Raw genomic sequence first — 67,846 nt, forward strand, 5'->3', positions numbered from 1 at the left:
CTGATATGTTGGAAGAACATTTTTGGTTCTGGGTGATGCCAGCAGCCCAATTTTTCTGCCCCTGTTTAACAGGGGTGTTTAAGTACAATTTTTGATGCAATGCTTTGCAGCAGGGCTAATTCCTGCAAAAAAACTAGAGTGTATGGCAGAGGTTGCAGTGTGATGGCACCAGTGCCTAAGGCCCAATTTTTCTGCCCCTGTTTAACAGGGGCGTTTAAGTACAATTTTTGATGCAATGCTTTGCAGCAGGGCTAATTCCTGTAATAAAACTAGAGTGTATGGCAGAGGTTGCAGTGTGATGGCACCAGTGCCTAAGGCCCAATTTTTCTGCCCCTGTTTAACAGGGACATGTAATTACAATTCTTGATATAATATTTCACAGGAGGGCCCCTTCCTGTGCCCACCCAGAGTAACTGTGAGTTTTGTGGCACCAGCACCACAACCACCAAAGGTCAATTTTTCTACCACTGTTCAACAATGGCATGTAATTACAATTCTTGATATAATCGTTCACAGCAGGGCGCTCCAGCGGCCACCAAGAGTCACTTTGAGGGCTTACAATGTTGTTGCAAAACCAACACCTTGTTCCGCCATTTCTGCAGAGCATATAGGGCAGGCCCCTACTTTCAAACATCCAATTTACAAACATCTTCTACTTGCAAACGGAAGGAGACAACAGCAAGTGAGATGAAAAAAGATGGACGACAAAACAAATTATACAGGGGTGATAACCCTTCCCTATGTTTTCCAAAAAGCTTAAAGATATTTTTTTTGACTGGAGCTACACTTTAAAAATGTACCGCTTGAAAATGACAAACAGATTCAACTTAACACAACAAACCTACACAGTCCCTGTCTTGTTTGCACCGCCTGTATACTGCTGTTCTGAGTATATAGGGCCTGGGGGCCACACGCATTTCCTTTTTTTAATATGGGTACGGGGTTCCCCTTAATATGCGTACAAGACCCAAATAGGCTGGTAATGGGCAGGGAGGGCTACCCATGCCATTTTTCTGAATGATTTTCAACCATATTGCAGGAACCAGATATAACATTAAAACCGCAAGCAGTTTTAAATGGTGTTATTTCCGTTTAATGTCATTTTGTGCAGGGACTGTTCTAAACACGGGAAACACGTGGCACTTCACAGGCATACTATAGACACCCCCCAGGCACCATATTTAAAGGAATATTTCACTTTTTTTTTTCACTTTAATCGTCATTAAAATCAGTGCTCCCGCCAAAACGGTAGTTTTTAAAACTTTTTTTTGCAGTGACCCATGTCCCCTGGGGCAGGAGGCAGATCGCCAAACCCTTTTTAGCACACTATCTTGCATATTAGCCGTTAAAATTAGCACTTTCCAATTCGAACGTTCGAGTCCCATAGACTTCAATGGGGTTCTAACGTTCGTGCCGAACGCGGGGGTCGTTCGCAAGTTCTGGTGCGAACCGAACCGGGGGGTGTTCGGCTCATCCCTAATCTCCATCTCCTCTCTCAGAGAGTGGCAGCCAAAGGTCCTTCAGAGCATGGACCATTCCCAGGTTGACAGCTGAGTTAAGACGCAGGGGGATACCCTTTCCAGCAACAGCCAGAAAGGCCGAGCTTTTCGGGCTCCTCTTTCCTCCCCCAGCCGCGGTTGAGGCTAGTACCCAGCAGGCCTCCCTGGGCTCTATCGCTTCTTCCATCTCGCAGCTTCACACCCTGGTATCGTCCCTGACGACCTCAATGTCAGAGGTTCAGAATCGGGTGGCCCTCCTCGAGACCCGCCCATCTGTTTCTCCTCTAGTACCAGCATCCCAGGCAGTGGATAACACGCTCGCAGGTATCTCTGGGGGTACACCAGTAGTGTACCCTTCTCATCTGGTATCAGCGAACATCAGGAAGGACATCCTAGAGGGCAAGGACGTCAATCTGGCTTCTCTCCTTATCTCCATTCATGAGCTGGCGGAGAACAAGGCTTATGCTTGGGGGGACGTATCAGTGGTCCTCAAATCCAAAGACCCCAGGCTGGACAGGAAGCTTTCTGTCACCGAGTTTACCTTGGCCTTCGGCATGTTGAGGGACATCATCTGCTCAGCCTCCCCCGGCAGGAGGGAGGAACTGGATCGTTACCTCCATGTGGTAGTTGACCTGGCTTACAAATACGGCGGTTTTTCATTTTATGATTACCACCGCTCCTTCTCCGCTAAGGCGGCCGCCAGGCTCTCCCAATTCCAGACGCCTACTGACTGGATACCGAGCTATTCTGCCGACACTTTGCGGGGCTACAGTCTCCGCTCTGTGCGATTTGCCAGTCGGCTACTCATACCGCGACTTGGTGCGCTAGCTCAGTGGCAGCCCCGCCCTTAGACGGTCCATCGACCTCAGGTTCTGCTCGGGGGCCCACTGGCGCCAGCACGCCTGCCGCAGACAGATAAACTGGGGCGCCCGGTCAAGACCATGGGAGGTGCAGCAATCTGCAACAATTATAACAGCGGGTCATGCAATTTCAGTCAGTGCAGGCTGCTTCACGTGTGCACGCAGTGCCATAGAGCTCATCCCAGGCTTATGTGCGAGGTCAGACAGGTTAAAAAATCTTGACTAAGCCGGGTCAACGTTTCGTGGCTCAGTGTCTACCTTACCAATCATCCTACCCCCTCACTATCTGCCTACCTAGTTCAGGGCTTCACTCAAGGCTTTCATACTGGACTTATCTCTCTCCCTCACCTCACGTACGAATGCCAGAACCTGCGGTCAGCAGCCACGGATGTACAAGCCATTGACCAACTGTTACAGTCAGAGCTAGACCAGGACTTCATCATAGGCCCTTTCACTCAGCCCCCATTTAACACCTGGCGAGTCAGCCCTATTGGGCTTGTCAAGGGCAAGTTCTCTAATAAACTCAGATTGGTGTACGATTTGTCAGCGCCTCATTCCTCTTCTGTCCCCAGTCTTAATTCCCTTATCCCCTCTGAGGAGTTCTCCCTTAAGTACGCATCTGTAGACACGGCCATCCAGGCCATTCTCAAGACAGGCACAGGAACCTGGCTCTCCAAGGCCGACATCTCGGATGCCTTCAAGCTTCTTCCTATCCATCCATCTCTCTGGTGCTGGCATGGCATCAAGTGGAGGGAACTGTACTATTTTACCACTAAGCTAACGTTCGGGTCCAAGAGTAGCCCTTGGCTCTTCGACACGTTCGCGCAGACTCTCGCATGGATCTTGCTGCACGTAGCCCAGTGTCGGGGAGTCATACACTATTTGGATGACTTCCTGCTGATCGAGCCACCCGGCTTTCCTCCAGGAGATCTGGATAAGCTAAGGATAGTCTTCAATAACCTTAACGTCCCCATTGCCGAGCACAAGGTGGAGGGTCCATCACAGGCCATCACCTTTCTCGGGATAAGCCTAGACACCAGTACTATGCAGGCCAGCCTCCCTCCGGATAAACTGACCCGCATCAGGACGGTCCTGAGGGACTTTACCCGCGCCAGAACTTGCACCAAGAGACAGTTACAGTCCCTTCTCGGCATGCTAAATTTCGCCATGCGCATCATCCCTCAGGGTCGCGCATTCGTGTCACGCCTATTAGTTTTACTGTCCCACGCACAGGACCCGGAGCAAGTCCTTATCCTGGATCCTGCGGCTATAGCAGACCTTGCCATGTGGGAGGAATTCCTAACGTCTTGGAACGGCGTGTCCCTGTTCATTCCCTCCGTGTCCTCCCTTTCACCTCAGGTGGTGACCGACGCAGCGGCCTCCACGGGCTTTGCGGCAATTTTTGGCCACCTTTGGCTCGCAGCCCCCTGGCCTCCTCAGCTACTGGCAATTCCCGGCTTCACCGAGACGTCCTCCCTGTTCGAATTATACCCCATCGTAGCCGCTGCACACACATGGGGCCACTGTTGGTCAGGTCAAACGGTGACCTTTTCTACAGATAATCTGGCCACTGCGGAGATTATTAATAAAGGCAGGTCCAAGTCTCTAGTGATTATGTCCTTCCTGCGGCGACTGGTCCAGCTCTCGTTATTATTTCAGTTCAATGTTCATTGTGCCTTTGTCCCCGGTAAATTCAATCAGGCAGCAGATGCCCTCTCCCGCTTTAACTTCGTTTCATTTTTTGATCAGGTGCCCGGAGCCGGACCAACATCAGCGGCTATCCCGGACTGGTCTCTACTGACCCTGGATTAGCCCCACACCTATTAACAGCAACTCAACTCATCGATTCCTCCCTCTCATGCAATACCCGCAAGGCCTATCAATCGGCCTGGAGGGCCTTTAACCGCTTTATGACGTGTCGCAGCACAGAGACCTCCCGGGTCAAACAAGTCCTGGCCTTCATTTCTTACTGCCACTCGGAGTTGGCGTTATCCTTTAACACGATTCGGTTATACCTGGCCGGGGTACAACATTTCACATCCCTCCAGGACCCTACCGAACCCTCCTTGTTCACTTTCCACGCCGTTCGGGCTGTCATGCGCGGCATTCAGAAGCACCAGCCAGTGGCCTGCACCAAACGGCTGCCCATCACAGGGGACGTTTTCAGAAACATGTCAGATATTCTGGCCACTTCACCTTTCGGTCTCCGCACTAGTGTTGTTTTACAAGCAGCCATACACCTGGCCTTCTACGGCTTCCTACGGCCAGGTGAGTTTACCTCTAGTAGCCCCTCAGCACGCATGCTGTGCAAGCACCACCTGGTCAGGTATGAAGACCATTTCATCCTACACATAGCGGTCTCCAAGACGCAACAGCTTGGCCCAGGTACGGACATACACTTCTATAAGACCAATAACCGCTGGTGCCCGGTCGCCATTTTCACCCTCTTGTTGACCCTTCTGGCCGATCAACCAGGAACTGGCCCGCTTCTGCCATTCCACACTAAGCCACTGAATGCTGCCCAGTTCATGGAACATGTCAGGATACTCCTGGGCATCCTTCACCTCAATCCGGCTCACTATTCCGGACATTCATTTCGTATCGGAGCAGCTTCGACTGCCTCCCGCCAAGGGGTCCCGGACCACATTATCAAGAAGTTAGGTAGATGGAAGTCCACCTGTTTTGCCCGTTACATACCCAATCCGCAAGTTGAGATGGCCCAGGCCTTTGTCAAGCTCACCCAGTAACGAACTTGTACCAATAAAATGCATCCCCTACCTGAATGTTTTTGCCCCCTTATTTTGGTATACCGTACGTTAGACCAGGGCACACTTTCAGGTCCATTTCTAGGAAGAGAGTTTATGTTAACCTTGTTTGTCATCCTTATACGTATCGGTCAGAGGGCTCTACACCATAAATAGAAAGGCCAGTATGGTGGCCTGGAATTATGGGAGGAGCCCGGTGGGGTATATAACTAGCCCGTTCGCCTGCCTTCCTCGTTGGTTCCGGTGCGCGATACCCACCCACCCATCCCCTTTTCAGGGCATTTCTCAGGCATTATACTCCTCATGAGAGTACTCATTTCACTCCATTTCATATTTATCTCGTTTATACCCATTTCTCTATCTAGGGTATGCCCCCTTATTTTGGTATACCGTACGTTAGACCAGGGCACACTTTCAGGTCCATTTCTAGGAAGAGAGTTTATGTTAACCTTGTTTGTCATCCTTATACGTATCGGTCAGAGGGCTCTACACTATAAATATATATATATATATATAAATATATAAATATATATATATATATATATATATATATATATATATATATATATATATATATATATATATATATATATATATATATATATATATATATATATATATATATATATATATATATATATATAGGAGTCAGTGCCAGCCGGCAATTGAGCTACTTCCATCATTAGTGACATACAGCTGTAGCACGTCCACAAGAAAAGAACAAACAACCTAGTGCTGTATTGGCTCCTGCTCAGTTGAAATAACTAAGGATCAAATCTTTCAGTCAAGACCCAAGGGACAATAATAGATATCAAATAAACCCATATTCAGAGATTACAATACAAAAAAGTCACCGAATGTATCAAAATCACATCCACCCTAGAGTGGTATTATGTACACTCAATCAATCTGCGGTTGCCCTGGAGGCCTCCATTAACCATTTGGCCCACACTCTATCATATTTTTTGGGGCATCCTCTATTTTGGTAGGTTCCTTATAGGGTGGTAGTACTTTATTGACATGTGTTTTCCATAGCAATATGAACGGTGGGGCATGTTTTTTTCCAGCAGAGAGTGATCATTTTCCTGGTGGAGAAAATCAAGAGTCCTATCGGAGTTCTCTCTGCTATCCTGGGGGCTAATTCTTCTATTAAGCCTAGAAGGCATATCTGCAGGGTTGTGGCTATATCTATTTCCACCACTTTCGTATTACAGATAGTACTTGTGACCAGTAGTTTTTAATTGCTGGGCAGGACCAGAAGATGTGTATAAAGTCGCCCGACTGGGGTCTGGTAGTGAGTAAATATGGGGCAAGGTAGGGTTGTTCCATAGGGGGCGTGTGGGGAGACTGTGTTCCGTGGGAACTTCTCAAGTTCCAGTCCTACCCTCCAGGCCATCAGAGTTATGTGCATGGAGGTGGTCAAATCCTATGGAGCTTTGGGACCTCAAAGGGGTAAATGTGTTAGGGCCTCAACAGAATGGATCACCGCAGCCTCCAGAACTTCCGTGGGGTTGGACGTGTCCGGCACTAGCCACCAAACTGCCGTTACCAGCTGGGCTGCCAGAACACATTTCTGACAGTCCGGAAACGACAAACCCCCCTGCGACACCGGATGCATCAGTGTGGACAGTTTAAATCTAGGGGGGGGTTTGGGCCCCAGAGGAAGGAGGAGAAAATTCCGTTCAATTTTGTAAAAAAAATAGCAAGGTATCCATTGTGGGGAATTACGGAATAGGTAGGTAAATTTAGGTATGATTTTCATTTTATTTAAGTTAATGCAGCCTAATAAGGATAGAGGAAGGTTCTCCCAGGCTTTTAGTTTGGCCTTGACTCCTTGGTTCTAGGTTCTAGGTCAGTGATGGCGAACCTTGGCACCCCAGATGTTTTGGAACTACATTTCCCATGATGCCCTAGCACTCTGCAGTGTAGTCAATAGCTAGCAACTGGGATTTTGCCCAGTTCACCCGTAATCCAGTTATTTTAGAGAATTCAGTCAATACTTGCAGCACTCCTCTAAGGGAGGAGTCCGCTTCGTTCAGAAAGAGTAGGAGGACATCCACGTACAGAGCCACCCTCTCCTCCAGCTATTTTTAGTCCTATTATGTGGGGCGAGACCCGCAGTGCCACTGGCTCCATAGCTATTGCTAACAGTGCTGGAGAGAGAGGGCAGCCCTGCCTGGTACCCCTGAATAGCGGGAAGGGGGGAGAGGTGAACCCCCCCCCAGAGGAAAAGAATGAATTGAATCCATTTTGGAATAAGGCTGTAACATAACAGAGTGTGGAAAAAGTGAAGCACTGTGAATACTTTCCGGATGCATTTATGTGTACGTATAACTTGCCATATAAAAAAGATCAGAAAAAAAAAAAAAAATATATATATATATATATATATATATATATATATATATATATATATATATATATATATATATACATATATATATATATATATACATATATATATATATATATATATACATATATATATATATATATATATATATATATATATATATATATATATATATATATATATATATATATAAATAACATACTATATTTTTCTTTCTTTTAGGTTCCAAAATCTCAGTGCTCAGAAAGTTGTTTCCCAGGATACCGGAGAATTCCCGGCTACGCCATACAACCTTGTTGTCATAGCTGTGCCCCGTGTGCATATGGAGAAATATCAAATACTACAGGTAATGGTTATCAAATATTACTGGGGGCATTATGTCTTTAACCACCTAACATACAGGGTGACTTAGAACCATCAAACCTTATATATTTTCTAAAAGCAGAGACCCTGGAGAATAAAATGGCTGCTCTTGCAATTTTTTTTTATGAAACATGATATAAACAGCTGTTTATCAAAACTTACATTTTCAGGAAAAAAATTCACCTAAATGAATTTTAGTAAACGCAAACACATTATTATGACCAATTGTTCCTTAACCACTTTCAGACCGGACCATTTTGCTGGTCAAAGACCAGACCACTTTTTGCGATTCGGCACTGCGTCGCTTTAACTGACAATTGTGCGGTCGTGCGACGTGGCTCCCAAACAAAATTGACGTCCTTTTTTTCCCACAAATAGAGCTTTCTTTTGGTGGTATTTGATCACCCCTGCGGTTTTTATTTTTTGCGCTATAAACAAAAATAGAGCGACAATTTTGAAAAAAACGCATTATTTTTTACTTTTTGTTATAATAAATATCCCCCAAAAATATATAAAAAAACATTTTTTTTTCCCTCAGTTTAGGCCGATACGTATTCTTCTACATATTTTTGGTTAAAAAAAATCACAATAAGCGATTATTGATTGGTTTGCGCAAAAGTTATATCATTTACAAAATAGGGATAGTTTTATAGCATTTTTATTAATCATTTTTTATTATTTTTTTTTACTAGTAATGGCGGCGATCAGCGATTTTTATTGTGACTGCGACATTATGGCGGACACATCAGACATTTTTGACACACTGTTGGGACCATTGTCATTTATACAGCAATCAGTGCTATATAAATGCAGTGATTCCTGTGTAAATGGCACTGGCAGTGAAGGGGTTAACCAGTGGGTTGCAGTGTAGGGGTTAAGTGTTCCTAGGGGTGTGTTACTAACTGTGGGGGGGCTGGGCTTTCATTTAGTGAACACTGATCTCTGCTCCAATCACATGGAGCAGAGATCAGCATCACTAGTTACTAGGCAGAATGGAGAAATGCTGTTTACACGGCATTTCCTCCATTCAGCCATCCCGTGAGACGATCGCGGGTATGCCCGCAGCGATCGAGTCCGCGGATTCCGCGACCGGACTCACGGGGGTCCCGACCAGCGCGGGAGCGCGCCGCCGGCGGCACGCTCCCGATGGCAGGGCGGCATTGAAGATTGGACGTACATGTACGCCAATATGCCTGCCAGTGCCATTCTGTCGACGTACATCGTCGTGCGCTGGTCGGGAACCGGTTAAAAAAAAAAAGTGTGAGCCCTTGTACACACGGTCGGACATTCCGACAACTAGACTTGTGCACAACGGAAAATTTTGTTTAGTTTCGGTTCGTTGTCATTCGTAAAATACATAATTTCGTTCTGTTATATTCATTATGTTACGTTAATACGTTTTCGGATAATTCGTTATTATTCGTAGAGTGTCGAATTCATTCGTTCGTATTGGTTGAAATTCGCTATTTATGTATGTATCTATTTATGTATGTATAGACATTCGTGATAATGATTCGTAGTTTGGAAAGTCGTTTGTTTATTGAATCTTTTAACACACACAATGACAACGTCTCTTCTCCTCGGCTCAAATACAATACAACACCCTTCTCACTCAGTTCTCAGGAATGCACTTTGCCAGTAATCCAACCTCCGGCACAAAATTAATTAGCTGATTGGACTATAAGATTTACTTTGAGCTGACCTTTTGTTTCATTAGATCTTTAAAGAATTACCGAATCATGTCGAATTCATTCAAATTCATTCATTATATTTCTTTCGTATTTGTTATTTTTTTATTCGGACATTCGGATGCATCCGAATGTCTGAAAGATGCAAAATTCGGCCGAATTTCGATTCGTTACGAAACGAATTGCACAAGCCTACCGACAACAAAATCTGTTGGATTTTGTCCGTCGGATTTTGTCCGAAACTGGTGTTGCATACACACGGTCGGACAAAGTTGTCGGAAAATCCGATCGTTCCTAACGTGATGACGTTATTTCATTACGACGGGACTATGTTCAGGCTAGTAGCCAATAGGTCTAGGAATTTGATCTGAGCATGCGTGGCACTTTTTCCGATGGGAATTCTCTACACACAATCGGACAAAGGCCGATCGGATCACGTTGTCGGAAAGTTTTACAGCCCAGCTCTAAAACTTGGTCCGTCGGATATTCCGACGGAAACAGTCCGATGGAGCCCACACACAGTCGGATTATCCGACAACACGGTCCGATCGGACATTTTCTGTCGGAATGTCCGACCGTGTGTACAAGGGTTTAAGAGTAAAGAGACACCAAACATCTCAAGATATATACCTGTACACTACTGTGAAATGATGACAGACTATGTTACCTAAAATTGTCCATAGGTGATGCTTTAAAGCCTTTAAAGGTCATCAGTTTAGCGTTAATCATGAAGAAGCCTTAGAATTATAGCTCTTCCTGCTAAATTTTCAGCAATACCTCACATGTGTGGTGCAATCGCAATTTATATGCCATTCCTATACACATGTTTACATTCGTATGTATTGGCCCCTCAGTGACCTCCAAAGAAGCTAACTGAACATAGATCTGAACACAGATTCTGCTCAGTTAGCTGTTTGCCTGTAAAAGCCAAGAAATGGCAGTTCTGAAACCGGAAGTGACACAATCCTCACCGCTTCCAGGCTCATTCCTCACAGTGGAGATTTAGGGAATAGACATTCCTCCATCACCTCTGTGGGCAGTGGCGGCCGCTCCATTAGGGACACGGGGCGCCGCCCCACTAATCATTAGTAAGACCTCATCTGGAATATGCAGTTCAGTTTTGGGCAACCAAACTGATAAGAGGCATGGAGAAACTCAGCTATGAGGAAAGATTAGAGGAACTGAATGTATTCACTCTTGATAAGAGGAGATTAACCACTTCCCGACCAGCGCACGACGATGTATGTCGACAGAATGGCACGGGTAGGCATATTGGCGTACATGTACGTCCAATCTTCAATGCCGCCCTGCCATCGGGAGCGCGCCGCCGGCGGCGCTCTCCCGCGCCGGTCGGGACCCCTGTGAGTCCGGTCACGGGACCCGCGGACTCTATCACCGCGGGCATACCCGCGATCGTCTCATGGGATGGCTCAATGGAGGAAATGCCGTGTAAACAGCATTTCTCCATTCTGCCTAGCAACTATGTGATTGGAGCAGAGATCATTGTTCACTAAATGAAAGCCCAACCACCCCACAGTTAGTAACACACCCCTAGGAACACTTAACCCCTACACTGCCACCCACTGGTTAATCCCTTCACTGCCAGTGTCATTTACACAGGAATCACTGCATTTGTATAGCACTGATTGCTGTATAAATGACAATGGTCCCAAAAATGTGTCAAAAATGTCCGATGTGTCCACCATAATGTCGCAGTCACAATAAAAATCGTTGATCGCCGCCATTACTAGTAAAAAAAAATAATAAAAAATTATTAATAAAAATGCTATAAAACTATCCCTATTTTGTAAACGCTATAAATTTTGCGCAAACCAATCAATAATCGCTTATTGCGATTTTTTTTACCAAAAATATGTAGAAGAATACGTATCGGCCTAAACTGAGGGAAAAAAAATTATTTTTATATATTTTTGGGGGATATTTATTATAACAAAAGGTAAAAAATACGACCGCGCAATTGTCAGTTAAAGCGACGTAGTGTCGAATCGCAAAAAGTGGTCTGGTCATTGGCCAGCAAAATGGTCCGGTCTGAAAGTGGTTAAGGGGGATATGATCAACATGTACAAATATATAAGGGGTCCATATAGTGAACTTGGTGTTGAGTTATTCACTTTACAGTCAACAAAGAGGACAAGGGGGCACTTTTTACGTCTAGAGGAAAAGAGATTTCATCTCCAAATATGGAAAGGTTTCTTCACAGTAAGAGCTGTGAAAATGTGGAATAGACTCCCTGCAGAGGTGGTTCTGGCCAGCTCAGTGGATTGCTTTAAGAAGGGCCTGTATTATTTCCTAAGTGTACAGAATATAACTGGGTACTGACATTTATAGGTAAAGTTGATCCGGGGAAAATCCGATTGCCTCTCGGGAGATCAGGAAGGAATTTTTTCCCCTGCTTTAGCAAATTGGATCATATTCTGCTGGGGTTTTTTCGCCTTCCTCTGGATCCACTGTGGGTATAGAATTGGGTATATGGGATTGTATGATATTATTTTTTTTTTTTTGTGGTTGAACTTGATGGACATGTGTCTTTTTTCAACCTGACTAACTATGTAACTATGTAATCTCAGGAAGCGGGTCCTGAGACCCGTTTGGCCAGGGAGTCTTAGAACTCCTGACAAAACGGGTCTTAGGACCCACTTCCTGCTCGGACAGGGAGGAGAAACAACGACCCCGGATCTTCCCTCAGCAAGCTGGAGGGAGGAGCAGCATGAGCCTCCTAAGGTAAGGCCACTGATCACCACCATCTATCTCCTCGCCGATGTCCGTCTCTCGTGGGAGGACACTGATCGCTGCCGTCCATCTCCCGCCAGGGGGTAGGGTTGTGGCATTAATAAGCACCAACCGCCTCCGTCTGTGGGGGTACAATAATCATGGTCTTGCATTTCCCAGAGGAACAATGAACCCAGGAACCACCATGGGTAGCAACCAGGGGCTTTGCAATGTCCAGATCACTTTTACAAGAAACATGTTCAAATATTGAAATAAATGGTGCCAGGACTATGTTTTAAGCTGTGGCCAGGATTTTGGTATAACCAGCTGATGGACTGTTTTAATACATTTTAATACTTACTCTAAAGAGCTTTAACCAGTTCAATACCTCCAATACCTTCCACCCCTTTCCTGCCCTGGCCAATTTGTAGTCTTCACTTTGAATGACAATTGGAAACATTTGGGAGATTTGGGACTTTAAAGGTGCAAAACATTTGAGACAACAATGTATAAAAGAAAATATATATACACATTTTATTAAATGAACAACATCAATAAAACAGTACATACAGTACAATCATAGCCAAAAGATGTGTGCAAGGCATCCTATTTTTTTAAAAAAATATATCTATTCAGTTTTCATATAAAAGTACTAGATTTGTTGATGCAGGAGTAGCCTGCCAGAAAAGGTCAAGGCATCCTATTAATGATAGTGATTTATTGTGGTCACATTCATTTTTTTCTACATGTTTCACCATAGGGCTTCTTCAGGAAAGAACGTGAAGATTCACTAAGTACAAGAACCTATGATTCAAAGTTGTCTGAGTGGTGGAATGTCCCACTCAGCCATCATATTACTATAGGCCGGGCGGGAAGCTGTTAACAACCTAGAACTCTAACATGGAAATGCGAGACTTAGATCATTATTTGTTAGCCAAATATTAATATCTGATCACACCCATAGAAGTAAGCCAAGCAAGATATCCTGTAAGCGCTCAAAGTATTCATTGATTTTATTTTGTTTTCCAGATAGTAAAAACTGCATGAAATGCCCCGATCATGAATGGCCAAATGAGGACAGAACACGCTGTATTCCCAAACAAGTAGAATTTCTTTCCTTCACCGATGACAAAATCTCATTCGTTTTTATAACCTTCTCACTGTTGTGTTTTGGGAAGACTCTTCTAGTTCTCATCATTTTTATTTTACACCAGGACACGCCAGTTGTGAAAGCCAATAACAAGAGCCTCAGCTTTGCCCTCCTGGTCTCCATCATGTTGGGTTTCCTCTGTGTGCTCCTCTTCCTGGGTCGTCCTGTGGATGTAACCTGCTTGTTACGCCAAGTTTCTTTTGGAATTCTCTTTACAATAGCCGTATCTTCTGTATTGGCCAAGACTATTATGGTTTGCATTGCCTTCAAAGCCACCAAACCCAACAGCGTGTGGAAGAAATGGATTGGAGTAAAACTGCCCACCTGTATAGTCGTAGCTTGTTCCAATGTTCAGGTTGTAATCTGTGTTAGTTGGTTGTCCATCTCTCCTCCCTTCCGGGAATTGGACGCACAATCCTACCAGGAGAAGATCATCGTTCAGTGTAATGAAGGGTCAGTTATCGGGTTCTACTCTGTCCTGGGATATATGGGGATCCTGGCTGCTGTTAGTTTTATTATAGCTTTTTTTGCCAGGACATTACCGGACAGTTTTAATGAAGCCAAATACATCACCTTCAGCATGCTGGTGTTCTGCAGTGTCTGGATTGCCATGATCCCGGCCTATCTGAGCACCAAAGGGAAATACACGGTGGCTGTGGAGATATTCGCCATCCTGATTTCCAATAATGGTCTCTTATATTGTATATTTCTTACAAAATGTTTTATAATTCTCTGTAGGCCGGAGCTGAATACTAAAGGCTATCTGCACAGTAAAGGAAATATATAAACATTATTTTATTTTAAGACATCAAAAAATGTAGACAGTTATGTAAATGTTACATTACTTTTTAATTAGGCCGAAGTTGCAAAAAAATAAAATAGCTGATCTATTTCTTATACAGTATATAGTGTAACAGAACATCATTCAAAACAAAAAAAATAAAAAATAAAAATGTATTTCAAAATTTTAATAAATAATCTAATCATCAAGATCAAATCTTTCCAAATCATTAAAAACAGAAAAAATAAAGAAATGCAAATGTGGCCATAAGACACAAACATTATACTGGTATCATAAAACCTAAAGTTTAAACTCTAAACAGATATAACAGACACAAATGAATACAAAGCTGTATTTATTAATACGTCATTAAATATATATATTTTTTAATCCAAACAGAGTTAGTATCTGAATGTGACTCTGTGAATTGTGTCATTGTGTTCTGTGAATTCTAAGCCCTTGTACACACGGTCAGACATTCCGACAACATTCTGACAACAAAAGCCGTCCGAAACTGGTGTTGCATACACACGGTCAGACAAAGTTGTCGGAAAATCCGATCGTTCGTAACGCCATGACGTAATTTAGTTACGACAGGACTACATTCAGGCTAGTAGCCAATAGCTTTGGTCTAGGAATTTGATCTGTGCATGCGTGGCACTTTGTCCGATCGGAATTCTCTACACACAACCGGACAAAGTCCGATCGGATCATGTTGTTGGAAAATTTTATAGCCCAACTCTAAAACTTTGTCGGTCGGATATTCCGACGGAAACAGTCCGATGGAGCCCACACATGGTCGGATTATTCGACAACACGGTCCGATTGGACATTTTCTGTCAGAATGTCCGACCGTGTGTACAAGGGCTAAAACATGTGCTAAATTTACACAGGATGCCAACTCACTGTGACCAAAACTAAACCAGGTAATATAAGATGGCTTCAGCTCTGTAACTCTTTTTATGGTTTGTCTACATGTGTAAAATGTATTCAATTATTGATTCATTTAAATTGAAATTAATTTAAATGTGTTAATTTGTTTAAATAATTTAAATTAGTTTAACAAATTATTTTCAATTAATTACATTTATTAATAAAATAATTTAAATATAAATAAATCCAACAAAAAGAATTACCCGTATTTATCGGCGTATAACACGCACATTACTTTTAAGTGGGACGTTTCAGGAAAAAAAAAAAACTTACACTTTAAATAAGGATCTTTGAAGCTAAATAAGGGTCAGTGCCCATTTTCAGCCTCACCATTGCCATCAATGTAGCCTCATCAGACCACATCAATGCAGCAGCCTCACCATTGCCTTCGATGCAGACGCCTCACCATTGCCATCAATGCAGCCTCATCAGTCCACATCAATGCAGCCTCACCGTTGCCATCAATTCAGCAGCCTCGCCATTGCCATAAATCAATGCAACAGCCTTACCATTGCCAACAATGCAGCAGCCTCACCACTACCTTCAATGCAGCAGCCTCACCATTGCCATCAATGCAGCAGCCTCACCACTACCTTCAATGCAGCAGCCTCACCATTGTCATCAATGCAGCAGCCTCACCATTGCCATCAATGCAGCAGCCTCACCATTGCCATCAATGCAGCAGCCTCACCATTGCTATCAATGCAGCAGTCTCACCATTGCATTCAATGCAGCAGCCTCACCATTGCCACCAATGCAGCAGCCTCACCATTGCCTCAATGCAGCAGCCTCACCACTACCTTCAATGCAGCAGCCTCACCATTTCCATCAATGCAGCAGCCCCACCATTGCCATCAATACAGCAGCCTCACCATTGCCATCAATGTAGCAGCCTCACCATTGCCATCAATGCAGCCTGATCGAAGCCCATCTGAAGCCTAGAGGGAACAGGTAGGGGGGTGGGACGAGCGCAGACAGATTACGTACAGTGAGACTCTCCTATGATAGACAGAACAGTGGTCCAATGGCGTCCCAGGAGATGGACTTCCTATTACAGAGGCCGTCAAGTAAACAGGAGAGTCTCACTGTATGTAATCTGACGGCGCTCGTCACACCCACCCCCCTCCCTGCCCCCCCGAGGCAGCTAAAATTGAAGTATTGGTGTATAACACGCACACGCTATTTGCACCCAATTTTCATGATGAAAACATGAGTGTTATACGCCAATAAATACAGTAGGTATTCAAGGATAAGAGGTCTCATTAACCACTTCCCGACCAGCGCACAACGATGTACGTCGACAAAATGGCACGGGCAGGCATATTAGTGTACAGGTACGTCCAATATTCAATGCCGCCCTGCCATCGGGAGCGCACCGCCGGCGGGGCGCTCCCGTGCTGGTCGGGACCCCTGTGAGTCCGGTCGTGGGACCCGCGGACTCGATCGCCGCGGGCATCCCCGCGATCGTCTCACGGAGCGACCGAATGGAGGAAATGCTGTGTAAACAACATTTCTCCATTCTGCCTAGCAACTAGTGATGCTGATCTCTGCTCCATGTGATTGGAGCAGAGATCAGTGTTCACCAAATGAAAGCCCAACCCCCCCACAGTTAGTAACACACCCCTAGGAACACTTAACCCCTACACTGCCACCCACTGGTTAACCCTTTCACTGCCAGTGTCATTTACACAGGAATCACTGCATTTATATAGCAGTGATTATTGTAGAAATGACAATGGTCCCAAAAATGTGTCAAAAATGTCTGATGGGTCCCCCACAATGTCGCAGTCACAATAAAAATCGCTGATCGCCGCCATTACTAGTAAAAAAAAAATAATAAAAAATTATTAATAAAAATGCTATAAAACTATCCCTATTTTGTAAACGTTATAACTTTTGCGCAAACCAATCAATAATCGCTTATTGCGAAGAATATGTAGAAGAATACGTATCGGCCTAAACTGAGGGAAAAAAATGTTTTTTCATATATTTTTGGGGGATATTTATTATAACAAAAAGTAAAAAATAATGCATTTTTTTCAAAATTGTCGCTCTATTTTTGTTTATAGCGCAAAAAATAAAAACCGCAGGGGTGATCAAATACCACCAAAAGAAAGCTCTATTTGTGGGAAAAAAAGGACGTCAATTTTGTTTGGGAGCCACGTCACACGACCACGCAATTGTCAGTTAAAGCGACGCAGCGCCGAATCGCAAAAAGTGGTCTGGTCTTTGACAGGAAAATGGTCCGGTCTGCAAGTGGTTAAAATGCACCACTTCCCTATAGTAAAGAGTAAACCAATAGGAAACAGGGATGGGAGTTTTGAGGTGCAGGAAAAATTACTTAAACAACAATAACAATTTCATCAGTTTTATTAATACAAAACATGGTTTAAAAATGTTATTAAAACCATCACATAAGGATTGTAGTGGTCGTATTACAAAAGTGGTTTGCCTGGTTACATGTTTCGCCATAATCATAGCTTCTTCCGGAGCTTTTGCAAGACCCTATTTGCAATATCACTAAAAATACAATAAAAATTCTGTTTAAATAAATCTAAAACATATTAATGTATTATTTAAAAAAAATTCTTCAATTGTGTATTTGTTAGAAAAGAAAAGACTATATATAATCACTGAATGAAAAGTTATATGAGCATCCACAAACTTCGTTCACCACAGCTGTTGAGAAGCACAACTTTTTGTATGAGACTCATCACCTCCAACATTACATGTGGGGAACACTCTGGATAAAAAGATGTTTACGTTTTCAGACCCTTTTTCTCCTCGTCTCATAACTTTGGTAGAGTGAAGAAAGCACCAGGTGTATGGTTGACAGTCTAGTTCAATTCTGGTTTGTCATGAGAGTCATGCCATTGTATTGTGGGGGCTTCACCAGTCCCCCCCCCCCTTCATCAGAGGTTTAAATAACATAACAAGAAGTTAATAAGTGACTTACATCAAATTATAGATACTGTACATAAATCACAATGTGTCTAAATACATTTATCTAAGCAACCTTTTTTTTTACTTTTTGTGTTGATTTTATAGTAAATCTTTTATAATATTCCACATTTAGGTTTTCTTGTGGGTAACAAAATAATCTTATTTCTAACATAGTCTCACAAAATAAAGTGCAAAAATTGGGACTTTTTTTGCACCACGTTACAGTATATACAGTATCTCACAAAAGTGAGTACACCCCTCACATTTTTGAAAATATTTTATTAAATCTTTCCATGTGACAACACTGAAGAAATGACACTTGTCTACAATGTAAAGTAGTGAGTGTACAGCTTGTATAACAGTGTAAATTTGCCGTCCCCTCAAAATAACTCAACACACAAATGTCTTTGGGATCACTGAAATCGGCTTTTAAAGAAATCTCTGGCTATATGACATGTTTTTTCTCTCTTCCATCATCACGATTGGTAAATAAACATCTTTTTGTGTGATTAGATATATTGGCAAACAAATGAAATTATTATTAAAATGTAAAATACTTCCTTTTTTCTCTGCATAGAATAAAATACCCCCCCTGAAGAAGACCACAATTAGAAGGGTCGAAATGCGTAGTGGTTTTATGTGGAAGACCCATTTTTGCAGTAAAATGCAATTTTATTAGAATTTCATACAATATGTAGTTCCATCATGATTGATGGTTTTTCCATTCTCATGTGAATGCCAGAGCTCATTGTTTTTACAATTCCCACGTAACTGTCAAATTACTTTTTGATACAATAAATAATTTTATTTAATGACCTTTGAATATTTTTTGGGCTGCTAAAAAAAAAAAAAACGCATGAGGGAATTTTTCCATATTATACAATTGTAAAGGTATTTCTACATGAACAATATAACACTATTTATGAAATGCTATTTGGTCATTTAGAACCTTGTAGTAGTAAAAGAAATACAAAGTACACAGTATGACCCAAATTCAGTTAGACCTTGATTCAATCACAGAAACCTTCAGAAAAGTGAGAGCAGACCTTCTGTGCTAAACAACTTTAGTCACTTGAGCAAATAAAGAGAGGATAAAAAGGGTTGAAATGTTTCTCCTTGGAATCTGGTAAATCTTCAGCTAGCTTTGAAGTATTATGAATAGGATAATCCTTGATGATAGAGTACAGCAAATATGGTTGATTTGTGGACTGTCCTTATCTTACTTCAAGCCTTTCCTATTTGACTAATATTATTGTATCCAATGAGATTACAAGTGGTAAAGAGGTGAGCAGAACATAAATATCTGCATACGGTGTTCGTTAGAGCGTATGAACTGAACCCAGTGGCACCACAAGTACCAGAAAGCTGGACTGAGTAAGTGATGTCTATATGCAGTCTCTTGTAGAATGGAAAAACACATGAATTGAGGCATAATGATATATCAATCAAAAAAAGTGAAAGTATTATAAAATAATTTATTAATACAAACAGTAATGTACAGACTATTAATCGATATTTTTTTTTAAAAGATATAGACTCTGGTTACGGGCATGTCTCAAAGAATATTTCAGCAATATTTAGCAATACAGTGCATTACAAATATTGAAAAAATATTATTAACATCCACATGAAAATCCCGACACGTTTCGACCAATGCTGTTGCAGTCTTCTTCAGGGGGATTTGTATTCTGGTGAAATATATCAAAAAAGTCCATTGTTCGAGCCCCTTTATAACGTGCTGACATCTATGTATATGTAATGTTATATTAATATATTTACTAACTCAAAAGATGAATTCCAAACAGTTGTCACATATCCAGAGATTTCTAAATATGAGCACTAATCCAGGGATCCTCATGTGTCAATCCTCATCACTCCAGATGGGCGCGAACACCAAGGGGCTTGCAAGGAGTCACACATTATTGGAACAACAGAGGGCGAAGAGATGGAGGGGTTTTTTTAAATGAATAACTCAGTATTAATATTATTTAATGGTAATATCCTAGCACCCAATGAGCTCATCCCCACCTGTATATACAAGTATTTTGAAACCTTAACTCAATATGTGTGGAGAAAAATACAGTATGTTAGAATATATTATTATTTCTATATCTTTTTAATAGTATGTATCATACCAAGGGAGATATGATGGGTGAGATAAATAGTATAATGTTATCAAAAGGCATGTTGAGATATGAATGGTGGGTCATAGAAACAATGGGAGTAAAGTAGGTGAGTGCATATATCATAGGGGTACATTGTAGATGAATTCTGAAAGCCTGTGTGTGTGAATGTGTGAGGATGCGTGTGAGGAAATCAAGTAACAAGACAAACTGAAAAACAAAACAAACAAAAAAGTGATGTGAACAAATAATGTGGGAACCAATGCAGTGAATTGATGGTGATGAGCGGTTATTAAGTAGCTCATTGGGTGCTAGGATATTACCATAAAATAATATTAATACAGAATTATTCATTTAAACACACCCCAGGTGTCGTCCATCTCTTGCCCCTCTTTTGTTCCAATAACATGTGACTCTTTGCAAGCCTGGTGTTGGCGCCCATCTGGAGGGGTAAGAATTGACACATGAGGATCCCTGGATTAGTGCTCCTATTTAGAAATCTCTGGATATGTGACAGCTGTTTGGAATTCATCTTTTGAGTGGTAAATATATTAATATAACATTACACACACATAAATGTCAGCACGTTATAAAGGGCTACAATAATGAACTTTTTTGATTTATTTCACCAGAATACAAATCCCCCTGAAGAAGTCCGCAACGACATTGGTCAAAACGCGTCAGTTTATTCATGTTGATGTTAATAATATTTTTTTTAATACTTGTAATGCACTGTATTGCTAAATATTGATGAAATATTCTTTTAGACATGCCTGTAACCAGAGTCTATATCTTTTAAAAAATATATTGAATAATAGTCTGTACTTTACTGTTTGCATTAATAAATGATTTTATAATACTTTAAATTTTTGATTAATATATCATTATGCTGCAAAAAAAAAAACTTTGGGGAACTTCCCAATCTTTTTTTCAATATGCAGTGTCTTATAGAATCTAAATGGGCAAATACCCGCTCACCACCCTGGTTATAGAAGCTGCTGGCAGTGATGCAGGTGATGATGAAAGCTCTTTCAGGAACTTCCTCTTGATCCTGGCTCTGGGAATGGAGTCTGACCCCATCACACCACGCCGCGGCCTACCCAGATCTGAAGTGCAGGCATCGCTGGACGACCTGGAACGGTCTCCGGTCAGCTATATATGAGACGTGATGCTGTCCGCAGAGGTCCCTCTGGATGCAGCTGTATGACTTTCCCCCTATGCAGGCCACAACTCAGCAGCAGCTTTCACTGACACAGAGCTCCTGCTGGCAGATCCAGGCCGGCATCCCAAGAGAGCGATCTAGGCTGCAATCACCCTTTTTATATCCTCTCCCAGCATTCTGTTCTCCTCTTCTCAGCAATCTGGTAGTAGTAGTTCAGACCAGTCCTGCTGGAATTGAAACCTTAGCATTCTAAACTACACATCCCACAATGCTTTGCTCTCCTCTAAGTTTTGTCTAAAAGGAAATTACACATGGAGTCCAAGCCAACACTAGGGGGAGACAGCTCCACATTAATAACGCTGCACACTGTCTCTGAGTTGCAGACATCATAGCCAACTCCTGGCTACACTTGATCACCGTAAAAATAAAATATTGATACGTCGGGATCATAAATGTTTTATAACTAATAGGTCTACAGTCCTTAAAATTTAGAGAACATTGTAGCTAGCTGCACTGGTCTGGTGACGTTGTCATTTCTGCTTCTGGTTACACTGGTCTGATGACACTGGGACTAGTGTGGTGGTGATTGGGGACACTGTGACTGGCTGCACTGTTATGGTGACACTGGGACTAGTGTGGTGGTGATTGGGGACACTGTGACGGGCTGCACTGTTATGGTGACACTGGGACTAGTGTGGTGGTGACTGGGGACACCGTGACTGGCTGCACTGTTATGGTGACACTGGGACTAGTCTGGTGGTGATTGGGGACACCGTGACGGGCTGCACTGTTATGGTGACACTGGGACTAGTGTGGTGGTGATTGGGGACACTGTAACGGGCTGCACTGTTATGGTGACACTGGGACTAATGTGGTGGTGACTGGGGACACTGTGACTGGCTGCACTGTTATGGTGACACTGGGACTAGTGTGGTGGTGACTGGGGACACTGTGACTGGCTGCACTGTTATGGTGACACTGGGACTTGTGTGGTGGTGATTGGGGACACTGTGACTGGCTGCACTGTTATGATGACACTGGGACTAGTGTGGTGGTGATTGGGGACACTGTGACTGGCGGCACTGCACAAAGAGTTTTGGAGTGAGGAGATATGTGAGGCACTGTCCTGTTGGTAAAGAAGGTAAAGAAGAGTTTTAGTTTATTTCCCATCCTTTTCTGCCAGAAAATGATGTGGATTGTTTTATATTGATTCATCATCTCTCTCATTTGCTGTGATGGGTAACAGCGTATGATTTTCCTTATCAGAAGATTGATGTCCATAACCACTTCAGCACCAGCGTATTGTAATATGATGCCCACAGATGGGATCTCCCATCCTGGGGGGGGGGGGGCGTCATATGATGTCCTCTCATTCCCGGCCATCTAAGGGGCGCACACGCGCCACCGGCGGCATGCACACACACCCGCGGAATCGTTTAGGAGCCAGTGCGTGTGCCCAGCAGCCGCAATGTCCACCGGGCACCCGTAATTGCTCGGGAACACAGCAGGGCCGTGGATCTGTGTATGTAAACACACAGATCCACGTCCTGTCAGTGGAGAGGAGACTGATGGTGTGTTCTCAATACAGAGAAACACCGATCGGTCTCCTCCCCTTGTGAGTCCCCTCCCCCCACAGTTAGAATCACTCCCAGGGAACATAATTAACCCCTGCAGCGCCCCCTGGTGTTAACCCCTTCCCTGCCAGTCACATTTACACAGTAATCAGTGCAATTTTATAGCACCGATCACTGTGTAAATATGAATGGTCCCAAAAATGTGTCAAAAGTGTCCGATGTGTCCGTCATAATGTCGCAGTCACGAAAAAAACGTAGATCACCGCCATTACTAGTAAAAAAAAAAAAAAAAAAAAAAAATGCCATAAATCTATCCCCTATTTTGTAGTCTCTATAACTTTTGCACAAACCAATCAATATACGCTTATTGCGATTTTTTTTACCAAAAATATGTAGAAGAATATGTATCGGCCTAAACTGAGGAAAAAATTATTATTTTTTTTTTAATTTGATATTTATTATAGCAAAAAGTAAAATATATTGTGTTTTTTCAAAATTGTCGCTCTTCTTTTGTTTATAGCACAAAAAATAAAAACCGCAGAGGAGATCAAATACCACCAAAAGAAAGCTCCATTTGTGGGAAAAAAAGGGCGTCAATTTTGTTTGGGAGCCACGCTGCACGAACGCGCAATTGTCAGTTAAAGCGACGCAGTGCCGAATCGCAAAAAAAAAAGTGCTCTGGTAAGGAAAGGGGGTAAAATCCTCTAGGGCTGAAGTGGTTAAATAAGAAACAACTGGGAATTTCCTTCAAAGTTGGGATGAGCGTTATTATTTTCTTGTCAATTGAAAATATATTTTCAAACCTTGGACTTATCGGTAGGTTAACCATTTTGATTAATACCTATATATGTGTTGATTATTCATTTCTCGGTGGCCCTTAAAATATCCTCCTACTTCACAGGCCCATTCATATTGGGGTTCCTCTATTCCTCTCTGTGGTGCACCAGATATCTCCCAAATGTCAATATTCTCCTGACATCTGAGCCGTAATTTGATGTTCATAGGATACATGGTATTATCAGGTGGGGGTGCATCGCATAGTAGCCCATTATGTGTCACTTACCTGAAGCCGAAGCCTGCGATATCACCGCTGTCCCCGCCAGCAGTGAGCGTCCATCTTCACCCCTCTTCCTTCTGGTGCCACGAACTCCGGATCAGAGACTGGCCGGAGTCGCGTGACGTCACTCCCGTGCGCGCGCGTGGGAGCCGGCAGTCACAGATTGACCCCTTTCTAAAGTGTGCATGCTCTGTAGACATCGGTGTATGCGCCATAGACATCGGTGCATGTTTTTTTTGTAAATATCTCCTAAACCGTGGAGGTTTGGGAGATATTTCTTGCATCTACAGGTAAGCCTTAATATAGGTTTACCTGTAGGTAAAAGTGGTTTACAGGGTGTACAACCACTTTAAGCTCAAAGCTTAGCATACAACTATTTTCTAAAGTTGGAAAACACGTGGTGGTCACTAGAAAAACGATCAGGTGGATAAACTTTGGTTTCTGGCTTCTGCATTACTTAAACACAATGCTATAGTGCCTGGCTACCATGCCAGGGCAGGCACGAACTGAGCAAAGCAAATAGGTACCTGCAGTTGGCCGATAGGCAGAGTGGTTCTATGACAGTTCAGGTAAAAAGGAAGGCTGAGTTCAGTGAATAGTCCAATATTCCAGTCCAAGGTCATTCACAAGAAAATCCAATCCAGTAGAGCAGGGCAGACAGACGGGCAGATTGATCAGCAATAACACACGTATCACTAGAGTTGCCATCTGTCCGGGATTCACCCGGACAGTTCGGGCGTGGAATCATGCGTCCAGGTTTCAGACTGTCTGAAACCTGGACACATGATTCAGACTGGACTTCCCAGCAGGGTTGCTGGCTGCAGTTTTCTAAGCCGAGAGTGTCTGTTACACTCTCTTTCATGCTGTCCAAAGCCAGCACTAACAATCCCCCCCTAAAACACAAACACAGACGGGAGAGGAGAGAGGTCTTGATCTGTACCTCTTCCTCCCGCCCCTACCCCCCCGTGTCTGTCCACTCCCCAGTGCCGTGCCTCAGAGAAGGAAAGTGGGAGCCGGAAATTTGAAGTCCAGCAGTCTCAGATACATCTGAATGAGAGGTGCTGACTGCCAAGGGGCGAGTGAGCTCACCATCCATCCTTGTTTGTGACTGAAGACTCCCCCCTTCTCTCTCCTGCCTCTGAGTACACTAAGGTAAATCAGGGTTCTCAGAGCACCCCTTACATCAGAGTTCCCCTTTACACCAGAAGCCACAATGTTCCCCCTTACATCAGAGTCCTCTCCATACATCAGAGTAATAGATTAAAAGAGGCACATCTAAGTATGCAGGCATCCGGGGTAAAGATGTCCACATAGACCGTCCTCTCCGCCAGCTCTCGTGGCTGTGAGTCTGCAATCGTGACCAGGAAGACTACCCTGCAGTAGAGCGATTGAACGGCTCATGGATCACAGTGTGGAAGGGATGACATTGATGGTGTTGTGGGGGATGGTCTATGTGGACAGCTTTACCCCGGATGCCTGCGTACTTAGATGTTCCTGTTTTAATCATCAACCATGTGAGTTGCTAAATGTTGTACCTTCATTAAATCTAACCATATTTCTATACTTAGAGGCACCTCTCTTCTCTTTTATACCCAGTTGTGACATGAGGCTACTTGTATATCAAGTCAAAATGTATTTAAAAATTTAGCTTGTCTTGTAAAACGTTCTCAAACCAAGTTACTCTCAAACCAAGGTCTTACTGGTATGTGCAAACCTTACAATATATATATTGCTGGGCTCAACAAAACAAACATGCAAAAAGCATGTAGCTCCACCCCCAGTGTATTTCACCACACCCATCATGGCTTACTCACGGGGAAATGGGATGTCTATGCCTGTATATATTGCCACCACATAATGACCAGGTAACCAACGGCAACCCTGCCATTTTAGCATGGGCCCTTGGCTCCTCCCGCCATCTTGGAATTGGGAATGAAGGCCTAATAATCACTACTTTTCTGTTTAATAACTCTGCTATCATGCATAGTAATAAAATAAGAGTCTCTCCCGCATAGACTGCTATAAGGATTGGATTGCCTCTCTTCAGACACTCCGCCTATAATTGAAACCAAGGACTTAGCTTTACAGAGGGAAAGAGGAGTGAGGAGGATTGTACTCTGACTTGCTTGCTTCATATAATTCAATACAACCGATTGGCTACTTGTATTTCTTCCCCCTCTGCCGGTTGGACATCTGCAGTCAAGGGACCAAAAGAGGTCAAAACCACATCACATTCGGATACTTACACTTCTAGCAATTGAAAATACATTTAATGATGTATTATTGATTACAGAGATGCAATCATGTGTGTCTTTCATATCTGTGTGGAGTTCACACTTTAGGTTTTATGGTACCAGTACAAATGTCTGGTTTTATGACTGTGTGTTTGTTTATTTTTTTTTTGTGTTTTTTTAATGATTTGGAAGCATGCATATTTGGATGATTGGATTTTTTATTAAGTATTTCAATTTAGATAACATACTGTATATTTGATTTTTTTGCTTTTAAATGATGTTCTCTTACACAATAAGTAGGATTTTAAAATGTTATATAATTTTTTCAACTTTGCCAAATCAAAAAGTGATGTATCATTTGCATAACGTTCCATATTTTGTGATGTCTTAAAATAAAAGAGTTTTTTATATATTTCCTTTACTGTGCAGATAGCCTTTTGTATTCAGTTCCGGCCTACAGAGAATTATAAAGCATTTTGTAAGAAATATACAGTATAAGAGACCATTATTGGAAATCAGGATGGCGAATATCTCCACAGCCACCGTGTATTTCCCTTTGGTGCTCAGATAGGCCGGGATCATGGCAATCCAGACACTGCAGAACACCAGCATGCTGAAGGTGATGTATTTGGCTTCATTAAAACTGTCCGGTAATGTCCTGGCAAAAAAAGCTATAATAAAACTGACAGCAGCCAGGATTCCCATATTTCCCAGGACAGAGTAGAACCCGATAACTGACCCTTCATTACACTGAATGATGATCTTCTCCTGGTAGGAGTGTGTGTCCAATTCCTGGAAGGGAGGAAAGATGGACAACCAACTAACACAGATTATAACCTGAACAGAAGAACAAGCTAAGACTATACAGATGGGCAGTTTTACTCCAATCCATTTCCTCCAAAGGCTGTTGGGTTTGGTGGCTTTGAAGGCAATGCAAACCATAATAGTCTTGGCCAATACAGAAGATACGGCTATTGTAAAGAGAATTCCAAAAGAAATTTGGCGTAACAAGCAGGTTACATCCACAGGACGACCCAGGAAGAGGAACACACAGAGGAAACCCAACATGATGGAGACCATGAGGACAAAGCTGAGGCTCTTGTTATTGGCTTTCACAACTGGTGTGTCCTGGTGTAAAATAAAAATGACGAGTACTAGAAGAGTCTTCCCAAAACACAACAGTGAAACGACTATAAAAACTAATGAGAGCGTGTCATCAGTGAAGGAAAGAAATTCTACTTCCTTGGGAATACAGCGAGTTCTGTCCTCATTTGGCCATTCATGGTCGGGGCATTTCATGCAGTTTTCACTATCTGGAAAACAAAATAAAATCAATGAACACTGTGATCACTTACAGGATATCTTGTTTGGTTTATATATATTATTATAATCAAATATTAATGTGTGTCAACATATCAAATCAGCTAAGTCGTTTATTTCTAGTTTACAATTTGGCCTTTTTAATGTTCTGTAGAGTCAATGCATACAATAAGAGCATACCCACAGTAATATTTCAGAGCCATTACCTGTAATATTTGATATTTCTCCATATGAACACAGGACACAGCTATGACAACACGGAGACACAGCGAAGCCGGGAACTTTCCGGTATCCTGGGAGACAACTTATTGAGCACTGAGATTTTGGAACCTAACAGAAAGCAACATGTTGTATGTTATACAGTATATATTTTATATTGGTTTTAGAAAACCACATTTTCAAATGTATAATTAACACTTTACAAGAGATGTAATCTCATCTCTATCCTACTTTCTCAGATAAAATCTCTTCTCCTGTGGAGAGCAATTATTGTGCTGAGATTCTTCAACTTGGTCAACATCTGCTGAATATGGACTTCAACAACGCTTTTTATTCTTACTTAAATTACACAAACTCTAAAACATTTTTTTTCTAATTAGTAAATGACCAAATGAATGTATGTGATTTTTTATTTTTTTAACAATAAGTTATGTTTACATCTAACCAGATTTTAAAAGCCAACTTATTATCTTACATGCTTGATTTCAGCTAATCATTTTTCAAAATGTTTCATATTTCATGCCTGAATGAACTTGATTCATGAAATTATTTGTTCAGTAAGGAGATGACAACATAATATTATTTGTGTTTTTATAAGGTGAGACTGTCTTAAGTTTTATTTCTAAAGGCAGAACTTCTGGACGCCCATCAGAAAGTATCTGTGATGTTATTAAAGAGGAAGTAAACCCCTTCAGACCACTTTGACCTACAGGTAAGCCTAGATTAAGGCTTACCTGTAGGTCCAAGCAATATCGCAGCTCCGCGAAGCCGCAAAGCCGCGATGACGTCACTCCCGCGCATGCGCACGGGAGTCGACAAATTAGGCAAATCCATTCTTGGACTTGCCGCATTTAGTGCGCCTGCGCGCCGCTGTCTACGGCGCATGCGCCGTAGACAGCGGTGCCCATTTTCGGGCAAATATCTCCTAAACCATATAAGTTTAGGAGATATTTGCCCGAAAATGGGCACCGCTGTCTACGGCGCATGCGCCGTAGACAGCGGTGCCCATTTTCGGGCAAATATCTCCTAAACCATATAAGTTTAGGAGATATTTGCCCGAAAATGGGCACCGCTGTCTACGGCGCATGCGCCGTAGACAGCGGCGCGCAGGCGCACTAAATGCGGCAAGTCCAAGAATGGATTTGCCTAATTTGTCGACTCCAGTGCGCATGCGCGGGAGTGACGTCATTGCGGCTTCGCCGAATGTCAGCGGCGGAGCTGCGAGACGCGACTCCCGTGCACATGCGCGGGAGTGACGTCATCGTGGCTTCGCCGCTGTCATTGGTCGGAGCTGCGAGACGCCACCAGCAAGATGGATGCGGCGGACTACAGGGATCAGCGGCGACTTCGCTGGATCCTGTGTCAGGTAAGTGACACATAATGAGCTACTATGCGATGCATAGTAGTCCATTATGCTTTACCTTTGCAGGGAAAAAAAGAGGAAGTAAACCCATCAGGGTTTACTTCCTCTTTAATGGAACCCAAACACAAGCTATGGCAAGGTGCAGTGCAAATGTACTTAATTCCACCACACATCTCTTCTGGCATAGTTTTGTGCATAAACAATTACACATTGGTTTTATCCATCAGACCCCCATATCATTTACCCTTCCCTACATGACAAATTAGATCTAAAATAATTTCTGGCTTCCTTACAAACCCGGATGATCTCAGAGTAAACGGCTCCCTAGAAAGTGGGAATGAAATTGCCTTTCAGTCAGTGGGGATGGAAGGAGGCTTTAGACATGACCATCATCTGTTATAGTTCACACTCAAAGTTTCCTCCTCTTGCCTTCTCCAGCAATTCAATTTCCTCCAACTACTCTTCTTCCCAGAGTTCCTCCAAAATATCCAAAGCCAACATCTCATTAAAGCCTATTTCTCTTCCTGCCAGTGTTCTTGCTTATTTCTACCCATCTTGGCATAATACACTAAAAATTTGTAATAGTTGAGTGACTGATTGCTAGATTTTTCCTCCTCATCTGGTCTCACTCGTCTTCTTTTTCTTTTCACCTCCCACACTTTTGTAACTCCCTGTTACAAAAGGTGATTGAGGTTGACTGATACATATGTCTGGCCCCCAAATCAAATGTAAAGCCTCGTCCTACACTCGTGCAGGATTTTGTGTAGCATACTAACTGTCCACAAATTGTCATTCGACAAACACGAACATAGCGATGACCTACGAGAGTATAAAGAGAAAGTTAATTCTCGAGCGCCACCCTTTGGGCCCCTTCTGCAAATTTTGTGTTAGTAGAAGGTTGGTGAGCGTTGATTCGCGATTTTCAGATCTTACAAAACAAATGCTTTTTAAAATACATTTGACATAAATACATCAGTATCACCATCAAAGCAGCTTCATTATTATCACATTAAAGAAGATGAATATGTACGCTGCATTTCAAAATTTCATCAATTGCTACGTCACAAATGTTAGTTCTAGATTGCGAAAGGTAGTTTACAACAGTGGTCATCAACCCTGTCCCCAGGGCCAACTAACAGGCCAGCTAGTCTGCATCTCCCCTTTTAATACATAAAATCTGGCCTGTTAGTGGGCCCTGAGGACAGGGTTGATGACCACTGGTTTACAAGACTGAACACTTCTGGGTCGTTCCAAGATTCCAATCATGCGTGTTTGTACTTTTAACTTTCGTGTGAGCATTTCTGTACTGACCATCCAAAAATCAGACGTTGAGCTGTCCTTCCTCAAAAATGTACTAGTCTGCTCACCCAGCTTTTGTCTGACGAAAAAGTGAAATCAGCTGTCGAAAGCACCATACTAACAATCAAAAAATCTGCAATCTTCGTCTTACAAATCTTACCATCTGATTTTGTATAGTGTGTACGGGCCTTAAGTGTGGCAGCTTCTTGTTCCTTGGTAGTGACCCTATGGGATTCACATTGAATTTTCTCCTCTCCAGGAATGTCCAAGTGGAAGTTGCCATTGTCATTCCTAGGGGTTGGTCCATGTAGCTCACCATGGAGAGGCCTACCTAGTGGATGAACCCAAAGGGCACGTGTTGTTAGTAACCATTGCCTCTATTCCCCCTGGGACCTCATTCTTGCCACTTACAACCTTTTCATGATGTATCTTGTATCCCCACGCTTATTTTTATTTATATGTTTACTTTTATGTTTATTTGAAATCTTACCCTTGCCTATCAATGATCCCTTGAATATATTACCATCAACCCACAAAGAATTAAAGTCAAAGTTTGGGAGAGATATATTTCTTTTGCAACATAATTAGATTTTATGACTTTGGTGTTGAGGAACTCAAGAGGCCTGCCCAAATATCTGATCCTAATATTATTTATCAGTTGATCACATGGTTTCCAGGAAAGCCCACTGGAGACAGAAAGGGACTTAAGCCTCGTAGACACAGTTCAATTGTTGGCAGGGGATTGTCTGTTGACAGAATGCTGTCGTAAAATCTTACCATTAGTACGCTCCTTTTGACAATTGTTGTCCAATTTTCAACCAACAAATGTTGGATGGCAGGCTAGGAAATTTTGGAAAACTGCTCGATCTCTTATTTTCATATGGTCAGTACACAAATCTGTCACACAAAAGTCAAAAAGTACAAACACGCATGCTCGGAATCAATGCTCACCAAACATGAAATTAGCAGAAGGGGCCCAAAAGGGTGTTGCTCAAGAGCTGAAATTTCTTGTAGTGCATCACACATTTGTGTTTGTGGCATGACAATTGTTTAACATTAGTATGCAAGACAAGATCCTGGCACACGACCCTTTTGACAAAAATCAGACGCTCAGACTATTAGATTTTCTGCAGATTTTTGTCTTCGGATTTACCAAAACCATGTAGCACAAGGGCCTGCCTGATTGCATACAAATTGAAACTCTTAGCCCTTGTACACACGGTCGGAGATTCTGACAACCAAATTTTGTCCGTCGTATTTTGTCCGACGGATTTTGTCCGAAACTGTTGTATACACATGGTCGGACAAAGTTGACGGAAAATCGGATGTGATGACGTTATTTCGCTACGATGGGACTACGTTCAGGCTAGTAGCCAATAGCTTTGGTGTAGGAATTTGATCTGAGCATGCGTGGCACTTTGTCTGATCGGAATTCTATACACATGATCGGAGTATGTCCGATCGGAGCATTTTGTCGGAAAATTTTACAGACATGTTGGAAAACTTGGTCCGTCAGATATTCTGACAGAAACAGTCCGATGGAGACCACACACAGACGGTCATCCCGACGGACTTTCCGAATGAACGGACTTGTCCACACACGAACGGACTAAGTCAGTTCAAAAGTCAGTTAGTTTTGAACGTGATGATGTAAACGTGACTAAAAAAGGAATTTCAATAGCCAGTAGCCAATAGATTTCCTTGTGTTGTATTTGGTCCATCGGACCAGCACACAGACAAACGGTTTTCCCGTTTTGAGTTTGTCGGAATTTAGTCCGTCAGATAGATTTCTATTTCTAGGTCCATCTGATTTTTTTCCTGAAAAACTATCGGATTAGCCCACACACGATCGGATTGTCCAACGGAAAAATCCCTTCGGACCTAGTCTGCCGGAAAGTCCGGTCCTGTGTACACGAAATAATAGTGTGTATGGGGTCTTAGAGAGAAATGCTGGTGTCACGTACCTTACAGTGGAGTCAGACTGCTGAGGGTGGCCTCTCGCACGGTTCCGGTCTCCACGCCCCTGAGGATGGGGACAGGGCGTGTGAGGACACAAAAGGGTGCAGGTGCCTGAAGGTGGAGGTAGCAGACCTTGGAGATGCTGGGTCCTCACGGTAGAAGAGATGTTGTAGGTAGGCCCCGGAAGATCAGCAGGTGTGCAGGAAGCACTGCGTGTCTATAACAGGCAAGGTCGGCAACTGGCAGGCAATGCGGTACAATAACAGGAGGCAGGTGCGTAATCAGGAACAAGCAAGGGTCTGGCAACGTGCAAGCAAACGAGGTACAGGTTCAGGAGACAAGCCAAAGTCGAAGTCCAAGCCGGGGTCAAAGGTAGTCCAGGAGATAGTAGCACAGGGTATCCAAAGAGCGGGTGTCAGGAACGGGTCACAGGAACAAGGATCACGGGAGCAAGGTCACAGGAGCAAGGTCACAGGAGCAAGGTCACAGGAGCAAGGTCACAGGAGCAACGATCAGGTCTACAGGAGTAGCTGAAGACGATCCAGCACTGATGTCAGGCCAGGATCCTGTTTATATAGAGGGGAGTGAGCCAGGATTGGTGGAAGTGGCTGTCCGTACGTGAATACGTACATCCTGTTTAGTTTGCGCGGGTGTCTTCGCGGGTTCGGATTGGCGTACGACCACGTGTTCGGATTGGCGTACGTCCACGTGTTCGGATTAGCATACGTCCGTTCGCCCTGGAATTCGTACGCCTCTGACGGGGACACCGCGCATGCCGCCTGGAACGAAGGGAAACTGTCGCTATACGGGGACGGGCATACGTATGGTGAGTTCCCTGACAGTGCCCCCCCCTTAAGGGCAGCCTCCGGGTGCCCCTTAGAACCGACCTGTGAGAGCGATGAAAAGCCCGTATAAGCCTCTGGGCATGAAGATTTTCTTCGGGTTCCCAGGAATTTTCTTCAGGGCCAAAGCCTTTCCACTTAATCAAGTATTGGTTTTGTCCTTGACACTTCCTGTGATCCAGAATGGCTTCGATTTCAAACTCCTCCTCCCCGTCTACCAATATAGCTTCTGGAGGGCTTAACTCCCGACCTGGAAAGGAATTAGGTACATCGGGCTTAAGTAGAGAAGTGTGAAATACAGGATGGATTTTAAATGAGCTGGGAAGTTCAAGTTCATAGGCTACTGAGTTAATTTTCTTCTTAATAGGAAAAGGTCCCAAATATCTGGGTCCCAATTTTTTAGAGGGACACGCCAGTTTTAGGTTTGCCGTTGACAGCCACACACGATCACCGATTTTTAAATCCAATTCTCCCCTTCTCTTTCTGTCAAAAATTTTTTTATCGCCCTCCTGAGCCTTAGAGAGGGTTTCTTTAAGTGCCTGATTGTTGATAACAAAGAAATTCAGCCTATCCTGGACGGCTGGCACAGGAGAATCCGGTAAGGATGTTGGCAGGAAGGAGGGATGGAACCCATAGTTGGAGTAAAATGGTGACTGGTTTGTGGCGGAATGAGTAGAGTTGTTAAATGCAAATTCTGCCAAGGGTAGTAACGAAGCCCAATCCTCCTGAGAAAAAGAAGTGAAACAACGTAAATATTGTTCTAACGTTTGATTTGTGCGTTCAGTCTGCCCGTTTGTTTGGGGATGGTAGGCTGAAGAGAAATTTAACTTGATACCCAGAGCTTCACATAATGATTTCCAAAATTTTGACGTGAATTGGACTCCACGATCAGAGACAATATCACCGGGAATTCCATGGAGTCTGACAATTTCTTTAATGAATACTCTGGCTGTCTCGGTTGCAGATGGAGTTCCTTTCATGGGGATGAAATGTGCCATTTTGGAAAAGCGATCCACCACCACGAAGATAGAGGAGAATCCTTCAGAGGGGGGAAGCTCAACAATAAAGTCCATTGCGATCTTATCCCATGGTTTTTCAGGGATAGGTAATGGCCTCAACAATCCCCAAGCTTTATTCTTGCTGTTTTTATTCCGGAGGCAGGTTGAACAAGAGCTAACATAGTTCCTGCAATCTTTCCCAAGGTTTGGCCACAAGAAATGCCTTTGAACTAAACTTATCGTCTTGTGACCCCCAAAGTGACCCGCCAGGGGATAGTCATGACAAGCCTGTAGAACAGAAGTGCGAAGATTTTGAGGAATGAATAGTTTACTTCCTCGCCAGAGAAGACCATCTTTTTCTTGGAGGTTAATATCTGGAGGGACTGATGCACCTTGAGATGACTGCCGAACCTGTGACAGAAAACTGGTTTGTGTTAATAGAAAGTTCCCGGCTTGCAAAATGGTGTCTGGAGGGGATGAGGCTTCGGTTTCAGAAAACATACGGGATAATGCGTCGGGTTTACTGTTCTTGGATCCTGGTCTGTAGGTTATGTGAAAATTAAAACGGGAGAAGAAGAGAGCCCATCTTGCCTGCCGGGGCCTGAGACGCTTAGCTGTTCTGAGATATTCCAAATTTTTATGATCTGTAAAAATTAATACTGGATGTGTTGCCCCCTCAAGTAGGTACCGCCATTCTTCTAAAGCCAGTTTGATTGCCAGGAGCTCCCGATCTCCCACATCGTAGTTCTTTTCTGACGTATTTAGTTTTTTGGAAAAGAATGCTACAGGATGCATTAACGATTTAGGTCCTTGGCGTTGGGACAGAATGGCGCCTACAGCGTTCTCTGAAGCGTCCACTTCCAGAGTGTAAGGTAGAGCAGGATCAGGGTGTTTGAGTATTGGGGCCGACGTGAATAGCCCTTTTAGTTTGTCGAACGCAGCTTGGGCCTCGATGGACCATTGGAAGCGGTTTTGTTTGCTGGTGAGTTGCGTGATGGGAGCTATAACACTGGAAAAGTTTTTAATGAACTTTCTATAAAAATTAGAGAATCCAATGAAGCGCTGTACTCCTTTCTTATCAGTTGGAGGTGGCCAGGATAAAATGGCTGAAACCTTTTGAGGATCCATCTCTATTCCCTCCGTTGATATTACCAGACCCAGAAAGTGAATGGTCTGTCGCTCGAATTCGCACTTCTCGGCCTTGGCGTAGAGCCCATGTTGTCTTAACCTCAGGAGAACTTGTTTCACATGGTCACGATGGGTTTCTAGAGAGTCTGAAAATACCAAAATGTCATCTAAATAAACAATTACAAACAAATCCAAAAAGTCCCTGAAAATGTCATTAACAAAATGTTGAAAAGTAGCTGGTGCGTTGCAGAGTCCGAATGGCATGACCAGGTACTCAAAGTGGCCAAAACGTGTCCGAAAGGCCGTTTTCCATTCGTCCCCCTTACGGATTCTGATTAGATTATAGGCCCCTCGTAAATCCAGTTTCGTAAATACTTTGGCTGATCGAAGTCTCTGGAATAATTCTGGAATCAATGGAAGGGGGTAGCGATTTTTAATCGTCACTTTATTTAAATCCCTGTAATCCACACATGGGCGGAGCGAATGATCTTTCTTTTCAACGAAAAATATTCCAGCACCGGCTGGGGAAGAGGAATGTCGAATAAATCCTTTCTTGAGGTTCTCATTGATGTATTCTTTGAGGACCATGAGTTCAGGTTCCGATAGAGGGAATATCCTCCCGAATGGAATTTCGGCTCCAGGTAGTAACTCGATTGGGCAATCGTAGACCCGATGAGGAGGGAGTGTGTCTGCCTTTCTTTTGTCAAACACGTCCAGGAATCTGTGGTATGTGACTGGGACCAACCTCTGGAGCTCAGATGTAGAACCCGAACAGGCAATGACCGGAACCAGGTGGTTTGAGGTCCTGACACAATTTTGGAGGCAGTAAGTGGATCGAAACACGACCTCACCGGTTATCCAGTTTATTTGGGGATTATGGGCTTGTAGCCATGGCATTCCTAAAATAATTGGGAAGAGTGGTGAAGAAATGACATCCAGGCAGATTAATTCTTGGTGATCGGATAGAATGTTGGCAAGTAGTGGCTGAGTCTCATGGGTAATAGGACCTGATCTGATGTTGGATCCATCTGCTAACCTTATAGAAAGTTGGCGTTGCTTGGGTACCAATGGAATGTTGTGTTGTAGAATAAGAGTATGGTCAATGAAGCAACTACAGGCGCCCGAATCAATTATAGCCTGGACCTGGAGTGTTCCTCCTGGAAGCTGTAAGGAAAAGGGAACAGCTATATGAATTGATTTTGTCAGAGGTAATGCATTGGATACAACAGGTGAGTCTTTGAACTTACGAATCTTATTTGGACATGTATTCGCATAGTGACCAGTTTCCCCGCAGTAAAGGCAAAGGTTATTCTGGCGCCGGCGTAGCTTCTCTTCAGGAGACAATGGTGAGCGAAGTAGCCCTAATTGCATTGGCTCTGGAGCTTCGGAAATGGGAGCAGGTGTGGAAGCAGGAGGATAATTCGGAGCCTTGGGTAACATCCAAGTGGGGCGAAACTGGCCAACTCTTTCAGACCTCCGTTCCCTAAGACGGCGGTCAATTTGGATCGATACCTGTATGAGGTCTTCCAAGGAACTGGGAACTTCGATACGGGCCAACTCGTCTTTTAATGATTCAGACAATCCGATGCGGAATTGGTAACGTAGGGCGGCGTCGTTCCATTGAGTGTCAGAACTCCACCGCCTAAAGTCCGTCACATAATCCTCTACAGGTCTGCGACCCTGACGCAGGGCATGGAGACTGGCCTCAGCAGTTGTGGCACGCTGAGGATCGTCGTATAATTTAGCCATCTCATCCAGAAAAGAGTCCATGGTATCAAGTAAAGGGCTGGCCTGTTCCAAGAGGCGATGGGCCCAGGTCTGAGGTTCCCCCAGAAGCAAGGAGACGATGAACCCTACTTTTGTGCTTTCCAAGGAGAAGGTGCGAGGCTGTAGCAGGAAGTATAGTTGGCATGCATTACGAAAAGCACGGAATTTGCTGCGATCTCCGGAAAATCGCTCTGGGGTAGGAACTCGAGGCTCCGGGGATGGCACCACTATTGCAGGCATGGATGCTGGGGTTGCCGGACTGGCGGACCGAGATGCTGTAGCCCCCTGGGAGGCAGTAGTGTTTGGAGTTAATGTCTCCACCCTCTGCTCGAGTTGATGGTAACCATCCTGCAGGCCTTGAACTGCTTGGGTAAGGGCAGAGATTTGTTGGCACAGAGTTTCCAAAGGTGAGGCCCCCCTGTCTGACTCCATGTTTCTGGCTGGATCGTACTGTCACGTACCTTACAGTGGAGTCAGACTGCTGAGGGTGGCCTCTCGCACGGTTCCGGTCTCCACGCCCCTGAGGATGGGGACAGGGCGCGTGAGGACACGAAAGGGTGCAGGTGCCTGAAGGTGGAGGTAGCAGACCTTGGAGATGCTGGGTCCTCACGGTAGAAGAGATGTTGTAGGTAGGCCCCGGAAGATCAGCAGGTGTGCAGGAAGCACTGCGTGTCTATAACAGGCAAGGTCGGCAACTGGCAGGCAATGCGGTACAATAACAGGAGGCAGGTGCGTAATCAGGAACAAGCAAGGGTCTGGCAACGTGCAAGCAAACGAGGTACAGGTTCAGGAGACAAGCCAAAGTCGAAGTCCAAGCCGGGGTCAAAGGTAGTCCAGGAGATAGTAGCACAGGGTATCCAAAGAGCGGGTGTCAGGAACGGGTCACAGGAACAAGGATCACGGGAGCAAGGTCACAGGAGCAAGGTCACAGGAGCAAGGTCACAGGAGCAAGGTCACAGGAGCAACGATCAGGTCTACAGGAGTAGCTGAAGACGATCCAGCACTGATGTCAGGCCAGGATCCTGTTTATATAGAGGGGAGTGAGCCAGGATTGGTGGAAGTGGCTGTCCGTACGTGAATACGTACATCCTGTTTAGTTTGCGCGGGTGTCTTCGCGGGTTCGGATTGGCGTACGACCACGTGTTCGGATTGGCGTACGTCCACGTGTTCGGATTAGCATACGTCCGTTCGCCCTGGAATTCGTACGCCTCTGACGGGGACACCGCGCATGCCGCCTGGAACGAAGGGAAACTGTCGCTATACGGGGACGGGCATACGTATGGTGAGTTCCCTGACAGCTGGAGAAAAGACTCTTCCATAATTCTTACTATAGCTTGGGGAAAAAAAAGAGTCCTTGCTGGGAGGTAATAGTTCTGATAGTTGATAGTTATGACATGAATGACCCACATTTTTAAGACTTTTTTCTGTAGGACCTTCGAGAATCTCATATAGCTTTACCTGATTTTTCTTATTTTTCCATTTAATTAAAGTAGAATCAATTGTAAGTTTCCAATAATCAATCCCTTCCCTAACGATATTCCCGACAGATCTTGTAAACAAACTCCCATTAACAAAAACATGGTTCTGAACGGTGAACTGTACAGCAAGGTCTTCATTTCCTTTCTTTATACCGACATTCTCATTTGATATCATTTTTAAGCACAAGTTCAACTGCAGAGTAAAAACATTCCACAATATATTATATATCACGGTTACTGAATTATTACATTTAACTTCTTCAGATCCACGCTATAGCCGAATGACGGCTACAACGTGGACCTACTTTCCCGAGAGGGCGTCAATAGACATCCTCCTGTGCTCGAGCGGCCTGCGCAGTCCCTATGAGACTCGGCTGATAACAGATCAGAGTAAGGGGTCTATCCCGACCCCTTACCACGTGATCAGCTATCAGCCAATGACAGCTGATCATGTGATGTAAACAGAGCCGGTAATTGGCTATTTTTTCTCCTCACGCTGACAGCGTGAGGAGAAAAAAAAGCTGATGACGGGCGGCTGTCAGAGGGACATCGGTCCCGATCAAGGTGAGCTGCCGCTATCTCCTCTGTGCCCACCTGTGCCACCTACCAGTACCACCTACTATTGCACAACAGTATCACCTATTTTAATAACCATGATTGGACACAGCCGATCACATGGTTACAGAGCTCAGAGTCGCACCGTGTCCTAGCAACACAGCGCAAGAGCGATCGTCGCGCTGAGTGCCCCCCCCCCCACGGGCATCATATGATGTCGCCCTAGAATAATGAGAGCCGCACTGCTCCGTCATTTGATGTGGGGGGGGGGGGGGTCGGGCAGCAAGCGGTTAATCATCTTTGGGAAACAAAAAAATACCTAAAAAATCAGTGTATAGGATTTAGTCTGCGTGAGGGTTATAGAGTCTACAAATTGTACTTGAAAATTGATCACACCTGATGTACTGATAAAATGTCAGGACAGTACAAATACCCCCCAAATGACTCATTTTTGGAAAGTAGACAGTCCAAGGTATTTAGTAACAGGCATGGTGAGTTTTTTGAAGTTGTACTGAGTGCATCAAGGTATCATGTAAATGTACTCACCGAGGCCAAGATGCCGAGAGCGGTCGCTATTGCGACTCGGCGCAGATCACCCCTGATGGTGGCACAGAGGGTGGTTGGCACCAAGAGGCACAAGCTACCAGTAGGACAGTAACTTGCTAGCAGATCAGCAGGTAGCTTGAGCAGAGCTAGTAGGTGATGTGCCATAGGAGGGTCCAGGAACAATAGTAGTAAGTCCGTAAGGCAAAGGCAGAATCCAGGAGGCAGGCCAGGGGTCAAACACAGTCCAGATCAGAAGACAACAGGTACCAGGAATGCTGAGACAGAAGGGTAATCCAGAGGCAAGCCAGGGGTTGATCCCTGGGCATAGCAGATAAGTCCAGATGCAGGCCGAGGGTCAAACACGTTCAGAAAACGGGAGTCCAAGATCAAGCCAGAGGTTGGGTCAGGAGAAGATCAGCCAGGTCAATAAGGCAATCCGGGTCACAGTGGGTAAGGCAGGTCACAATAGCAGACAGCTGAAGACGAACCAGCAGTGTGGATGCCCACAATTCCTTTATAGGGCAGCGAGGGGTCACTCCCTGTGTGCACCGCTCAATAGTGCCTCGCATGCGCGTGCACTTTAGCGCATTCATATTGCGCACAACTGTGCACCAGAGCGCCATACCCATGCGCATGCGCATAGGAGTGCACATCCTATGACAGTGCCCCCCTACAAGGGCGGCCTCCGGATACCCAAGCTAGCCATCAATTCCGGATGTTGCTGATGGAATGTCTTAATTAGTCTTGGAGCATGAAGATTCTTGGATGGTTCCCAGGAATTATCTTCTGAAGGATACCCCTTCCATTTTACCAGGTATTGTATTTGCCTACCCACTTTCCTGCATCCTAGTAAAGCTTCCACTTCAAACCCATCCTCTCCATCGATCTTGATGGGTGGTGGAGGAGGCACTTCTCTTCCAGGAAAAGGACTAGGAACTAATGGTTTCAAAAGGGAGGCATGGAAAACAGGGTGTATCCTGTATGATCCAGGGAGAACTAGTTCAAAGGCTACAGGATTTATTACTCTTTTGATTTACAGCCCTATGAATCTGGGGCCCAGCTTGCGTGTGGGACAAGGAAGCTTAAGATTAGCGGTAGATAGTCAGACTTTCTCCCCAACTTTAAAGGTAGGATTCTCCTTCCTTCCCCTATCATGGTATTTCTTGTAATCATCCTGGGCCTTCTGTATGGTCTCCTGAATCCTTTGGAAATTAGATTGGATGTTGGTTATTCGGTCTTGGACTGCAGGAACAGTAGATTCTGGGATGGAGTTGGGGAGGAAAGAAGGGTGAAACCCACAGTTAATCCAAAAGGAAGTCTAGTTGGTAGTTGCATGTATGGAATTGTTGTAGGCAAACTCTGCATACGGCAAAAGTGACGACCAATCGTTTTGGGATCCTGAACAAAAACAACGAAGATATTGCTCAAGGGTTTGGTTTGTCCGTTCAGTTTGCCCGTTGCTTTGGGGATGATATGCAGATGACAAACAGATCTTGATTTCCAGTGCTTTACAGAGTTCTCTCCAGAATCTAGAGGTGAACTCAGGACCTCTATCTGACGTGATACTGCTAGGAACCCCATGGAGCCTGACAATCTCCTTAATAAAGAGATTGGCAGTTTCCAGGGCAGAGGGGTACCGACCATAGGTAGGAAATGGGCCATGTTTGAAACACGGTCAACTACTACCAGGATTGTGGTGAATCCTTCCTAGATCCACAATAAAATCCATTGTGACATATACCCAAGGCCGGTCAGGAATGGGCAAGGGCCTCAACAGGCCCCAGGGCTTGGTCTTGGGACCCTTGTTAGGCTGGCACAGTACACAAGAGGCAATGTAGGACTGGCAGTACCGTCTCCAACCTGGCCACCAGAAGGAACAAGAGATCAGTTCTGATGTTTTCTATGTCCCAAAGTGGCTGGCCAACTTGTGATCATGAAAAGTCTTTAGAACTAGAGTCCTAATCTCAAGGGGGACGAAGACCTTGTTTCGGGCCCAAAACAGATTGTCACGTTTCTCTAAAGTGGACAGGACTGGGTCATTGCAATGGACTGAAGCTGTTCTGATAGCTGTAGTCAAGTCAGGCTGTGGAAGTAGGAGGACGTTTTGGGATGACAAGATTGTACTAGGTTCCGTTACCTGGGAGGGCTCAGGGAACATGCGCAAGAGTGCATCCGCTTTGTTGTTCTTGGATCCGGGCCGATACGAGATATGGAAATGAAATATCAAAAAGAACAGCGCCCAACAGGCTTGACGGGGTCTTAAGAGCTTGACAGTCCGCAAATATTCAAGATTCTTGTGATCTGTGAATATTGTGATGGGATGAGTGGGTCTTCCAAGAGGTATCTCCACTCCTCCAGGGCGAACTTGATTGCCAATAGTTCTTGGTCGCCTACATCATAATTCTTCTCCGGTGGGCTCAGTTTCCGAGATGCAAAAGCCACTGGATGCAACAAAGCTTTAGGCCCTTGTTGTTGCGAGAGGATTGCTTCTGCGGCTGTCTCGGAGGCATCTACTTCCAGTACAAAGGGTAGTAATGGATCAGGATGCCGTAAAATAGGTGCTGAGGTGAACAGAGTCTTTAGTTTAATAAAGGCTTCTTGGGCTTCTTGAGACCAATGAAATCAGGTGTGTTGGCGGGTTAGCTGAGTGATGGGGGCGACTATTGAAGAGAACCCAGCGATGAATCTGCGATAGAAATTAGCGAAGCCTATAAATCGTTGCACGGCTTTCTTATCCCTTGGAGCAGGCCATTTCAAGATTGCCTTGATCTTTTGGAGGTCCATGGAAATACCTTCAGTAGAAATAACGAATCCTAAGAATTGAACTGTAGTTGTTTCAAATTCACATTTCTCCGCTTTAAGGTACAGCCGATGTTGTCAAAGGGTGGTGAGGACTTTCCGCATGTGGACCCTGTGAAGTTCAAGAGAAACAGAGAAAATAAGGATATCATCCAAATATACCACTACAAATTATCAAGATAGTCTCTGAAGATATCATTTACTAAATGCTGAAATGTGGCCGGAGCATTGCACAGGCCAAAGGGCATAACAAGATATTCATAGTGGCCAAATCTAGATCTGAAGGCTGTCTTCCATTCATCCCCAGAAGGGATTCTGATGAGATTGTAGGCACCCTGCAAGTCCAATTTGGAAAATATTTTGGCAGATCGGAAGTGCTGGAATAACTCAGGGGTGAGTGGATACCGGTTTTTGATTGTAATTTTATTAAGTTCCCTGTAATCAACACATGGCCTAAGAGATCCGTCCTTTTTTCCCACAAAGAAAATACCCACCCCTGCTGGTGAAGAAGATGGGCGAATGAACCCCTTTTCAAGATTTTCATCAATATAGGCTTTGAGAGCCTTTAGTTCAGTCTCAGATAAGGGGAATATTCATCCAAAAGGGTTTTCAGAGACGGGTAGCAGTTCAATGGGGCAGTCATACAGTCGGTGTGGTGGTAGATGGTGAGCCTTCTTTTTATCAAAGACGTCCTTAAACTCGGAATAGGCCTGAGGAATGTGCTGGAGGTTATTAGCGGCGGGGGCCACTGTCATGCAAGGAGCTGGAACGGAATCAAAACAGTGCTGCATACAATAGGCGGATATAAAGGACACTTCCTTCTTGTTCCACCTGATCTGGGGATCGTGGGCCTGCAACCAGGGAAGTCCCAGGATGATAGGGAACATGGTAGAAGATATTAGATCAAAACGTAGAAGTTCCCTATGGCCGGAGTCTGTAATAGTAAGTATGGGTAGTGTTTCCTCTGTTACTGTACCTGAGTGTGGCAGAGATCCATTCGCTAAATGGACTAGAAGGTGTGTTCCTTTATTCTGGCACAGAATGAGCAGCTGCTGTACAAGGGAGATGTCCAGAAAGCAACTACATGTACCCGAGTCAATCACGGGTGGGAGTGGAATCTTCTCTTCCACCAGCTGTAGGGAAACAGAGAGAGTCATATAAGTTTGAGCGGGACCAATACTCTGATAATTCATTATACAACGTGGGGGCAATTTACAGGGTCTCACGGGCAGTTGCGAATGAAATGTCCAAGCCCCCCACAGTATAGGCATTGACGTCTCTGTTGTCGCTTTTGTTGGGTGAGACGAGGACAGACCAGTGAGACCAGTGAGTAATCCTTCATTGGTCTCCTCCCCTGTGAGAGGACGTGCAGGGTAGCCTCAGCTGTGGCAGTACGCTGAGGGTCATCATATAATTGTCCCGTGGACTCAAAGAAGGGGTCCATAGAGTTTAGCAAGGGACTTCTTTGTTCCATAAGGCTGTGGGCCCAGGCTTGTGGTTTCTCAGTCAAAAGAGAGATAAGAAACCCGACCTTGACGCTCTCCAAAGAAAAATTCCTGGGTTGCAAGGCCAAGTACAAGTAACATGCATTTTTAAAAGCTCTGAATTTCTTTTGGTTGCCTGAAAATCGCTCAGGCTTGGGTACTCGTGGTATGGGTACTGCCATCATCATAGTGGGAGAAGGCTGGATTTGAGGTGTGGAGGCACCGCTGGTGGAGGCTTGTGTAGGATTTGTGGGTGCAGGAGCTGTGGCTAGTTGCTGAAGCCAGCTGTTGATCTTTGCATAGCCATCCTGTAGTTTCTGTACTGCTTCCATGAGTGCCGAGACTTGCTGGCACAGGACTTCTAATGGAGAACCCACTCTATTGGCCTCTGTCATGGCTGGTTCGTACTATCATGTAAACGTACTCACTGAGGCCAAGATGCCGAGAGCGGTCGCTGTTGTGACTCAGCGCAGACCACCCCTGAAGGTGGCACAGAAGGTGGTTGGCACCAAGAGGCACAAGCTACCAGTAGGACAGTCACTTGCTAGCAGATCAGCAGGTAGCTTGAGCAGAGCTGGTAGGTAATGTCCCGTGGGAGGGTCCAGGAACAATAGTAGTACATCTGTAAGGCAAAGGCAGAATCCTGGAGGCAGGCCGGGGATCAAACACAGTCCAGATCAGAAGACAACAGGTACCATGAACGCTGAGACAGAAGGGTAATCCAGAGGCAAGCCAGGGGTTGATCACAGGAGATAGCAGATAAGTCCAGATGCAGGCCGAGGGTCAAACACATTCAGAAAGTGGGAGTCCAAGTCAAGCCAGAGGTGGGGTCAGGAGAAGATCGGCAAGATCGATAAGGCAATCCGGGTCACAACAGGTAAGACAGGTCACAAGAGCAGACGTGGGAATCACAGGAAGCTGAAGACAAACCAGCAGTGTGTTTGGATGCCCACACTTCCTTTATAGGTCAGTGAGGGGTCACGCCCTGTGTGCGCGCAGCCGTGCACATGCGCCACTCAATAGCACCGTGCATGCGATTTTCGAGAGTTCTGGCATGAACTGTACCAGAGGGTGTTCGGCCCATTTCTAATTATCACATGTATATAGCACCATTCATTTTTCCTGACACCTAAATATGTATGTAGCGCCAGTAATCCTGATGAATATGCGCTATGTCTGTAAATTTATTTTTTTCCCTAGACTGTAGTTGAGTCATGGGGTTAATTGTTCTAAATTATACTTTGGCATCAGTTTGGCTGGGCTGTATTAAGGTTCTACCTGGTCATAGGTGGGGCTTGCACCTATGAGAGGCATTGGAACGCAGTCTGCTTGGACGCATTGGGTACCAGTGGGAGCATTTGTCTCGCTGTGTATTCCGGAAGAGGGTACTTAAGGTGCTGAAGTCACGTGGTTCTGGGTTCCAGTCCAGAAGTTGTTGCTGACTCCGTGGTCCTGGTGGTCCTGGTCAGCCCCCATAAGCCCTCATGGCCTGGGGTGCAGACCCATCCGTTTCCGAGCCTCGGAACTGGCTACTTCGAGGCACAGTAACTGGAAGGAGGATTCTAAGGTGTTCCGTTGCCATCTCAGGTTTGGATAGGCCCAGCAACTCTACATGCAACTAGGGGAGGACTCTTCAGTAAGAGGGCGACGCATGAGGCTGGCTGCTCGGGAAGAGCCTGGAAGCTGAGCTGTTATGGACACTAATTGGATCCACATTTCTTACGGTATCGCTGGACCGGCTGCAAGATACTGGTACAGTAAAAAAGTTCCTAACTCCATCTTTCCGTTTGCAACTAAGTTCCTGTGAGCATCTAAGATTTACAACCAAGTATGTGGCAGAGATTTTGCTAAGCTAAAATCAATTGTTGGCTACTAGATCCACAAACAAGGATTTATCCAACAGTTAAAGAATCCAGTTGTGAGTGGCTATTCCCTGGATTATGTTAAGAGAGACTTTTATTAAGGTCAGCAGTTCCAAAGTACCTGAGCTATGCTTCATCCTCATACCCTTTGTTCCTAACTGAGAGACTGTGTTTTGTTCAACTGTTTTATGCAAATAACCCAGAAAAGAGGTTCACGTTTCGGTCTCTGCAGTTACTGGGCCATCAACCCTGAGAACCCCTAGACAAGAACAACGAGTTACGAGCTGGAGGAGGTAATCGGTAAGCCCAGAAAAAAAAACAGGCGCTCCTTCGGGGGTCAGTGCTACATATATCTAGACAAGACAACAGGAAGAGAGTATGTGAACCCTAGATTTATTTTTCGGTATGTTTCATGTGATGCCTCACTATATACAGTGTTATTAAGCATATTCTTTTTTTGTAAATGGGTTTCAAAGTTCCTCAGCCAGAGATCCTAGCAAGTAGCAGAACTTCCTGTTCCAGGTTGACAACACTAAGCTGATGCTTCACTAATTTCAGCAGTGTTGTCAACCTGCTGTACTTACTTCTTTAGTTGACCATTGGGATGGCTATCTGCTATATCTAATATTACAAACAGTAAGCTGCAAGTTGGTCACCTGTCACACATCACGACTCGTTGACACATCTCCACTGAAGGATTCTAATAAAAGTCTAAACGATTTTTGGCCACATTTCTGCTCACCTTGTGTCTATAATTTCCTTCATCATCTGTCTGATCTTTAAGACAAGAATAATTGTGAGATGAGTACAGAACTTGTAGAGCATTTACCACGAGTTCCACCGCACGATACACAGGATCTGTAGTTCTGTTAGATGAATAATCTGCGGAGTCCGGTAAATGTTCCTGACCTGTACAATTGTGAAGAGAAATACAATAAAAATTTTCATACAAAGTATCTTTTTTTTTGTTCCCTGACAAGCAGAAAAGTGTTGTCATCCACAGATTTTCAAGTAACTTGTCTTTTGGGCGGATCATTGGATGGAAACCATCAAGAAAATTCTTAAAATTCTGATCAGCTTCAGACCAAAAGTTTAAGGATAAACTACAGTTCAAAATCTCTGGATACTTTTCTATAAGAGCAATACTTGAGGCCCAATTAGGAGGGAGGATGAATGTTACATCCCTGTATAATCTTCTCAGTGAGGAATGAAACATGAAATCATGATATGTTCCACAGAGTATGATCACTTTTACCGATGATTTCTCAATGGTGCTATATACGTTTTCCAAAACACGACTTTCAGGCATTAATACATTGATACCAGCTGTTATTATAAAGGCCACACAATACATACGACTCAACAAAATACGTAATAACCAAGATGATTCTCTTATTCCACTTTCATCTGCAGATGATATTATTCCAACCCAAGTCCATCCAAAATGTCTCAGTAATTCTGCTATATAATGATAAATCATAAAGTCATCTTGGACTGCATGGTGAAAAGAGGGAACGCTAGCTCCATTGGTCAAAGTATGATCCACTGCCCCATAACTGATCTAAAATACAGGACGATGTGTTTCAACAATTTGGCTATAAACTTTCAAGAAATGGCTAAGCTTCAAAGGATTTAGGAAGATGCACTTTTTCTAAAATGAGATTTGCTAAACATTCTCTAAACATTTACATACAAATCCTTAACTGTGTCCATGAAATACATCCACATAAAGAATAACCTGCACATTCAGTGGGCCAAGCAACATATACCCTCATTCACCAAAATCGGCACTTCAGACGGAAAGAATGATATTCACTCGATTCACATCTATGCATGTTGCGTTTCTGCAGTGCTTTTTGCGGTGCTTGCCATGTTTTTGGACACGTGTTTTTACCGTGATTTTACCGCAATTTGGCTGCAATTTGCTTTTTGCATTTTTTTTACACTGTATATAGCTGGGTGCTAAGGAGGTGGCCGGGAAGCGGCCACTGTGTCTTTAACAACTGATGAGTCATTAGTTGCCAGCGGGCTTCCAGCCGAATGTAAAAAAGAAAAATTGCCAGCTAAAAAAAATGAGAGAAAAATGGTGTGGAGTCCTCCCAAAATCCATACCAGACCCTTGTCTGAGCATGCAGCCCGGCAGGTCAGGAAAGGGAGGAGACATGCAAGCGCCCCCCTCCTGAACCATACCAGGCCACATGCCCTCAATATGGGAGGATGGGTGCTTTGGGGCAGTGGGGCTCTACGCTCCCCACCCCAAAGCACCTTGCCCCCATGTTGATGGGCACAAGGGCCTCTTCCCGACAACCCTTGCTCGGTGGTTGTCGGGGTCTGCCGGCGAAAGACTTATCGTAATCTGGAAGCCCCCTTTAACAAGGGGGCCCCCAGTTCCCGCTCCTGTATGTGAATGAGCATGGGGGTACATTGTACCCCTCCCCATTCACCTGGAAAAAAATAGCGTAGTGTTAAAAATTATAGTAGACAGTTTTTGACAAGTCTTTGATTTGGCAGCTCCGGGGGTCTCTTCTGACTTCTCCACTCTCTTCTCCGTGCTCCGTGCTATATATTTATAGTTTTAATTGTACCTGTATGCTTATGCATGAGGTAGATATAGGGTAGATATGCTGAATAGTGATGGACGAACATCTGACGGGACGTTTCGCGAACGCGAACCGCGAACGCGGCCGATAGTTCGCGAACCGGAAAGTTTGCGGCGGGCCCCATTGACTTCAATGGGAGGCGAACTTTGCCAACCTTTAGGTCAAATTTGCAGCCACAAAATAATTATTAGCTGGGCAAACATAGTCCCACCACCTGGCCAAAGACATAATACATGTATGAGGTGAATTTGGGATCGATAACTACAAGCATTCTTTTTTTATATGGGAAATTGTTCTGACAATTCAGGACTGTGGAGCGCATGAAGGCAATGGAGGACACGGAAGGTCAGGGACCAGGGTAGGCAAAGAAGAGAGTGCAGGAGATGATCACCAGCAGCGTGACATACAGAAATGACACCTGCACCGTGATAGAGTCATCTGACAGCAGCACCGTGATAGAGGGCACTGACATCAGCAGCGTGACATAAAGCACTGACATCAGCACCATGATATACAGCACGGACAGCAGCAGCGTGACATTAAGCACTCACACCAGCACCGTGATATACAGCACTGACAGCAGCACCGTGATAGAGAGCACTGACATCAAAAGCGTGACATTAAGCACTGACATCAGCACCGTGATATACAGCACTGACAGCAGCAGCGTGACATTAAGCACTCACACCAGCACCGTGATATACAGCACTGACAGCAGCACCGTAAGCAGCCCCAGGAGGAAGTCAGCACAGCACAGGGATGGTGTGATCCCCTCATAATAAGAACCCCCAGGATAAAGTCAGCACAGCACAGGGATGGTGTGATCCCCTCATAATAAGCAGGCCCAGGAGTAAGTCAGCACAGGACAGGGATGGTGTGATCCCCTCATAATAAGAACCCCCAGGAGTAAGTCACAACAGCACAGGGATGGTGTGATCCCCTCATAATAAGAACCCCCAGGAGTAAGTCAGCACAGGACAGGGATGGTGTGATCCCCTCATAATAAGAACCCCCAGGAGAAAGTCAGCACAGCACAGGGATGGTGTGATCCCCTCATAATAAGAACCCCCAGGAGAAAGTCAGCACAGCACAGGGATGGTGTGATCCCCTCATAATAAGAACCCCCAGGAGAAAGTCAGCACAGCACAGGGACTGCTGCAGTATAGGGCAGCGGTCAGCAGTGGTGCACCTCAACCCTATCTATTGTGGACCGATAGCGGTCCTTACAGAACAGCAGACTGTACCGCACACAACCCTATGTACTGTAGCACCCTTAACCCAGTTACCAGTCCTTATAAGGACCTTTGTGGACCAAGTAGATTGTGTGTGACTGATTAGCAGACTGTACGTCAGTCCCTATACTGCTGAAGGACTGCTGCAGTATAGGGCAGCGGTCAGCAGTGGTGCACCTCAACACTATCTATTGTGGACCGATAGCGGTCCTTACAGAACAGCAGACTGTACCGCACTCAACCCTATGTACTGTAGCACCCTTAACCAAGTTACCAGTCCTTATAAGGACCTTTGTGGACCAAGTAGATTGTGTGTGACTGATTATCAGACTGTACGTCAGTCCCTATACTGCTGAAGGACTGCTGCAGTATAGGGCAGCGGTCAGCAGTGGTGCACCTCAACCCTATCTATTGTGGACCGATAGCAGTCCTTACAGAACAGCAGACTGTACCGCACTCAACCCTATGTACTGTAGCACCCTTAACCAAGTTACCAGTCCTTATAAGGACCTTTGTGGACCAAGTAGATTGTGTGTGACTGATTAGCAGACTGTACGTCAGTCCCTATACTGCTGAAGGACTGCTGCAGTATAGGGCAGCGGTCAGCAGTGGTGCACCTCAACCCTATCTATTGTGGACTGATAGCGGTCCTTACAGAACCGCAGACTGTACCGCACTCAACCCTATGTACTGTAGCACCCTACACAGATCAAGTTACCAGTCCTGATAAAGAGCTTTGTGGAACAAGTGAGTTGTGAATGATTAGCAGACTGCAGCAGAAGGGCAGCAGTCAAGTATAATATTCTTTCTATATTTGGAAGAAAGAATATTATACGTGTACAAGCCTATTACCGTACCACTGATACCAGTCCTGAAAAGAACCTTTGTGGAACTAATAGTCACAGCAAGCCTTTAAACTGACCCTCACTGCCTGACACACTGCTTCCTTCCTGTCCCTATAAAAAATGGCAAAACAGAGGACACTGGAACAATTACTGGTTACTAGAATAGCTTTTTTGTGGACCTGATAGTAACAGCTAATGATGATGATGATGATGATGACTAATCTGGCTGTCCCTAAAATAGCAGCAGACAGCGCTCTGTCCCTTTATCTAAACTGACAAAAGACACTCAGGCTGCTGCAAGAATCAGTAGCACAGCAAACCTATATACACCTAACACCTATACCAGTCCTGAAAAGAACTTTTGTGTACCAAATAGCTAGTGGTTTATCTCTCCCTGCTCCAAACAGCAACCTTTCCCTATAGTGACAGAAGAAAGAATGTAAAATGGCCGCCGGATCGGGTGTATTTATAGGTTAGGGGGGAATGTCCAAGTGTCCATGTACTGTCATGTCTCAATTGGCTGTCCTGTACCCCATGATGGATGTGTCATAAGGTCAAAGTTCCTTTACACAGTAAAAACGCAGAAGTCCGCCGGGCGAACGACGCCAAAAGTCCGCCGAACCGGCGGACAGCGAACAGCCGAAATTCGCCGCGAACCGACCGCCGGGCGAACCGTTCGGCCATCACTAATGCTGAACTTCTGTAATGTTGAAAAGTTTTCTGAAAATGTTTTTGCAAAAAATAAATAACAGATGAGACTGACAAAACAGCCCTGATATACCAGACTTCACTTCAGACATAATTCATGTTATTATACTCACTTGCATGTAGTTATATACAAATAACATCTGATATATAGGCAGGGATGTGGTTAAACTCTGGTCTCCAATAAATCCAGCTAATTTCTGGTGGTCTTGGCAGGAATAATTTGGGATAGTCTGTCCCGGTCCGGATAAAATCTGTAAAACACTTTTTATGGCTTTTCTGGGATCAGAACACGAGTCATAAAGATGATATCCTAGGGTCACATTAGGCAGGATTGTTGGATTTTTATTAATTTGGTCAATGGCAAAAAGAAACATTTGAATATTCTTGTAGTAATGTTGCATAGGTCTGTAAATATAATGGATTCATAATATGGGTACCAGAGGTCATCAGTTTCCTAACACTTTTTGATTTAATACCAAAATGAAAATTAAAAAAGCTTATACCAACCCATTAAAGTTCAACTTATTCCGTGTACACATGGCCGGACTTTTTGTGTGTGGGCTTCATCGGACCTTTGCTGTCGAAAAATCAGACAGACTTTAGATTTAGAACATTTTTCAAATTTTCAGAGGGTCGAAAAATCTGTTTGTCTGTATGCTAGTCCGACGGACAAAAAACGACGCTAGGGCAGCTATTGGCTACTGGCTATGAACTTCCTTATTCTAGTCCGGTCGTACATAATCATGGTCGAATCCATCAGACTTTGGTGTGATTGTGTGTGGCCAAGTCCGTTCATTCGAAAAGTCCGTCGGAAGTCTGCCGAAAGTCCGTCGGGAAGATCATCGGACCTTGTCTGCTGTAAAGTCCAGTCGTGTGTACGTGGCATTAGACAGATATAGAAATCAGTATTGTTTCTGTTAATATCTCATAAACTGGCTTACCAATAGGGATGAGCTTCAGGTTCAAGTCAGTCATGAGTTCAACCTTAACCCAAGCTGTTTGCTGAATGGAGAAACTAAATGGCTAGTATTGGTCAGTTAACCCACCACCTGAATCATTGGCTACTTCCGAAGGAAGTAATTTAATGGTGGTATCAGTACAGCCACTAACTGATGACAGTCTCCGGCTGCCCACCATCTTTGTTTTAAATTATGACCAATCTGGCAGATATCCTGGGTGATTTCATTGATCAGATATTGTCATAGCCTAATTCTTTTCTTATGGATTTTGAAGGGGGCATCACACAAAAAACTAAAATATATGGGATGCAGTCCTCCTGCAATCAACTCCAGACCATTATGTGCAGCCTGGCTGGACGGGAATGGGAAAGGGGCAGCTAACAGGCCACCACCATCCTGAACCATAACAGACCATTCCACTTTCAACACCAGGAGGTAAGCTTGTTAGAGGAGGTAAGCTTGTTAGGGAGTAAAATGTATCTCAGTTTGTTCTGCAGGAGGATTACTGAACTGTTCTGAAGTTCTTAACATTAAACTAGAATTGAGACTTCCAGTTCTGGCGCCGCTTGAAGATAAGCTAGGTTGCATTGGCTCACATTGCCCTCCTCGTTTACCTGTTTTTCAAACCTACCACCGCCTGAGGTATACCCCCCTGCTGCCACAACACTGCCCAGGGGAACCCCATGGATCACTTTGCAGAGCGATCACTCCTCCACACAGTCCTGGCTTCCCAAACAGCTACAGGGGACACAGCTCCCAATGTAGCCAATATGGTTCCCATTGACTCTGGTGCCTCAGTGGCATGTCAGTGGTCTCAGACATATGGCTCACCAGCACTGATGGATTCTGCTTCTCCAGCTGGCATTGCCCAAGCAGTGGTAGCACTCCTCACCCCCGTGATCACTGAGATTGTGGACCAATCAGTTCTTAAAGGCTTAGAGCAACGACATTTGGATCTACAAATCCAAGCCTTTGCGAGTCACGCAGACCAAGCAGCTGATCTCCCCTATTGAAGATGATGCTGCAGAAGTATCTGCAGTGGTGGCTAGACTCTCTAACATTCAAAGGGAGCTTCAAGATAAGGTTAATGACCTGGGAAATTGGGCTACCAGAATCCTACACATTCCACTACTACCCCAGAGCAGTTGGGTCTCTGCTCAAAATGCTTGGTGAAGCGTCCTCATCACATTGGGCAACCCTCAGAGTCCCATTTCAAGCCTTGAATGCTAATTGTCCTCTACCTTAATTATGCAGAAAAATATGCCATTCTTCAAAAATTCCTGTGGATATGTAATCTTTCCATTGATCAGCTTCTACTAATTTTTGCTGACTAATCCATTGAGGTGCTGCTCCGAAGGAAAGCCTTCTCATGCGTCTGCTCCTCCCTCTACAACAACTATGTCAAATTTGCCTTGGCATGCCTGGCTGTTCTCCATATTCAACCCTCCACTGGAGACTACATCTCCTTCATATCTCCCTCGGTGGTGGAGCACTACCTCAACACTACTCAACTCACAGATATGGATCAAGAAACATATTCCCCCTCTCATGGACCCACCTCCACTAGAAGATCTGCTTTATCCTCATGGAATCCACAGAAGCCTTCTCACAAGCGTGTTCACTTTGGCCTTCCAAATGTAATCTTTGTAAACTGCTGAACTGCTCTACCTAAGCTTACACTTGGTTTATTCTAATTGTTTGTTAACGCTCTCTGGTTGGTTTTTAGTTTGTTTTCTTATCTGCTAGATACTACAAATTGGTTTCTTTCTTGGAACGTATGGGCTCTCCCCATTATGGGAAGTAGGGATCTGGCCCATTTCATTTCTCTTGTGTAAGCTCCCTTATATTCACCTTCACCGATTGTCATTTCATCTGCTGCACAGGCACCTTAAATTACTGGATTCTCCCTTTCTTCCTCCTTCCCCTCACTCTCCCCCTCCTCCCCTTCCTTCTATCCTTCCATCGTACTATCTTTTCCCTACACCCTCTTCCCCTCCTTGGAGCTGTTCAATGCTCTTTGTCCTAGAGGAAGCACCCACCGTGGGAACATTCTGGGAGTTAGCTCCATGTGGAAAGAAGTAAAGTCCATAATGTTCTGTTGGAGGCCTATCCTCCTTGTTGCTTCTGTTTTGCCTAATTTGTTATTTGCTTTTTTATGTTTATTTTTGTAAGATTCTACCAGTACGACAATGATACCAGACTGACCAGGGCTTGATGCAGTATTGCCATTTTTGGGGCTTTTACTTCCCTTCATTATACCAGCCATGGCTCTTTTGGATGCTGGGGATCATCTTAAGGTAATTCTTTGGAATGTTAGGGGCTTCGTTCCCCTAATAAATGCTTGCAAATTTTGTGACATCTGAAACACCTGTGGACAGATATTGTTCTCCTTCAGAAGACTCATCTGGTAGCAGACGACCCTTTAACCCCTCTGTTATATTCTTGGCGGTGATTTTAATTCAGTTATGCACCCCACCAAGGATCGTATCCCTGGCCTCAATTGACGGATTCCTCAGACCACAGCCATCTACTATGCTTGCCCACTTGATCTCTAGTGGGTAAGCACACATCTCTTAAATGTATGGTGCACTTCTCATCCTACCAACTATAAATATCCCCTTTCTGTTCCTCTGCCCTGCTTCCTCTGGTGACCTCCTCTGACATAGGTGACATGGCCATCTCGGACCACAGTTCTATCATCTTGCAGCTGTCGGGGCTCAAATCTCCTTGTACTGTGGGCACATGGCACTTCCTCTTCTACCTTGCAAACAACAACGACTTCAAACACCCTGATGGCTGCGTGGGTGGAATTTGCTGTGACCAATGGAGCCCATCTGACTACCCCTTATCTATTTTGGGAACCTGGCAAGATTTTTCTCAGAGAGCTCATTATCTCCTATACCTCCCAATTCAAAATACAATCTCATCTTAAATACCAACAGGCCAGCAAATCTCTTTGTCTAGCTTATCTTTGCCTGACCCAGAGCCGTACCCCTGCTAACTGTCGAGCCTAGAAAGCAGCCAAGTCCACTTTTGATTTGATCACAGGGCCACACAGCAGGAAGCAACAGAACAGTCTTACATTACTCAGCTTTCCAATTTCACAGAAAAAGCAACAAAGTGGGTAAGCTCTTGGCAAAATTGTGTTCTGACTGCCATTGCCCAACTCACATAGGGGCTTTACAATTCCCCTCAGGATTTATTATCAAACTGCCCTCTAAAATTATTGCTCTTCTCACTGCATATTGCACTTCCCTTTTATTCGGACGATCCTATTGACACCGACGCTGTGAGGATGTCACCATTCCTCAGACCTGCCTGCTGGAGTAGCTGAGTGCTCAAAGTCTTTTGAGGATTTGCCCCTACTGGGGTGCATCTGTGGGATTTCATATGCTTATAGCTGGACAATGTGAAAAAGCAAAACGTTTATAGTTTCCTTTGGGAAAGCATGAGAGAAGATCATTTACAAGTGGGAGATTGTGTATGGCAGAGACAGAGTATTGTCACCCCGTGACACAAAATTGTAGATTTACTGAAACCAGTGCACTCAGAATCTAGTGCAGCTGTGCATGGCAGCCAATCAGCTTCTAATTTCAGCTTATTCAATTAAGCTTTGGCAATAAAACCTGAAAACTGTTTGGCTTCTATGTAGAGCCGCACCAGATTTTACATTCTCCACTTTTATTAAATAAATCTCAAAGTGCCCAAACAAGGACCTTAATATTAGTATCATCAGCTGTCATTTTAATGTCAATAAAATAAAAATCTGCTTTCTAAGTGATATTATCATGTTAAAAGCTTATAGATTTTGGTGGTAGGGGGTTAGAGATGGGCCAAACACCCCGCCCCCCCCCCCCAATTTGGTTTGTGACAGAGACTCTCGAACATCACAAATGTTTGGACCCGATCCATGAACCCCATTGAAGTGTATGGGACCCGAACTTGAAAAATCAAAAGTTCCCATTTTGAAGGCTTATATGCAAGTTATTGGCCATAAAAAGGGTATGGGGCCTGGGTACTGCCCTGGGGGTCATCTACCAATGCAAAAAAAAAACTTTAAGAAAATACTGTTTTTAAAGGAGCAGAGATTTTCATGATGCTTAAAGTGAAACGAAAATGAAAAGTAAAGTCAAAAGTGCCTGGGGGTCCCCTTAACCATTTACAGACAGGACCATTTTGCTGGTCAAAGACCAGACCACTTTTTGCGATTCGGCACTGCGTCGCTTTAACTGACAATTGCGCGGTCGTGCGACGTGGCTCCCAAACAAAATTGACGTCCTTTTTTCCCCCACAAATAGAGCTTTCTTTTGGTGGTATTTGATCACCTCTGTGTTTTTTATTTTTTGCGCTATAAACAAAAATAGAGCCACAATTTTGAAAAAAACGCATTATTTTTTACTTTTTGTAATAATAAATATCCCCCAAAAATATATAAAAAAACATTTTTTTCCCTCAGTTTAGGCCGATACGTATTCTTCTACATATTTTTGGTAAAAAAAAATCGCAATAAGCGATTATTGATTGGGTTGCGCAAAAGTTATAGCATTTACAAAATAGGGATAGTTTTATAGCATTTTTATTAATAATTTGTTATTATTTTTTTTACTAGTAATGGCGGCGATCACCGATTTTTATTGTGACTGCGACATTATGGCGGACACATCGGACATTTTTGACACATTTTTGGGACCATTGTCATTTATACAGTAATCACTGCTATATAAATGCAGTGATTCCTGTGTAAATAACACTGGCAGTGAAGGGGTTAACCAGTGGGTGGCAGTGTAGGGGTTAAGTGTTCCTAGGGGTGTGTTACTAACTGTGGGGGGGTTGGGCTTTCATTTAGTGAACACTGATCTCTGCTCCAATCACATGGAGCAGAGATCAGCGTCACTAGTTGCTAGGCAGAATGGAGAAATGCTGTTTACACGGCATTTCCTCCATTCAGCCGTCCCATGAGAGGATCACGGGTATGCCCGCGGCGATCGAGTCCGCGGGTCCCGCGACGGGACTCACGGGGGTCCCGACCAGCACGGGAGCGCGCCGCCGGCGGCGCGCTCCCGATTGCAGGGCAGCATTGAAGATTGGACGTACCTGTACGCCAATATGCCTGCCCGTGCCATTCTGTCGACATACATTGTCGTGCGCTCTACTGTGTATAGAACCTGCTGCAGCAAAACTGACATTTATAAAGAAAAAAAAGACATTTAAATGGATTTTCCCTGCAAGCTTTCTTTAATTTATAAACAACGGGTTGGGGATCCAGTCTGTATGATGAGGCCACAATTTAGTGCACTCGGAACAAGATTAGAGATTTTTGGGATAAATTCTGGTGTCTCTTTGGTAGACTTTGGATGGAAATAACAAAGTTTTGCACCAGAGGGAGCAAGCCTTATACGAAGAAGCAAAATTATAGTACACTCAGGCCAAGATTAAAATTTGTTTATAGATAAAGTTTTTGCAGATTTTTGATAGAAGTAACAAGTACAGAAAAATTGGGCTTTGGGTGTTGGTAGTGCCTTCACCCTGTAACTTTCTAGAGGTACTGTTGAAGAAAGCAAGAATTGGCCTTGCTATAAAAAAAAAAATAGAAATTTGACACCCCGGGCAAACAGTTGCAGAAAAATTAGGCTTTGGGTCCTGTTGTCAATAGGCTGAGTGTTGGGGGGGGGGGGGGGGGGGGGGGGTTAAATTCCTTGTCACGCATGTGGTGCCAAAATAGCTGCTGTTTTTTCAATGCATGATCTGCTGGAGGCAAGGATTGGAAATTGCAACAGAGCGAGCGACTGCACATGTGCTAAAAAAGGGCCAGACAGCTGAACTGTGGGAAGTGGGCTGGGAGAAGAGAGCTCTACAATCAGATTAAATAGATTGGCTGCTCCCTACTGTTCTATGATGGCTGCCTGTGGAGGATATCCTGCCTCGTTGGTGTTGTGTCTCACCCTCACTTTCCTCCTCCGCTCTATCCGGCACTCAAGTTTCGTCAGTGACCTCATCATCATCATCCTCTCCATCCTCATCACTGGAGTCAACTTGGCAATACGCTGGGGGAACATGACTGCCAATTTGTTGTTTATCAATGTTCTCCCCTCTCTGTGGGCTCATGTTACTCCCTTCCCGCAACCTTCAGAACCAACATCAGAATAATGTAATGTCTGTGCATCCTCAAGAAGCAAGTGGCTGATGCTGTGTTCAAATAATTCAGCTGACTTCGTGCATGATGCTGAGGCAATGGCAGGAGTATCTGTAGATAAGGAGGACTGGGAACTAGTGTCAGCTTGGGTGATAAAGTATGAGGTTGGATTAGTAAGCCAGTCCACCACCACCTCTGCAGGCTGTGGCTGGATAGAAATGTGCCCTGCCTGAGGACGGACCACGTCCACCTTTGCCTGTGGATACAGACGCTGATGGCCCCCTTGTAGTGGTATGGGAACATCTGTCTCTCCTTCTTGGCCTCCCATGATGATGAGGGGTGGCTTATTACATAAATGTATTACATAATAGGAAATGGGTGATTCGTTGCACTCTATTTAATGAAATGTGGGTTTTGGTGCACTATAAATTGAGGACTGCTGCTGACACAAATTGAAAAACTGTATAATATATATATATATATTTATATATTAATAAAAAAGGGGTCACACCAGCATTACAGTAAGACGAACTGCGGCTTACAATTTAAAGAAATAGGGCAGAGGAACAACACCAATAATAATGAAAAAGATGGAGCAAAAAAAATAATGAATGTTGTGCTTGGTGTAGTATAATCTGTGTACAATTGAGGCCTGCTGCTGGCACAAATTCTAAAACTAAACAAAAAAGAAATATATTTTTTTTAAAAAGTGGGGACACCAGCATTACAGTAACACAAACTGCAGCTAACAAAAAAATGCGGCAGGGGAACAAAACAAATTAAAGGACGAGGCGAAAAATACATTGTGCTCTTCCCACTCACCCCCCACAACCCAAAGCCCCTTGTCCCCATATTGAGGGTGAGGGCACGTTGCCTGGTATGTTTTAGGGAGGGGGGGGGCGCTCGCTCATCCCCTCCCCTTTCCTGACCTGCCGGGCTGCATGCTGAGATTAGGGTCTGGTATGGAATTGGGGGGGGGGACCACACTGTTTTCTTTTTATTTTAATAGCCGGGCGCTGACAATCCTACTCTCCATTGACTGGGGGGGGACCCTATGCCATTTTTTGCTGAGATATTTGAGTTATTGAAAGATTCACCTTAGTGTCTACAGTATATGGTGGGAAACTTGTGAATCAAAAGACTGGAAAACTCTTTTGGGCTTAAAGTGACTGTGAACAATAGAAGTGCAATTGATTGCTGAAATATATGTAATTTCTGCAACAGGGCAGAGGTAGGAGACATGAGTCTTCAGAGAGATCAGTAGATTTCTTCTTCTACAGCAGAGTACTTTCATTATTTTATTTTTTAGATTTTTTGCCTCTTTTAACTTGATAGGGTCACTTTTAGAGATTGTTTTGTAGACAAATGTAAAGACTTTTCTACCAACTTAGAGAGAATTTTCTTGCATCAGTAAAAACAACACAGTCACTTGTTTTGAATAAAGGGAGCAAATGATATGTAAAATGCAGCAATACATAAGCCGTCATCCAGTAATCTGGCATCATAAATTGTGTTTGTTAGACGTGATTGTTGCAATTGTTCAGTTCATCATTATTTCATTACCTTACAGATATGAGTATCAAAATATTTTTTTGTTCAAGTTACATACTTTATACAGAACATTCTATTAAGATTCGGCTTCTCAGGGATCTTGTACCCGGCCATGAGACAGTTGACGGTGAAGACTCCTCCGATGATGATGTCTCCATCCTGAACATATTCATAATCCTCGTACGCCGGTTCAATCTGGAGGTGACAAGCTGGTGATGGACTGTGGATATTGATCAGACATAATGTTAAACACATTAATAAAACAGGCCACATTGTTTTACAAAATGAAATGTTTCCTTAAATCTGAACAAATGCAAAGGGAAAAAATCTGTACACCACACTACATGGTGTGAGCTGCCGTGTCTGTCGGTGCAGCAGGTCGGAGCCCTCTGTGCTCGGTTTATAAAGACGTGAAGTGCGGAGATTTAGATCCTCGAGTTTATTTTGTTGTAGAAAAGAGGAAAATAGGTCTTTGTATTTTAGTTAAAACTTTGGTCTGCTTAAAATTTACATGAAAAGATTTTCTAAAAACAATAGTTAAATAGAAAATAAAGCATTTCTAATAAAATATGTAATTTGAAAAAAAAGTATTTTTCTCTCTTTCTTGTCATGATTCCGTATTTGTTCTGTTTTCTTGCCCATTTGATGCTCTTAAACGTTCCATACATTATGATAACATAAACAAATTTCAATATTGTTGGAACTGTTTACAGTCTAGTCATTCTTAAGGCCAACTATGCCCAATGTATAAGCAGATTGTTAAAGGGGTTGTAAAGGTTCATTTGTTTATTTTCTAAATAGGTTCCTTTAAGCTAGTGCGTTGTTGGTTCACTTACCTTTTCCTTCGATTTCCCTTCTAAATGTTTTTTTTTTTTTTTTTTGGTTTTCTTTGATTTTCTCACTTCCTGTTCCTCCTCAGTAAGCTGTTCTGGCTGACTAAACACACCGCTCGGATGATGGTGTGAAGTTTACTGAGGAGAAACAGGAATTGAGAAATTCAGACAAAGAAAAAAAAACATTTAGAAGGGAAATCGAAGGAAAAGGTAAGTGAACCAACAATGCACTAGCTTAAAGCAACCCATTTAGAAAATAAAAAACAAAGCTTTACAACCCCTTTAAGACCAGGCTCTCACCCTAGTGACTGGGATACTGTATGTCAAAATTGCAACCACCTTTCCAGCAGGATCATCTAAGCCTCAGAATCCTGGAAGAGCTGTCCCAAAAAATCAGATATAGAGGGGTTTGGTAACTTAGTATTATCACTTAGTCCAACATCAGAAAGGGAACTTCTTGACTCCAGAGGCCTTTTAATTCTCAGTAGCTCCCGGCACTGCCGACACTCCACCAAGCCAATGGGATCCTGAAGCCCTAAGCAGCCAGTCTGCTTCAAGTAATGGTAAACCCAAGAGCACTACTCCATCACGGTGCCATCCCTTGAACAGGCCAATTATTCCTTCCCCACAGAGCCCATTAGCAATTTCACTCACTCTTCACCCCGTACATTACAGACACAGAACATTCAGCTTGTTTAGGGAGCATTTTAACAACTTTAATGCAACACAACTGCCATTAAACAATCTTATTCTCATAAAGAGGCCTTTCCCTGCAACACCTCGTATGATTCCTCGTCACTGTCTACCTGTGACTCTCTCCCTCAATGGGTCTATATCTGCCTTTTGACAGCTCGCAGGGCCCTAATGCGAGCTTGGATCCACCCTTCCGCACCTCAAATTGGTTCGGTGAAACAAGCACTCCAAACCCTATTTCACATTGAGAAATTGGACACTATCACCCAACAGTCTACATCACTAAAATGCTTTATTGCCAGATGGCTTCGCTTCATGGAACGTTCTTTCTCTCCAGAAGAGATCTCTTCTCACATGACTCCCTTCTGCTATACGGACTGGTACCTGCATGCAGACCTTGCCAATACCCTTGCAAAACTTGGGATCCAGGACACCTCCAACTCTTTCACCCCCCCATATTCCCTCCCCTAGGCATTCCACCCCCTCTTATTTGACATAGCGAATGGTGTAGCGCTACAAGAAGACAATAGAATGCTTAGATAAACTTAATATAAACATTTATCAAGAAAATCCATATTAATCTGGTTTGACAGCAGCAAGATCAAGTAAATAAATCCGCTTGTGAGGACACCGCCACCAACACCCAAACACACTGCCTCTTACCAGCAGGTAGATAACACAGGCATAGGTGAACTTTCCAGCAACCACTCCTCGGCAGTAACGCGGATAAACTCAACAGCGCCTCCACTTGAATGTCAGTAAGCCTGGATGCCTCTCTGTGGCAGATACTTGCCAACACAAATTTTTAAAATTTCCACCAATGCAATAATCCAATAAAAGAGAAAGGAACACTTCATAGTACAGACATCCCAAGCAAGTCAATTTATTGCAAAGTTTAAAAAGGAGATTACACTCACATTTAAATGACAGGTATTAAACATGTGAATGGGAGAAACATCCAGTCTTTCAAACCAAGAAGATGGCCACCCAGCAATACAAGTTACGCATTAACGTGTTTCGTCATTGAAGAATTCTTCAGGTGCCTTGCCGTACATGTGTTGAGCTATAGTTTATAAAGGGGGCGGCTTAATGATGAGCGAATCGATGTGTAGACCAAACACAGGAAACAGGAAGTTTGCATGCTCTTCAACGACTGGAAGTGACCGTAGGAGCAAACCATAACTGTTCTTATAGGAAAAAAACAGGATCTAAAGGTTCCAAGTAACCTAAACAATTAGATAAACCGAATATACAGAAAAAAGAGGGGTGAGCGCTAACGGAGACCAGGACATTACACACAGGTAACAAATCAAAGATATTAGTCCAAAGTACAGCAGCGCAAATCCAAAATGTATATGAATAATAAAAGAACCGCACCAGGAGGCAGCGCCATCTTGTGGTTAATACAACCAAATACATTGATAATAATAGTATCACAGGAAAATGAACATATTGCATCAAAGGAACATTTTTATTAAAAAAAATTTAAAAAAATATATACAAAAAAACTTTATTAAAAAGATATGAGGAGACTGAACTTAGAATCTATTGACTTACAATGCCAATCAACTATTATTAATAAAATAATTAACGTCTCACTCTATATTCATCCCCTATGGAGCACACCACCTGACCTGATAAATACACTTGGTCTCTACGCGCAATATTTCTTTGATCATATTGCTGCCTCTCCAATTGTTATTGAATTTATTGATCCCAAAGAACACAGTGCCCTTGGGTCTCGATTGTGGCATAAGTCATAATGTTTGGACAAACTATGTTTCGGGAAGCCTTTTTTGATATTGGCCACATGTTCACTAAGCCTAATGTGAATCATGCAAATTGTGTGGCCAATATACTTAAGTCCACATGGACAATGAACAATGTAAACAACATTCTTCGAAGTGCATGTGATGAAGGGCCTAATAGAAAACTGCTCACCAGTGGAGCTAGACTCAAAGGATTCAGTCTTTCTGCTTTTGTTAGCATTGATTTTATATATAGGTCACTTCCTGCAAGGAAAAATTATAGTTTCTTAGGGGCTCAATATTATTAGGAGCTATTTATAGTTGTAATGGTGGAACACCTTTAAAGATCACCTGCGGCTTTTCTGGTAGGTGAGGACCCAAAACCCTATCGTTACGAAGTACATCCCAATGTTTCTTCATAATTTGTTTCACTGAATGGTGTTGGTTGGAATAGGTGGTTAAAAAGGAATCATTATGGTCCTTTATCTTAGGTTCCAAAAGGTCATCCTGGAATTTCTCATCTGCAGATCTTATAGCGTCCTCCAACTCCAATGGCTAATAACCCTTCTCCAAGAATTTCAACTTGAGCATTGAGGCCTCACGAATAAAGTCATTCCTGTCTGTATAGTTCCTTTTAAGTCCCAAAAATTAACTTTTGGGAACTGATTTTAACCAGGCTGAGTGGTGACAACTATTAGTACTAATGAGAATTATGATCTTTCTCTTTAAAAAAAGTGGATGTAGAAATTTTACCCTCCATAATTTTTATTCAGATCTAAAAAATGAATTTTGGATTTACTAGACTTGTTTCAGAATTATGCCTCTATCATTAAGATTGAGCTCAGTCACATAAGAATTAAGCGACTCTAAGTCGCCATACCAATGGAGGAGGACGTTGTCTATATAGCATCTCCACAGAACCAACTCTGCTTTGGGATACTTATAGATGACATCCTCCTCTTATTTGGCCATAAATAAATTCGCCATGGATGAAGCAAATTTAGCCTCCATGGCCACCCCCCTATTCTGCAAATAATAACTGAAAGAAAAAATTATGTGTAGCGCTATACCAAAGTGTTAAATACAAATATATACATGCAAACATATATATATATATATATATATATATATATATATATATATATATATATATATATATATATATATATATATATATATATCTTGGAACAAATAAATCAAAACCAAGATCACTAGTGCTCCGTGAGCTCAAAAATCTGAACACTATTAAGTGAAAGAATAATAAAATCATACACAGCTTATTCTTAATAAAAGTGCAAGTGGGGAGGGCGCATGTGCGAGAGCCCCAAGATGGCCACTTAAGCCGGGAGCTCCACGCCACATCGCTCCTCCAGGGCCCACAGCAAGCCATCTGGCCCTTCTAATGGGCCACAAAAACACTGACCGGGACCCTCACCACCCGGTCACCGATCCCGACCGTCTCCGTCGTCTCCGGAACCAGCCACAATCCCTAGCATGGACGAAGCAGCTCCCACGGGGTGTGCCAAGATGGCCGCCGTGAACTACTAGAACACGAGGGGATGCTCAGCAACCATCCGGCTGGGCTAACAAGCCACAGTGACACGGACTGGGTCCCTCTCTACCCGCTCACCATTCCCAATCAATCCTCCTGTCACCTGAACCAGCTGCAAGCCCCAGCATGGACTCAGCAGCCCCCACGGGGGGTACCAAGATGGCCGCCATACTCTCTTAACACACGTGGGGACACTCAACTGTATCTGGAAGCTACGAGAGGTCTCCACAACAGGTACACAATCTCCCCTTCCATTTCAAGAGCCCGCTGCATGTTTAATTCAGGGGCCCGGAGAAGCCTCCAAAGGGCTTTCTTTAGACGTCTCTTCCTAGCCCTGACTCCGCTTCTGGAGGGCATGGTTATATTCGGTGGGGACTCTAATGCAGTCTTTGATCAAGGCTTAGACAAATCTAGACCTCTGATGTCACAGCTCACCCACCCATCTAACGAAAGTCTCAAAATCGCTAAACTAATACATGCACAGGGCTTGGCGGATGTCTGGAGAGAGCTGAACCCCACTAAAAGAGATTATACCCTTTTTTTCCATCCACACAATACATATTCCAGGATTGACCACCTGCTTGTCTGCTCCCCAACAATTCCTCTTGTACTGTTCAGCCCCAGGGCCAGATGGGTTATCCAAACCCTATTATAAAAAGTTTGTCAATCTCTTAGCTCCATATTTGTCAAAATGTTTTAATTAAACAACCAAGGGAAACCCACTTGATCCTCAGCTCCATGCAACATTCTTAGCAGTGATTCCAAAGCCTGGACAAAAATCAAGATGAAGTGGGAAATTATCGCCCTATCTCCTTAATTAACTGTGATGTAAAGATACTGACCAAAATTCTCGCCAATCTCATGGCTCTGTTTATCAATGCATACATTCACAAGGATCAAGTGGGTTTCATCCCTGGCAGGTAAGGCCCAGACCAGATACGGAGAATCATTGATGTCAATTCTTCAATCTAACTGGGCGTGGGGTCCTAAATAGGGATGAGCTTCGTGTTCGAGTCGAACGCATGTTCGACTCGAACATCGGCCGTTCGTGCGTTCGCCGAATTCCGAACGTTTGGGCCGTTCGCGGCAAAATTTGTGTGGCCCACAATGCACTGCGATGGCGCAATGCATTGCTGTCTCACGATTGGCCAAGCATGCACTGTGACCCCGCATGCTTGGCCAATCGCAGCGCCAGTAGCGGGAAGAGCAATGGTTGGTCACAGGCATCCTGCCTGTGGCCAATCATAGCTCAGACAGTGTAGTGCACGCCCCACACTATATAAAGCTGCCTTTCAGGCGGCCTCGTGTAGTGTTTGTTAGCATCTGAAGCAGTGGGTGTTCTGTGTACCTTCAACACAGTTACACACCAATCGTTTTTGGCTGATTTACTATTTTGCTCTTGTGTAGTGGTTACTGTCTGTGCCCTGACCGCAGTATACACCACTATATTCACCTCACCTATATAGCTAGTGATCTAGCTTTAATAATAGAGCTTGCAGTCAGTAGTGTTAGTGCGTGCTGTCTGCGTGCTCTGTACCCAGTACATACCACTATATACACCTACATAGCTGTTCTCTATTTGGGCCCGATTGACATCTGCTGGAGTTATTGGAAGTTGTGTGTGCCTCCAGCACAGCACAGTATACAGCTGTATATACCCCTTTAACTCTGCTGTTTTCTTGTTATTGTCTGCGTGCCCTGACCGCAGTATACACCGTGATATTCACCTCACCTATATAGCTAGTGGTCCATCTTTAACAATAGAGCTTGCAGTCAGCAGTGTCACTCAGGAGATAGTGCGTGCTGTGTGCCTGCTCTGTACCCAGTACATACCGCTATTATCCACCTACATAGCTGTTCTCTATTTGGGCCCGATTGACATCTGCTGGAGTTATTGGAAGTTGTGTGTGCCTCCAGCACAGCACAGTATACAGCTGTATATACCCCTTTAACTCTGCTGTTTTCTTGTTATTGTCTGCGTGCCCTGACCGCAGTATACACCGTGATATTCACCTCACCTATATAGCTAGTGGTCCATCTTTAACAATAGAGCTTGCAGTCAGCAGTGTCACTCAGGAGATAGTGCGTGCTGTGTGCCTGCTCTGTACCCAGTACATACCGCTATTATCCACCTACAGTGGTGTGAAAAAGTGTTTGCCCCCTTCCTCATTTCCTGTTCCTTTGCATGTTTGTCACACTTAAGTGTTTCGGAACATCAAACCAATTTAAACAATAGTCAAGGACAACACAAGTAAACACAAAATGCAATTTGTAAATGAAGGTGTTTATTATTAAAGGTGAAAAAAAATCCAAACTATCATGGCCCTGTGTGAAAAAGTGATTGCCCCCTAAACCTAATAACTGGTTGGGCCACCCTTAGCAGCAACAACTGCAACCAAGCGTTTGCGATAACGTGCAATGAGGCTTTTACAGCGTCCTGGAGGAATTTTGGCCCACTCATCTTTGCAGAATTGTCCTAATTCAGTTACATTAGAGGGTTTTCGAGCATGAACGGCCTTTTTAAGGTCATACCACAACATCTCAATAGGATTCAGGTCAGGACTTTGGCTAGGCCACTCCAAAGTCTTCATTTTGTTTTTCTTCAGCCATTCGGTGGTGGACTTGCTGGTGTGTTTAGGATCATTGTCCTGCTGCAGAACCCAAGTTCGTTTCAGCTTGAGTACACGAACAGATGGTCGGACATTCTCCTTCAGGATCTCTTGGTAGACAGCAGAATTCATAGTTCCTTTTATCACGGCAAGTCTTCCAGGTCCTGAAGCAGCAAAACAGCCCCAGACCATCACACTACCACCACCATATTTTACTGTTGGTATAATGTTCTTTTTATGAAATGCAGTGTTCCTTCTACGCCAGATATACTTGGACACACACCTTCCAAAGAGTTCCACTTTTGTCTCATCGGTCCACAGAATGTTGTCCCAAAAGTCTTGGGGATCATCAAGATGTGTTGTGGAGAAATTGAGACGAGCTTTGATGTTCTTTTTGCTCAGCAGTGGTTTTCTCCTTGGAACTCTGCCATGCAGGCCATTTTTGCCCAGTCTTTTCCTGATGGTGGAGGCATGAACGCTGACCTTAACTGAGGCAAGTGAGGCCTGCAGTTCCTTGGACGTTGTTTTGGGGTCTTTTGTGACCTCTTG

General features: G+C 44.0%; 2 protein-coding genes across 2 annotated transcripts; one reads left to right on the forward strand and one right to left on the reverse strand.

Moving 5' to 3' along the window:
• Positions 1-7,703: 7,703 nt before the first annotated feature.
• LOC143929680 (vomeronasal type-2 receptor 26-like) lies at positions 7,704-15,486 on the forward strand. The gene is made up of 2 exons (XM_077453623.1): positions 7,704-7,823; positions 13,288-15,486. Exon 2 carries the CDS (start codon positions 13,302-13,304, stop codon positions 14,193-14,195), a length of 894 nt encoding a protein of 297 aa, XP_077309749.1. The 5' UTR covers positions 7,704-7,823; positions 13,288-13,301; the 3' UTR covers positions 14,196-15,486.
• Positions 15,487-26,620: 11,134 nt separating this feature from the next.
• Positions 26,621-60,294, reverse strand: LOC143929571 (vomeronasal type-2 receptor 26-like). The gene is made up of 7 exons (XM_077453450.1): positions 59,921-60,294; positions 51,333-51,624; positions 46,577-47,395; positions 43,465-43,621; positions 42,084-42,250; positions 27,742-27,865; positions 26,621-27,528 (listed from the first exon to the last, which is right to left on the reverse strand). The coding sequence occupies exons 1-7, from the start codon at positions 60,133-60,135 to the stop codon at positions 26,621-26,623; spliced, it is 2,682 nt and encodes an 893-aa protein (XP_077309576.1). The 5' UTR covers positions 60,136-60,294.
• Positions 60,295-67,846: the final 7,552 nt, after the last annotated feature.

The sequence above is a fragment of the Lithobates pipiens genome, unplaced genomic scaffold (assembly GCF_037356315.1).
Source record: "Lithobates pipiens isolate NorthernLeopardFrog02 unplaced genomic scaffold, aLitPip1_a1.2 Scaffold_24, whole genome shotgun sequence".
NCBI lineage: Eukaryota > Metazoa > Chordata > Amphibia > Anura > Ranidae > Lithobates > Lithobates pipiens.

What these genes read in the sequence shown, in the direction of transcription:
- LOC143929680 (XM_077453623.1), top strand. Translation starts at nt 13,302, where the DNA reads ATGAAATGCCCCGATCATGAATGGCCAAATGAGGACAGAACACGCTGT.
- LOC143929571 (XM_077453450.1), bottom strand. Translation starts at nt 60,135, where the DNA reads ATGTGGCCTGTTTTATTAATGTGTTTAACATTATGTCTGATCAATATC. An exon ending in CACCGGAGAAGAATTATGAT is followed by an intron (nt 27,866 to 42,083) that starts GTAGGCGACCAA and finishes GCTTTCTGTTAG; the next exon opens with GTTCCAAAATCTCAGTGCTC. An exon ending in AGAAATATCAAATATTACAG is followed by an intron (nt 27,529 to 27,741) that starts GTAATGGCTCTG and finishes TTTGTTTTCCAG; the next exon opens with ATAGTGAAAACTGCATGAAA.